Here is a 72089-nt window from a genome sequence, read left to right on the forward strand (position 1 = left end):
GTAAACGTGCACTCTGCAAAATTTGAACGAAGCAGGGAAAGTCGCAGTAACCGCCCGAAACCAAAATCTGCGAGATAGAAATCACTACTGCCTATCCCTGCCACGCAAAGCCTATCTACTACATTTCTATAGGTTTCGATAGGGGTAGGTTTGTAATTTCACCCAAACGTGACGTAACCGTCTCTCACCCGGATTCATACACGGTGGGCGCCAAAACACAGTGTGTCCTCGGCCGAAATCGACTCCCTCCCTGATTCATATTCATACACGGTGGGCGCCAAAAACAAACTCTCATCGGCAAATATTCGTTGTCTGCGAGATTACCGTCCTATCACCAACCGACTAATGTTGTAGTGATGTAGTAGAAATTTGAAACGGGGGCTAAGTTTGTAAATTTCCTCGCATTTGAGACAAGCGCACCCTGAATACATGGTTCCCCCCTTCTTCTCTACCTTCCTTTTCCCCATTCGTACTCCGTGGGCGCCAAAACACCCTCTCCACCCCACCCTCCTCCGTCCGTTACCGTCTGCCACCCCATCGACCGTCGTCCTCGTCCACCATGTCGGAGCTGATACCCCGATGCTGCCGTCCATTACAAGAGATCGACATCTCTCATTCACGCCTTCGGACTGGGATCCTTGCATCCCGTCCTCTCGCTTCATCCCCGCCATCGTCCACCTTGTCGGCACTGCTCCTACGACCGTCTCATCCATCGCGCCCAGCCGCCACCGTCTACCCTCCTAGATCTGCTTCCACGCTACCGACAGCCATCGCTACCGCAGCACCATCAAATTCTCAGCAGATGCGTACACGGCGCCGCACCAGAGGCGGTACTCTTTCGTATCTGCTCAACTTATTTATCGCAGCAAGAAAATAGATTGCCACTGCTTTACTCTGATTTCTTGTCTTGGTTGCGAAGTTGCGTTTGTCCGGTTTCCACCTTCAGATCCGCCATGGCATGCTCAACACTATACTCCCAATGCTTATGGTTTTCCCCTTTTATATTCCACACTAGTTAAATCATAGTAGACTAAATTTCAAAATTGGGTCACTCGATTTTTTAGAGCTCGCCGGAGTTCGCCGGTGCGATCGAAGGGGCTCGGGTGGTTGTGGGGCCTCACCGAATGAAGAAAACTCGACGCGGGTGGGGGTTGGGGCGGGGGTGGGGGTGGGGGTGGTGAAGGAACACAGGCGGTGGGGGCCGGTGGTCTGGCCGGCGGCCCGTGCGTTGTTCTGTATGGGAAGAATCAGAGACGAGGAAGAAGAAGAGTTAGGAGACGTAGGATCTTCATCCAACTGCCTGAAATGGTCGAGAGATAGCTGGGAGTTGCATTCTTAATGCGCTCTGGTTCATCATGTGTGGGCACTACGCAACCAACATTTTATTATCCAAAATCTGCTTGCTCTTCTTTACCATGTTCCTCTTCCGTTCTTCTTTAATATGTACTCTCTCCGTTCCTAAATACAAGTCTTTGTATAGATTCCACCATGGACTACATATGGAGCAAAATGAGTGAATCTACACTCTAAAATGTATCTCGATACATCTGTATGTGATCCATAGTGGAAATATCTACCAAGACTTATATTTTGGAACGTAGGGAGTATGATAGTAGTACAATATGTTCCTTGTACTGAAGATGAGCAGGGACATTTGCAGTGTAGAGGTCTATACAGTCGGTTGTGATGGACACTTTGAGCCTCTTTGATTAGTAGAATCTTGTAAACATAGGAATAGGATTTGTAGTGGCCTGCCCACTTGAATCCTATAAGAATAGCAAGGAAATGTGGGGAGCCGTGTCGCCTTTGAGAGTTACACTGATATTAACAGTACCGCACCTTCACTTGAAGAGAGCTGGTATCCGAAGCCTTTCTACCCGTACCGGCAATACTAGCACATATATTCCAGCAAGTTCCACTTTGCTGATTTTACTCTGATGCTTAAGGTTTTCCCGTTATATCTACACTATGATCAGTGTAGCTGCTTTGTGTCGCACTAGCAGCAGTCCACTCTTGAAGCTAAACACTGCAATGACTTACAAAATTGGCACCAAGGCATTGAGTGCCATTCTGGATGCAATGAAACTCATGCGCTCCCCACCCGTTGACTCTTTTTCAGAATATGATCCTAATGACTATTCTAACCTCGAGGAGTCAAAGGCAGATGGCCTGTGCTGTCCACCCATCAAGGTGCCTGTTCTAATTTGGCATTGTTTTATTGATTGTGGGTATCTTGCATATGTTGTCTCGCATTTCTTCTACTTTGTTGCACCGCCATCTGCTTAGTTTACTCATCATATATGTCGAGATGCCATGCCCATCCATTCTCAATACATATTCCATCTGTCATCATACCATGTTTTTCCACTCAAATGATGTTCTTGTGCATCAGACATCAAAAAGGAAGAGGGTGATTGCCGAACCTGAAGGAGCACGAGCAAAGTCCTTGAAAAACGTGGTGGTGCCAGAGAAATCAGACAGCACCCCACTTATATTGGTTGTACAACCAGTGACACAAAGCGTAGGACCGACTCCAGCAGACTGTACCCATACTTCACTGGCCACACCACTAGCACCACCACACAGGACCTGCACTCCAGCAAAAGGTATACCAATTTCATTTGCCATAGCACCAGTTGTACCACAGAAAAATCCCACTCCAGCAAAAAGTACAACAAGTCCACCGGCCGTATACCTATCCCAACTGCAGAGACGACCAATTCCTGCAGATTGGAACCCCATTCCATTTATTCCCAGTTTAAAAGACAATGCTTTCAATGTTGTTAGGGACTACGTGCATATATTCCCATCATGGGAAGTTTATTGTGAAGACAAACACCATTTTCACATCTTCCTGTCCAACTTACGTGTAAGTGCTATTATTCATGGTTATTATTTTCCTGTTTTTTGCTGATTGAACACATCAATGATTTACATTACATTGTTGTAACTAGGCAAGGGTCAATCTGGATAGTCATGACGAGCAAAGCTTGCTTGTGCTTTTCAAGGAAGCATTGCAGCAGTATCGGTGTTACCTGAGGAAATCACACTTTGATGGCAAGTCTATAAACGAATTTTTGGTGAAGTCTCCTGTGCTAAATTTAGAAGACATTCAATGGAAAAACCTTGTTATGCACTGGTCTCATTCCCAGGATGAGGTACTGTCTATGAAATCACATGACAATTTGAACTTCTACTTTTCCGCATGTGCCTTACGGATCCTTTTTGCAGGAAATTTGCTCGAAGAAGAATTCCGGTTTGAAAAGAACTACAGGATATCGCAAATATGATGCCCGCTGCTTTGCTCTTGTTAGTACCTGTTGTCCTGTATCACTGTACTTGCATACATACCTGGTTCATTATGTGACAGTAGTATGCATGATAGCTTGCTTATCAATTGTTCGCTCCAAATTATCTGATCTGTATGAATGGTTACATTAGTGTAGAATATATCCAATGCCAATGTTTTTTTAGCTCTGTATTGTTCTTGTAAGTACATGTTGTCCTTTATCAGTGTACTTATAATGACAGGTAGTTGTTCATGTACCATCACTCTGCAGCTTAATTTCATTTGCCCTCCATTTTCTACACATCAGATCTATATTTACTCTTACCATAAGGTTGGTACTGAAGAAGTTTAGCTGTGCATTGCTCTTGGCTATACCTTTTGCCTGTATCGCTGCACTTACATTTATATCTACTTGGTTATGTAGGATCACTCTTCATCTTATCTTAAATATTCTCCATTTTTTCGTATATTATCACATCTATATTTACTCTTAACAAAATGTAGAATAAAGGCAATGCTTATGAAGAAGATTTTGTGGTAAACTTCTTGAATTGCCCCCCCATCAGCATGGACAAAGCCTTTATAGAGCCTGTCTTCACCAATAATGTAAGTTTGTCCATCTCAAGCCTTCAAACTTTGTTGTATATATTTGGTTAGGCATGACTGCAACAGTTGTTTATTTTTGGTGTTTGCATCAAATTGCATGTTTAAAGTTTATTATGTAGTTCATAACCAAAAGTTTGTCCTTTCTCAATTTAAGTTTTTAGTTGTACAACCAAGTTCCTTCTTCATACCATGTAAATTAAACTATACAGGGCAAGTGATCTTCTTTTACACTGCATGTATGCTTCTGTTCTTCATCCGTAATCCAGTGGTGTGGTGAACCTACCCACTACAGCACAATGTCATATTCTGCAGTGTCTTAACTATGAACAATGTCATATCATTCTACTACTCCCTCCGTCCGAAAATACTTGTCATTGAAATGGACGTATCCTTATGTATTTTAGTTCTAGACACATCCATTTTCATGACAAGTAATTCCGGACGGAGGGAGTATTATTTAAACCGTCTCTTTATTTGCCAATCTGAAATGGGATAAATTGACAGCACACTAACCATTGATACTTATGAGTTCTTGATCTATAATCCAGTGGTGTCGTGAAGCTGCCAACTCCTTCACAATGTCATTTCCTGCCATGCCTTGACCTGAACAATACCATATTGTGTTAATGCAATTTTAAACCGTGTCACTTTATTCGTCAGTAAGAAATGTGATGAATTGTCAGCACTGATACTTTTATGTGCAAAACCTGTCATCTATTTGCTTGTTTATCTTTCAGAGTGAGGAAGATATAAGTGTTGAACAAGCGCAGTCTCATCATCTTGCTCAGCTGCTTGCGCTGCAACTTCCTAGCAGGGCTAACCTTTCTTAAACTCTATTGAAGTGCTATCGGTTTTGTATATTATTTTGTCGGCGTGTTTATTTGCACTGGTGGCGATCTTTGATGCCCTGTGTATGTAATCTGCTGTCTGCTTGTGCTTTATTATCATAGTGGCGAACTTTGATGCCCAGTGGATGTAATATGTTGTAATTTCTTTATTGTATAGTCTAGGTTTTTTCTTATTCACAATGCTATAGTTATTTTACTATATATATATCCTGTGTTCGCAGTAAACCGGCCAAACCGTAAAATTATGGTACATAATCGGGTCGTCATGCAATGACGATGTAGGTTGGGCCTGAAACGTGCCGAACAACTAACGGCCGGCAGCAGCCCAAAATGAGCCCCGGCCCATGATTGTGCGAATCAAATCACGAGCTTTTAACAGGCCAAAATTGTCTCGGTCCTTGTTTGGCCCAATCAGATATCGGCTGCGAGCAGGCCCGATGCAAACCGGGCCGTAGTTAGGCCCAACTATATGACGGGCTTTTAACAGGCCAAAATTAATATATGGCCGAAAAGTTAAACGGGCCCTTAACAGGCCAAAACTAATATCAGGCCGAATTACTAAGTGGGCCTTTAGCAAGTGGTCCCAAAAGCATAGTGTCCAGTTGACGGGCCGAATCTGATATGGGCAATAATTGAGCCCAAAGCCTCTTAAAGGGCCGGACCTGCTCTGGGCCGTAATTTGGCCTAGACCATGGTAGGCTTTTAATGGGCCGGATCTCATATGGGCCACTGTTAGGCCCAGAGCGTGGCAGGCCATTAATGGACCTGATCAAATATGAGTCGGCATTTGGCCCAAAACATGGCAGCCAGTTAATGGGCCGGCCTACTAGGGTCCTCAAAATCTTGTTGGCCTACAGCTGGGCCGGCCCATTAATGTCAGCGAAATCTCGTGGGCCTTTAGCCGGGCCGGCCCATTATGATCCGCAAGAATCTTGTGGGCCTTTACCTGGGCCGGCCCATTATTGCACACAAAAATCTTGTGGGCCTTTACCTAGGCCGGCCCATTATGGCCCGCAAAATCTTGTGGGCCTTTAGCTGGGCAAGCCCATTATGGTCCGCAAAATCCCGTGGGCCTTTAGCTGGGCCGGCCCATTATGGTCTGCAAAATCTTATGGGCCATTAGTTGGGCCGGCCCATTTAAACTTGATGGGCCGGTCCATGTGTCAACATATCATAGGCGCATCTTGCCCATTGGATGAGTGACACCTGTGCCAGCGCGGACCTGACACGTGTCTCCTCCAGCCAATGATGATTTTACACGTGGAAAATCCCCATTGGTCGGGGCTATTAACAGGTTATCAGATCCAAAACCCGACCCGATAGCTTAACGGCGTTCCGTTACGGTGGATGCCATGTGTTGGTCACCCTTGACGAAAGCACTTCTGTGACGCGTGATTTATCGTCATGGAAGTAGACACTTCTGTGATGATAATTTTGGTAATGTCATGGAACACTTCTACGACAACACAGGTATGACTATCTTGATTCTATCATAAATTTGTCATGGATGTACATGCATGACAAAAAAACGCGACCTACTGTGACAAACACGTATCATCACGGAAGTGTATTTTTTTGAAGTGTGAGCTCCGTCATACACCAGTGAGGCAGCAGGCGGCTTATTCGTACAGTCGCGATCGCATTCATTCAACGCCCCATTAAAGTCACAGCTATAGCCGGCATATTGAATCATCAGCAGTTTCCAGCAGCGAGCGGCGCCATAACCCGCCCCGTAACAATGACCCGCCGTGCATACATCACCCGCCCCGTGATCATAATGCCGCTCAGGCCCTTGTAGATCAAGGTAGAGCGCGTCGTGAGGCGGAGTTAGCGGATCAATTGGGGGCTCAACAGCAGTTTTAGTTAAACCCTTTTGGATCTATGGAGGCTGGGATGACCTCCAGGACAGTTGGTGTACCGTGTCTCGTGTTGGCTCTGTGCAATGAACCTTTGCCTAAGGATTTTAAGGGCCCTCGTAAGGTGCCTAACTATACAACAGATCTTCCGCCTGAGGCTTGGATTGATAGTTATGAGCTGGCCATCGAGATGTTAGATGTTAACGATGTTGTATGTGCCAAATACTTCACCATGATGTTGGATGGGCCGGCTCGAACCTGGTTGAAAGGGCTACCTGCCAATTCCATTACCTCATGGGTCGAGTTCAGGGCATGCTTCATTCTGAATTTTAAAGGAACATGTAAGCAACCTCTATTAATCATCGATCTGGACAACTGTGTGCAGCGAGAGGATGAATCGGCTCACCATTGGGTCTGCTGGGTTTTGGCTATTGTCCACTCATTGGATAACATTGCGGCAGGCTCCGCTGTGCTGATTCTGGAGAAGAATTGTCACTTTGCACCCCACAAGCAAAAGTTGGGGCGGCTTAAACGTCACCCAATGACATGGGAGAGCTTATGGCGGCTCTAATCAAGTATGCTGATTCTGACAATACTAAAGACCCTGGATCTGATGATGAAAAATCCAATAAGGGGAAGAAAGGCGGCAATGGTAAAGGTCAATAGCAGAATGGTCATAATCAGGGCAACAGTGGTAAGCACAAATTAGCCGATGGCGGGTCAGATTTTATGGCTAACACCAACGCCCAGCATAACAATCAGCGTCGTAAGGGTAAGTCGTAGTTTGGAGGACCGATATTTAACCTTGAGGCGATGTTGAATGAGCCTTTCCCGAAGCACAGTCTTCTGAATAAAACAGTGGGTCATTTGTGGAAGGATTATTTTATAATAAAGGAATACAGGAATTCTGGTTTTCATCTGAATCATGACAACAATAATGTCCCGCATGGCGGGTCAGGATCCGGCTCACAGGGGCCCAGTTTTGGCGGTGGCGGCTCAAATTCTAGGTACGAGGGACAAGTAACCAGGGTGGTTATAATGAACAGTCTGGTCAAGGTAACCAGCAGCAGTAGTCAGGATATCAGACTAATCCAAAGAAGCTTAACAGTGGTCAATATCATGTCTTCACTACGAGTCTCTGCAAGCAAGCTCAGAAAGTTCATGAAAGTGCAGTCAGCATAGTTGATCCGGCGGTACCTCAATATCTGCGGTGGTCAGAGCACCCAATCACATGGAGTAGAGAGCATCACCCACCCCGAGTTGACAATCCGGGTCAATTAGCGTTGGTGGTAGCCCCTTGGGTTGGGGGTTACAAGTTTTCAAAGGTACTCATGGACGGTGGGAGTAGTATCAACATCCTTTATTATGATACTTTTCGCCGGATGAACTTGACTGATAAGGAACTTAAGCCGTCCTCTACGGTCTTCCATGGCGTGGTACCTAGTAAGTCGGCATATTCAGTTGGTAAAATTTCTTTGGAAGTGGCTTTTGGAGATGATTATGACTACATGGCAGAGACGTTATGGTTTGAGGTGGTTAAGATAAAGAGCCCTTATCATGCCTTGTTTTGGTGGCCAACTTACGCCAAGTTTATGGCGCGACCTTGTTACGTTTATCTGCAGCTTAAAATGCCAGCGCATAAGGGCATAATCACAGTCCATGGTGATAGGAGAATTGCATTGGAATGTGAGGAAGGAGATGATGCCTATGTTGAGTCGGCCTGTTCCTCGGAGGAGCTCAAGTTTTATAAACATAACGTTGACCCGGCTGATATGACTCCTTTGAAGAAGCCAATGACTGATCAAGACCCCTTGTTCAAATTTAAGTCAGCTGATGACACTAAGCAGGTCGGATTTGTCCCTGGTGACTCATCGCGGCAGTTCACCATCAGTGCTAACATGGATCCAAAATAGGAAAGCGTGATCATCGAGTTCATCCATGAGAATCAGGACATCTTTGCTTGGAAGCCTTTAGACAAGCAAGGTATCGAGAGAACTCGCTGAGCACACTAACAATATTGATCCTAAATTTAAGTCGGCAAAGCAGTTCCTTCGCCATTTTAATGAAGAGGGGTGTGAGGCCATTGGAGAGGAGGTAGCCCGGCTCTTGGCGGCTGGGTTCATCGTTGAAGTTTTTCACCCTGAGTGGTTGGTCAACCCGGTGCTGGTATTGACGAAAAATGGCACCTAGTGTATGTGTGTTGATTATACTGATCTCAACAAGGCTTGTCCGGCTGATCCTTTCGCTCTCCCTCGCATTGATCAGATCATAGATGCCACAGTGGGTTGTGAGTGATTGTGTTTTTGGACGCTTATTCTGTTTATCATCAGATCAAGATGGCAGTTAAAGACCAAGAGAAGACGACTTCTATCACACCTTTTTGAGATGTCTTCTATGTGTTTATGCCTTTCAGGCTCAATGTTCATGCCTATGTGGAGGATATTGTTGTCAAATCCAGAAAGAAGGAGACTCTATTGAATGATTTGAAAGAGACCTTTGATAATCTCAGGGTCTACAAGATGATGCTTAACCCGACCAAATGTGTTTTTGGTGTGCCTGCAGGCAAGCTCTTGGGTTTTTTAGTCTCTAAAAGAGGTATTGAACCTAACCTGGAGAAGATTAAGGCTATTACTTCATTGGCTAAGCCGACATGTGTCAATGACGTCCAATGCGTGGCGGGTCGTATTGTAGCTTTAAGCCGGTTCATAAGCCGCCTGGGAGAGAAGGCAATTCATGAGCGTAAGCAATGGACATAGCACTATAGGTGGAATAGAAGGGTGGTTGTGGAGAAGACAAAAAGGAGGAAGATAGTCTCACATCAACTAGGTGTATCAACGGGCTATGAAGATGCCCATCAATAGATATCGATGTGAGTGAGTAGGGATTCCCATGCAACGGATGCACTAGATTTATAAGTGTATGAAATCTCAACAAAAGAAACTAAGTGGGTGTGCATCCAACTTGCTTCCTCACGAAGACCTAGGGCACTTTGAGGAAGCCCATCATTGGAATATACAAGCCAAGGTCTATAATGAAATATTTCTACTAGTATATGAAAGTGACAACATAGGAGACTCTCTGTCATGAAGATCATGGTGCAACTTTGAAGCACGAGTATGGAAAAAGGATAGTAGCATTGCCCTTCTCTCTTTTTCTCTCATTTTTTGGGCCATTTCTCTTCTTTTATGGCCTTATATATATATATATATATATATATATATATATATATATATATATATATATATATATATATTTCGTTCGGAGTCTCATCCCGACTTGTGGGGGAATCATAGTCTCCATCATCCTTTCCTCACATGGGACAATGCTCTAATAATGAAGATCATCACACTTTTACTTACTTACAACTCAAGAATTACAACTCAATACTTAGAACAGAATATGACTCTATGTGAATGCCTCCGGCGGTGTACCGGGATGTGCAATGATTCAAGAGTGACATGTATGAAAAATTATGAACTTGGCTTTGCCACAAATACGATGTCAACTACATGATCATGCAAATCAATATGACAATGATGGAGCGTGTCATAATAAACGGAACGGTGGAAAGTTGCATGGCAATACGAAATGGCTATGGAAATGCCATAATAGCTAGGTATGGTGGCCGTTTTGAGGAAGGTATATGGTGGGTGTATGGTATCGGCGAAATTTGCGCGACACAAGAGAGGCTAGCAATGGTGGAAGGGTGAGAGTGCGTATAATCCATGGACTCAACATTAGTCATAAAGAACTCACATACTTATTGCAAAAATTTATTAGTTATCGAAACGAAGTACTACGCGCATGCTCCAAGGGGGATAGGTTGGTAGGAAAAGACCATCGCTCGTCTCTGACCGCCACTCATAAGGAAGACAATCGATAAATAAATCATGCTCCAACTTCATACATAACGGTTCACCATACGTGCATCCTACGGGAATCACAAAATTTAACACAAGTATCTCTCAAATTCACAACTACTCTACTAGCATGACTCTAATATCACCATCTTCATATCTCAAAACAATCATAAAGAACCAAACTTCCCATAGTATTCAATGCACTTTATATGAAAGTTTTAATTATACCCATCTTGGATGCCCATCATATTAGGACTAATTTTATAACCAAAGCAAATTACCATGTTGTTCTAAAAGACTCTCAAAATAATATAAGTGAAGCATGAGATATCAACAATTTCTACAAAATAAAACCTGTGCCGTGCTCTAAAAAGATATAACTGAAGCACTAGAGCAATATTGTCTAGCTCAAAAGATATAAGTGAACCACATAGAGTATTCTAATAAATCATTGATTCATATGTGTCTCTACCAAAAGGTGTGTACAGTAAGAATGATTGTGTTAAACTAAAAAACAAATACTCAAATCATACAAGACGCTCCAAGCAAAACACATATCATGTGATGAATAAAAATATAGCCTAAAGTAATGTTACCGATAGATGAAGACGAAAGAGGGGATGCCTTCCGGGGCATCCCCAAGCTTAGGCTTTTGGTTGTCCTTGAATTTTACATTGGGGTGACTTGGGCATACCCAAGCTTAGGCTCTTGCCACTCCTTATTCCAGAATCCATCAAGTCCTTACCCAAAACTTGAAAACTTCACAACACAAAACTTTAACAGAAAATCTCATGAGCTCCATTAGTATAAGAAAATAAATCACCACTTCAAGTTACTGTAATGAACTCATTCTTTATTTATATTGGTGTAACACCTACTGTATTACAACTTCTCTATGGTTCATACCCCCCGATATTACTCATAGATTCATCAAAATAAGCAAACAACACACGAAAAACAGAATCTTTCAAAAACAGAACAGTTTGTAGCAATCTGTAACTTTAGAATACTTCTGTACCACCAAAAATTCTGAAATAAACGGGTGCACGTGAGGAATTTGTCTATTAATCTTATGCAAAAAGAATCAACCTAAAATCACTCTTCTATAAAAAATGGCAGCTAATCTAGTGAGTGCAAAGTTTTATTTTTTTACAGCAAGATCGCATTGACTTTCACCCAAGTCTTCCCAAAGGTTCTACTTGGCACAAACACTAATTAAAACTTAAAACAACATATAACCAGAGGCTAGATCAATTATTTATTACTAAACAGGAGCAAAAAGTAAAGAACAAAAATAAAATTGGGTTGCCTCCCAACAAGCGCTTTCGTTTAACGCCCCTAGCTAGGCATTGAGATTTTGATGATGCTCACATGAAAGAAAAGAATTGAAGCGCAAAAAGAGCATCATGAAACATGTAACAAACACATCTAAGTCTAACATACTTCCTATGTATAGGCATCTTATAGGCAAACAAACTATCATAGCAAGCAAAAACTAGCATATGCAAGGAAGCAGAAAGAAACAATAGCAATCTCAACATAACGAGAGGTAATTTAGTAACATGAAAATTTCTACAACCATATTTTCCTCTCTCACAATATTTACATGTGGGATCATAAGCAAATTCAACAAAATAGCTATCACATCAAATATTTTCAACACAATCCACATGCAAGCGAAGTTGACACTCTTCCAAAATAGTGGAATTAACATTAACTAAAGTCATTACCTCTCCAAACCCACCGTTATCAAAAATTTCATAAGATTGAACATTCTCCAAATATGCGGGATCTAAAGTTGACACTCTTCCAAACTCACTTTCAACAATATTGCAAACACTACTATCAATCTCATATTCATGATGGGGCTTAAATAAATTTTCAAGATCATAAGAAGAATCACCACAATCATGATCATTGCAACAAATAGTAGTCATAGCAAAACTAGCATCCCCAAGCTTGAGGTTTTGCATATCATTAACACAATTCACATTAAGAGAATTTATAATAAGATTATTGCAATCATGCTTTTCGTTGAAGGAACTATCAAGTATGGGTGCAATACCAACGATCTCATGTTTAACATAAGGAACTATAGAAAATTCATCTTCATAAATATTGGCATCATGGCCACAAGAATAGCAAGCATCATGTTCATCAAGGGATATTTCAATCAAATCATCGGAATCATCAATTTCTATAGATTCATGCATATCATTATTTTATTCCAAAGCAACAGTCATTCTCTCAATAAATTCTTTGACATAGACATCATGAGCATAGTTTTCATAGCAATATTTAAGTATGTCAAAATTTTCAGATTCATAGAGAGTAATATCATACTTTTCAATCAAAGAAGCAACTTCATAAGCACCCTTAAAAGCAACAAATTCTTTAATTTGTTCGATATCATAGTAGCTATAAACACCCTTTGCATAAGAAGATGAGATTTTATTATCATTAAACTCACATAGTAGGGAAGGTGTTTTTTAGGGTTCTTAGAGCAACAAGTAAAATCATAAATTTCACAAAGATTTGAAACATAACACATCAATCTATTTATTTGATCCCATAAGAGTCTCCCTTTTTCAGACAAACGGTGACACACAAAATGAGTATGTGATACATCTCCAACGTATCTATGATTTTTGATTGTTCCATGCTATTATACTACTTGTTTTGGATGTTTATGGGCTTTACTTTACACTTATATATCATTTTTGGGACTAACCTACTAAACGAAGGCCCAGCCCAAATTGCTATTTTTTGCCTCTCTCAGTGTTTTGAAGAAAAGGAATATCAAACGGAGTCCAAACAGAATGAAACCTTCGGGAGCGATCTTTTTGGAACAAACGTGATCCAGAGGACATGGAGTGGAAGTCAAGAAACAAGCGAGGCGGCCACGAGGGTGCCCGGTGCGCCCCCAGTCTTGCGGGCCCCACGAGCGTCCACCGACCTACTTCTTCCTCCTATATATACCCAAGTACCCCGAGAACATTAGAAGCGACCATGAAAAACTATTTCCACTGTCGTAACCTTCTATATCCGCGAGATCCCATCTTGGAGCCTTCGCCAGTGCTCCGTCGGAGGTGTAATCGACCACGGAGGGCCTCTACATAATCTCCAAGGCCCTTCCGATGAGTTGTGAGTAGTTTACCACAGATCTTCGGGTCCATAGTTATTAGCTAGATGGCTTCTTCTCTCCCTTTGAATCTCAATACAAAGTTCTCCTCTATCTTCTTGGAGATCTATTCGATGTAACTCTTTTTGCGGTGTGTTTGTCGAGATCCGATGAATTGTGGGTTTATGATCAAGTTTATCTATGAGAAATATTTGAATCTCCTCTGGATTCTTTTATGTGTGATTAAGTTATCTTTGCAAGTCTCTTTGAATTATCATTTTGGTTTGGCCTACTAGATTGATCTTTCTTACAATGGGAGAAGTGCTTAGCTTTGGGTTCAATCTTGCGGTGTCCTTTCCCAGTGACAGCAGGGGCAGTAAGGCACGTATTGTCTTATTGCCATCGAGGATAAAAAGATGGGGTTTATATCATATTGCATGAGTTTATCCCTCTACATCATGTCATCTTTCTTAATGCGTTACTCTGTTCTTTAAGAATTTAATACTCTAGATATGATGTTGAGGAATTAACTCAAGCAATATGATGAAAACCCCAGCTTGTTATCCTCGATGGCAACAATACAATACGTGCCTTCCTGCCTCTACTTTCACTGGGAAAGGACACTACAAGATTGAACTCAAAGCTAAGCACTTCTCCCATGGCAAGAAAGATCAATCTAGTAGGCCAAGCTAAACCGATAATTCGAAGAGACTTGCAAAGATATCTAATCATGCATACAAGAATTCAGAGAAGAACCAAATAATATTCATAGATAATATTGTTCATAAATCCACAATTCATCGGATCTCGGCAAACACACGCAAAAGAATATTCCATCGAATAGATCTCCAAGAACATCAAGGAGAACTTTGTATTGAGAATCAAAGAGAGAGAGAGAAGAAGCCATCTAACTAATAATTATGGACCCAAAGGTTTGCGGGAAACTATGCTTCATCGGAGAGGTAATGGCGTTGATACAGAAGCCCTCCATGATCGAATCCCTTCCGACAGATCCCCGGAAAAGGCCCCAAGATGGGATCTCACGGGTGCAGAAGGTTGCGGCGGTGGAAAAGTGGTTTTGTGGCTCCCCTGATGTTTTTAGGGTATAAGAGTATATATAGGTGAAGGAACTAGGTCAAGGGAGCTACGAGGGGCCCATGAGGGTGGGGGGTGCCTACCCCCTGGGCGCACCCTCCTGCCTCGTGGCCACCTCGTTGTCTCTCCGACTACATTTCCAAGTCTTCTGGTTTGCTTTCGGTCCAAGAAAGGTCATCGCAAAGGTTTCATTCCGTTTGGACTCCATTTGGTATTCCTTTTCTGCATAACTCTAAAATAGGCAAAAAAATAGAAACTAGCACTGGGCCCTCGGTCAATAGGTTCGTCCCAAAAATAATATAAAAGAGCATATTTAAGCCCATTAAACATCCAAAACAGATAATATAATAGCATGGAACAATCAAAAATTATAGATACGTTGGAGACGTATCATTGATGTTTCCTTGTACTAACAATGGAGCTGAATATGAGGCCTTGCTCCATGGCCTCAGGATGACCAAAGAGACGAACTTAAGCCGGGTCAGGTGCTTTGGCGACTCGGATTTAGTGGCTCGGCAAGTTTCCGGTACTTGGGATTCTAAAGACCCACTCATGGCGGCTTATCGTTAGGCGGTTGATAATATTGCTGGTCACTTCAAAGGTTATCAGGTGGAGCATCTTGATCGAAGGAAGAATGACGCAGCTAACGCTTTGAGCCGGCTTGGGTCTCAACGTAAGCCGGTGCCCCCTAATGTTTTTCTTGATGTATTGAATAATCCTTCAGTCAATTTGCCGTCAGAAGAGGATCTTACTATTCCTGACCCGGAGGCACAATTGGTGGCGGCTCTCCATGCTATTCCTGATTCGACAGTTCCTTATTTAGCTTATATGACTCGGGGCGAGTTACCTGAGGATGAAACTTTGGCCAGGCAAATAACCCGACGGTCTAAGTCTATGACTATTGTTAATAGCGAGTTACATCGATGCAGTGTCACAGGCGTGTTAGCGTTGTGTTTCTCCTGAAGAGGGCCGTGAGGTTTTAAGGGAAATCCACGAAGGTGATTGTGGTATCACGCTGTCTCTAAATCTTTAGTGGCTAAAGCTTTTTGTCATGGATTTATTGGTTAACGACCCATGCTGATGCAGAGGATCTTGTCAATACGTGTGATGGATGTCAAAAAATTTCTCGGTGGGCTCATGTGTCGGCTCAAGATTTGAGGATGATTCCAATTACTTGGACGTTTGCAGTCTGGGGGCTTGATATGGTTGGACCTTTCAAGAGGTCTAAGGATAAGAAAACTCACCTCTTGGTAGCAGTTGACAAATTCACCAAGTGGGTTGAGGCAGAGCTAGTCAGCAAGTGTGATGCAGTTACAACAGTTCAGTTTATAAAGAAAGTGATCTTTCGTTTTGGTTTCCCTCATAGTATCATAACTGATAATGTGACTAATCTGTCTAAGGGTGCTATGAGAGAATTTTGTCAACAGGACCATATTCGACTTGATGTCTCCTCTGTGGCTCATGCACAGTCTAATGGTCAAGCTGAGAGGGTCAATCAAGAAATCTTGAGAGGTATCAAGCCCCGGCTTATGGTTTGTTTGCAGTGCACGCTGGGTTGTTGGGTGGAAGAATTACCTTCGGTACTTTGGAGCATAAACGCCACCCCTAACAGACCAACAGGTTATACGCCTTTCTTCATGGTCTATGCGGCAGAGGCGGTTCTTCCAAGCGATATCCGTCATGGCTTGCCTTGGGTGGCGGCTTACGTTGAAGCTACTAATGAAATAGCACGTCAAGATGCACATGATGTGTTGGATGAGGAGCGCGACCTTGCAGCGGCTCGTTCGGTGATATATCAGAAAGACCCGCGTCACTATCATAGCCCCAGAGTCGGAACCCGAACATTTCAAGAAGGCGATTTCGTGCTCCAGCTCATCCAAGATCAAACAGATATGCACAAGTTATCCCCGCCTTGGGAAGGACCTTTTGTGGTCAGCAAAAACCTGAACAACGGGTCATACTACCTCATTGATATACGAGAAAACAAGGACGCGTGCACATCGGAAGAGGAGACCCGTTGGCCCTGGAATATTGCTCATCTTCGGCATTATTATACTTGAGCCACCGGTTCTTGTTATTGTACATACTTTTATCAATGTATATATTATGATCAATATAATAAAGTCGGCATCCCTGATTATTCAGGGCCTCTGTCGTTTCATTTCTAATCATCTGAGTCTTTATTATTTGTTCATAAGGTCACTTAGCGCTTCCAACCCACCGGGTTTCGCTTTTATACCCTCTTGACCAGGCGTGGATGCTGAATCCCGAGTTATCCTGCCTGTTTGCATGATGCTCCTCCGCCAGATAATCCTGAGTAACCCACCAGACGCTTAATAGTCAATCTTTTCAAGACCCTGAACTCGTTAAGGTTAAAACGGCAGTTTGTCAGGTGAGGTCCGGCTTATAGTGAGCGAGGATTAACTCTAAGGATGTGCAGCCTATGAAAGCACATGGCTTTGTTAGCCAGTCTGGCCGTGCTTTGGTGTGCCCGCCAAATAATTTTAAGGCTGTGTGGCCTATGAAAGCACATGGATTTTTCCGAATTTTCTTTTCTTCTGAATATTTTGGTTTTGTATCTCTTAAAGATATTTTCTGCTAAAGTGCATTTTTTCAATTCGGGCCATGCAGCCCTAATTATATGACTCATATTTGAGCATTTTGGGTTTGGTAACCCGACCTGGCCTTGGACCTGAGTCGCTAGCAGGCCTCATTGAACTCAGGCACTAACAAATATTTGGGTTATCACCCTTAATGCATATGGTGCCATGAGCTGACAACATCAGTCAAATATACATGTACATTTTCCTGGTTATATGAATATGCGAGGTTTGGTAACCCGGCCAGATCTTTTACGATTAACTCGCCAATATATTTTGGCTTGAATGACCATAAATTTAGTCTTTGTTCTACGTACATAAGACTATGTTGATATTTGGGTTGTTACCCGCCCTGGTTTTTGACATTGAGTCGCCAGGATATATGTTACTCACCTCCTGTGCAGGATATGTAACACCCTCAACAGAAATATAAATACATGCATGGCTTATGCAAGCACACGTATCAGGTGAACCATACATATCAAATTGGCGGTCCAAAAGTTAATGGCCAACATGCACGATGGCACGACAGATCATTGTTTTCAATCTAGCCTATTACAAGGCCACCATGGACCTACAAATTCAGGGAAAAGTATCTTCAACATAGTATGTCTATGCCTTGATTTGAGAAATCGCCTAGTATCAGTTGCCTTCGTCACGGCGAGTTGATGCCTCCGGTTCATCCCGCTCTGGCTCTCCTTCTCCGTCCATCTGGATGTCAGGCGACGTCCAGTCGATGCCAGTTAAGGCTTTGAATATAGATTCATGATTGATAATTGGGGACAGATCAACATCAGGGGCGAAAGTATGCTTACGCATTGGAGGGTGAGATCCACGATGTCGTGAGCTGGCACTTTGACCTTAGCATTTTCCATGTCATATGCCGGCTGGTATCTGGATAAATTGGTTTCTTCGGCCAGCTTGCATGCCAAGGGACACATTTCCTTAATGCATTTTGCAAAATCTGTCTAATCAAAAGGAGACCCATCTTCTTTGAGGCCCGGGCAGCCAGTGGCCATTTCTTCCGGGTCTAGATCTGCTTTCCATTCTTTGGCTCGACTGAGAGTGGTAATGGCACCAGAGCGGGCGGCTGGTAGTTTTATCTCTTCCAACTTCTGGGGCATTATAAATAGTTTGGCTAGCACATCCTTGATGAGCGTCGGTGGCTGTTTCCCATTGGATATAACCACAAGTGTCCGCTGAGTACCGGTATATAATTGTTCAACTAGGGCATATACGGCTTTCAGCTTCATGAGCATATCCTGACCAAGATTGGAGCTCCTGGAGCCTGTTGAGCAAACATAAAACTGAGACGCTAGGCGAGTCAAAATAAAAAGGTTGTGAAAGGCTAAAAAATTATTAGTACTGCTTACCAAAGATAGCAGATGTCATTTGTGAATTCGCTGCTTTAAGCCGGACAATTCTACGGTGGTGTCCTTCAAGGAGCACTCAGCGGCCTCTTCCCTCTGCAATAATGCAGCTTTCTCTTCTCCCTAGGTGGCTCTTTTAGTCTTGAAAAGTGTTTTGAGCTTGTCATTTTCTTCCAAGCTAAGTGATAACCCACAAGTATAGGGGATCGCAACAGTTTTCGAGGGTAGAGTATTCAACCCAAATTTATTGATTCGACACAAGGGGAGCCAGAGAATATTCTCAAGTATTAGCAGTTGAGTTGTCAATTCAACCACACCTGGATAACTTAGTATCTGCAGTAAAGTATTCAGTAGCAAAGTAGTATGATAGTAATGGTAATAGTGGCAAAAGTAAAGATAGCAGTTTTGTAGTAGTTGTAACAGTAGCAACGGAAAAGTAAATAGCGAAGCACAATATGTGAAAAGCTCGTAGGCATTGGATCAGTGATGGATAATTATGTCGGATGCGATTGCTCATGTAATAGCTATAACATAGGGTGACACAGAACTAGCTCCAGTTCATCAATGTAATGTAGGCATGTATTCCGAATATAGTCATACATGCTTATGGAAAAGAACTTGCATGACATCTTTTGTCCTACCCTCCCGTGGCAGCGGGGTCCTAATGGAAACTACGGGATATTAAGGCCTCCTTTTAATAGAGTACCGGACCAAAGCATTAGCACTTAGTGAATACATGAACTCCTCAAACTACGGTCATCACCGAGAAGTATCCCGATTATTGTCACTTCGGGGTTGTCGGATCTTACCACATAATAGGTTACTATAGACTTGCAAGATAGGATCAAGAACTCACATATATTCATGAAAACATAATAGGTTCAGATATGAAATCATGGCACTCGGGCCCTAGTGACAAGCATTAAGCATAGCAAAGTCATAGCAACATCAATCTCAAAACATAGTGGATACTAGGCATCAAACCCTAACAAAACTAACGTGATTACATGGTAAATCTCATCCAACCCATCACTGTCCAGCAAGCCTACGATGGAACTACTCACGCACGGCAGTGAGGATCATGAAATTGGTGATGGAGGATGGTAGATGATGACGACGGCGACGAATCACCCTCTCCGGAGCCCCAAACGGACTCCAGATCAGCCCTCCCGAGAGAGATTAGGGCTCGGCGGCGGCTCCGTATCGTAAAACGCGATAAAACTTTCTCTTTGATTTTTTTCTCCATGAAACAGAATATATAGAGTTGGAGTTGAGGTCGGTGGAGCATCAGGGGGCCCACGAGACAGGGGGGCACACCCATGGGGAGGGGGCGCGCCCCCACCCTCATGGACAGGGTGTAGCCCCCCTGGCCTTGATTCTTTTGCCAGTATTTTTTATATTTTCCAAAAGTTATCTCTGTGGATTTTCAGGTCATTCCGAGAACTTTTGTTTTCTGCACTATAAATAACACCATGGCAGTTCTGCTGAAAAAAACGTCAGTCCGGGTTAGTTTCATTCAAATCATGCAAATTAGAGACCAAAACAAGGGAAAAAGTGTTTGGAAAAGTAGATACATTAGAGACGTATCAACTCCCCCAAGCTTAAACATTTGCTTGTCCTCAAGCAATTCAGTTGATAAACTGAAAGTGATAAAGAAAAAAATTTACAAACTCTGTTTCCTCTTGTTGTTATAAATATGTAAAGCCAGCATTCAAGTTTTCAGCAAAGATTATGAACTAACCATACTCACAATAACACTTAGGTCTCATATTTACTCATGTCAATACCATAATCAGCTAGCGAGCAATAATAATAAAACTCGGATGACAACACTTTCTGAAAACAATCATGATATGATATGACAAAATGGTATCTCGCTAGCCCTTTCTGAGACCGCAAAACATAAATGCAGAGCACCTTTAAAGATCAAGGACTAACTAAACATTGTAATTCATGGTAAAAGAAATCCAGTCAAGTCATACCCAATATAACTAATAGTAATGCATGCAAATGACAGCGTGCTCTCCAGCGGGTGCTTTTTAATAAGAAGGATAATCACTCAACATAAAAGTAAATAGATAGGCCCTTCGCAGAGGGAAGCAGGGACTTGTAGAGGTGCCAGAGCTCGATTTTAAAATAGAGATGAATAACATTTTGAGTGGTATACTTTCACTGTCAACGCAAAAACTATGAGATGGCGATATCTTCCATGCTACATACATTATAGGCGGTTCCCAAACAGAATGGTAAAAGTTTATACTCCCCCACCACCAACAAGCATCAATCCATGGCTTGCTCGAAAAAACGAGTGCCTCCAACTAGCAACAGCCCTGGGGGAGTTTTGTTTAATTATTTTGATTTGCTTTGATCTTTTTTTTATCATGGGACTGGGCATCCCAGTTACCAGCCATTTTCTCGTGAATGAGGAGCGGAGTCCACTCCCCTTGAGAATAACCCACCTAGCATGGAAGATACAGACAACCCTAGTTGAAACATGAGCTGCTCGAGCATACAAAACAGAATTTCATTGGAAGGTTTGGAGTTTGGCACATACAAATTTACATGGAACGGCAGGTAGATACCGCATATAGGAAGGTATGGTGGACTCATATGAAATAACTTTGGGGTTTATGGAGTTTGGATGCACAAGCAGTATTCCCTCTTAGTATAGGTGAAGGCTAGCAAAAGACTGGGAAGCGACCAACTGAGAGAGCGACAACAGTCATGTACATGCATTCAAATTAATCAACACCGAGGGCAAGCATGAGTAGGATATAATCCACCATGAACATAAATATCGTGAAGGCTATGTTGATTTGTTTTCAACAACATGCGTGAACATGTGCCAACTCGAGTCCCTCAATTCATTCAAAGGAGGATACCACCTCATCATACCACATCATAACCATTTTAATAGCATGTTGGCACACAAGGTAAACCATTATAAACTCATAGCTAATTAAGCATGGCATAAGTAACTATGATCTCTAAATGTCATTGCAAACATGTTTATTCATAATAGGCTGAATCAGGAGCGATGAACTCATCATATGTACAAAAAAAGAGAGGTCGAGTTCATACCAACTTTTCTCATCTCAATCAGTCCATCATATATCGTCATTATTGCCTTTCAATTGCATGACCGAATGGTGTGTATAATAATAATAGTGCACATGCATTGGACTAAGCTGGAATATGCAAGCATTCAATTCAAGAGAGAAGACAAAGTAATATGGGCTCTAAGTTAAATCAACAATCATGCATATGAGAGCCACTAAACATTTTCAATATGGTCTTCTACTCTTGACCCCTAAAAGAAAGAAAAGAAATAAAACTATTTACACGGGAAAGCTCCCAACAAGCAAAAGAAGAACGAGAAATCTTTTTGGGTTTTCATTTTAATTACTACTACAAGCATGGAAATTAAGGTTTTCTTAAGGTTTATCAAACACACAAGAAGAAAGATAGAAAAAGAAATTAAACTAACATGGATAATGCAATGAAAGAGTATGAGCACCGATGACTAGAATAAGTGTGTGAACATGAATGTAAACTCAGTGAGAAATACGTACTCCCCCAAGCTTAGGCTTTTGGCCTAAGTTGGTCTAATGCCAAGGACCGCGGCTACTCTCCCCGGTGTACTGATGAGTGTCATTAGGATACCACTGGCTAGCAATCTCATCCGAATCCCACTGATATGATAATGGACGATAAGGGTCCAGTGGAGGTTCCGGCTCAGGCTCTGGAGCGGATGTCGGGCCTCGATGAGCGTACACCACTTCCGGCAAGACAAGGTAATTATCTGCAGTCAAATCAAACAACAAAGGCGCAGGTAGGGTAATAATCTCATTGTGTTTCTTATTAAATCTCAGGTTATACATAAGCATCTTATCTTTGTTGTCAACAATAAACTTCTGCGCTACCATGCTCCTGTAATCTAAAAAGGAAAGAGGCAGTAGTGTCTCCTCTTTCTCATAATGCCTAATGGGTATCTCAAAATGTTCAGCAAGACGTGCAGCATAGATACCTCCAGAGATGGGGCCCTTTGTACGGTTCAGGCTTAACCGTTTAGCAATAACAGCACCCATACTAAAAGTGTTGTAACCAAACAAGGCATGGAACAGAATAATAATATCAGGAACACTGAAGTTTCCACTATTTCCACGACCAATTAAGCATCGGTTAGCAAATGTGGCAAAGTAGCATAAAACAGGAAAATGTACGCTAGTGATTCTCGCATCGGAACCCTTCTTCGAATCCCCTACAGTAATAGTGTTAACAAAATCATCCACATCTTTACGATGTGGTTCATCTAAGCTGCACTCAAAGGATATTCTATCTGTGCAAAAATTACGTAATGACATTTCCTTAGTCTCATCATATAAATGAAAAGATACTGAAGGAGATGAATTCTTAGGATAAAAGTAAAATTTTTGCATGAAAGTATTGGTGAGTAAGAGATACTGATCGATCCGGTTGTGGAGGAAGTCGGTGAGGCCCGCATTTTCAGCTAAAGAATAAAAGTCTTCATAAATCCTGGCTGCTCTCAAGAAATCATCACATGGCCACTCACAAGGCCTTACTTCCGCTACGCGAGGAAGATTATACTTGGCATTTTCTTTCTCCTTAGCTTGTTTATCCTTGGAGCTTTGACTAGAAGAGCCCCTCAATAATATCCTTATCATTTTCTGAAAATTTCTGAAATTTTTAGTAACTTCAAAATAAAAGTGAATCAAACTAAACAAGATTGATAGCAACTACTCCCATAAGTGCCTAGAGCCTATATCATGCATTAGAATTACTTGGGACCTCATAAATTTGACATGCAAGCTCAAGAACAGGGTCACCTATGCAGCAAAAATTTGCAATGAATAAAGCACTAGAACAAAAAACTAATTGGACCTGTCGGTGTCAAAACCGGCGGATCTCGGGTAGGGGGTCCCGAACTGTGCGTCTAGGCGGATGGTAGCAGGAGACAAGGGACACGATGTTTTACCCAGGTTCGGGCCCTCTTGATGGAGGTAAAACCCTACGTCCTGCTTGATTGATATTGATGATGTGGGTATTACAAGAGTAGATCTACCACGAGATCAAGGAGGCTAAACCCTAGAAGCTAGCCTATGGTATGATTGTTGTTCGTCCTACGGACTAAAACCATCCGGTTTATATAGACACCGGAGAGGGCCAGGGTTACACAGAGTCGGTTACAATGGTAGGAGATCTACATATCCGTATCGCCAAGCTTGCCTTCCACGCCAAGGAAAGTCCCATCCGGACACGGGACGAAGTCTTCAATCTTGTATCTTCATAGTCTTGGAGTCCGGCCGATGATGATAGTTCGGCTATCCGGACACCCCCTACTCCAGGACTCCCTCAGGACCAATGGAGGAGTCACATACCAAGCAAAAATCTCCCAAAGCAGTTTTGTGAATGGAGCTTTGAGCAAGGAGATTAAAAATCGCAGCAAAATGAGCTAGAACTCGTGCTTGAGCTGGATGGGGATTTTTTTGGAGGAAGATGGAGTGTGTGGGTGCAGGAATAAGCGGAGGGGGGCCACCATGGGCCCACGGGACAGGGGGCGCGCCATCCACCCTCGTGGCCAGGTGCTTGCCCCCCTGCTGTGTTCTCAGTGCCTAAAATCCTCAAATATTCCATAAAAAATCATACTAAATTTGCAGGGCATTTGGAGCACTTTTATTTTCGGGATATTTTTTTATTGCATGGATAATTCAGAAAACAAGCAGATAATACTATTTTTTTCTTTATTTATTCTAAATAACAGAAAGTAAAAAGAGGGTACAGAAGGTTGTGCCTTCTAGTTTCATCCATCTCATGATCATCAAAATGAATCCACTAACAAGGTTGATCAAGTCTTGTTAACAAACTCATTCCGAATAACACGGAACTGGAAAAATTTCGAATAACACTAGGTTACCTCAACGGGGATATGAACATCCCCAACAATAAGAATATCGTACTTTTTCTTGACAGTAGGAAGAGGACATTCAAAACCTCCAATAATAATAGTTGGAACTTTTCCAATATAATTGATGCTATGAACTTGAGGTCGTTTCCTCGGAAAGTGTACCGTATGCTCATTCCCATTAACATGAAAAGTGGCATTGCCTTTGTTGCAATCAATAATAGCCCCTGCAGTATTCAAAAAGGTTCTACCAAGGATAATCGACATACTATCGTCCTCGGGAATATCAAGAATAACAAAGTCCGTTAAGATAGTGACATTTGCAACCACAACAGGCACATCCTCACAAATACCGATAGGTATGGCAGTTGATTTATCAGCCATTTGCAAAGATATATCAGTAGGTGTCAACTTATTCAATTCAAGTCTACGATATAAAGAGAGAGGCATAACACTAACACCGGCTCCAAGATCACATAAAGCAGTTTTAACATAGTTTCTTTTAATGGTGCACGGTATAGTTGTTACCCCTGGATCTCCAAGTTTCTTTGGTATTCCACCCTTAAAAGTGTAATTAGCAAGCATGGTGGAAATTTCAGCTTCCGGTATCTTTCTTTTATTTGTAATGATATCCTTCATATATTTAGCATAAGGATTTACTTTAAGCATATCAGTTAAGCGCATACGTAAGAAGATAGGTCTAATCATTTTAGCAAAGCGCTCAAAATCCTCATCATCCTTTGTCTTAGATGGTCTAGGAGGAAAAGGCATGGGTTTCTGAACCCATGGTTCACTTTCTTTACCGTGCTTCCTGTCAACAAAATCTCTTTTATCATAACGTTGATTCTTTGATTGTGGGTTATCAAGATCAACGGCAGGTTCAGTCTCTACATCATTATTATTGCTAGGTTGAGCATCAACATGAACATTATCATTAACATTATCACTAGGTTCATATTCATCACCAGATTGTGTTTGAGCATCAGAAATAGAAATATCATTGGGATTCTCAGGTGTGTCTACAACAGGTTCACTTGAAGCATGCAAAGTCCTATCATTTTTCTTTTTCTTCTTTTTAGAAGAAATAGGTGCCTCTAAATTATTTCTCTGGGAATCCTGCTCGATTCTCTTAGGGTGGCCTTCAGGATACAAAGGTTCCTGAGTCATTCTACCAGTTCTAGTAGCCACTCTAACAGCAAAATCATATTTATTATTTAATTCATCTAGCAAATCACTTTGAGCCTTAAGTACTTGTTCTGCTTGAGTGATAACCATAGAAGCATATTTGCTAATGAGTTTAAGTTCACCTTTAACTCTAGCCATATAATCACTCAAGCGTCCTATCTCGAAAGAATTATTCTTTAATTCTCTACCAACATAAGCATTAAAACTTTCTTGTCTAGCCATAAAGTCATCAAATTCATCTAAGCACTCGCTATGAAATTTAGTAGACGGAATTTCAACTTTATCATATCTATAGAGAGAATTTACCTTTACTACCTGTGTCAGGTTATCTAGACAATGTGTTTCTTCAACAGGCGGTATATTAAGACCATGTATTTCTTCAATAGGAGGTAAATTATTATACTCTTCAGCTTTAATACCTTTTTCTTTCATTGATTTCTTTGCCTCTTGCATATCTTCATGACTGAGAAATATAACTCCCCTCTTCTTTGGAGTTGGTTTAGGAATAGGCTCAGGAGTTGGCTCGATTGGCTTAGGAATTGCCTCAGGAATTGGCTCTAGAAGATTCCAATTATTTTCATTAGTCAACATATTATTCAATAACAATTCAGCTTGGTCGACTGTTCTTTCCCTGAAAACACAACCAACACAACTATCCAAATGGTCCTTGGAAGCATCGGTTAGTCCATTATAAAAGATATCAAGTATTTCATTTTGTTTAAGAGGATGATCAGGCAAAGCATTAAGTAATCAGAGAAGCCTCCCCCAAGCTTGTGGGAGACTCTCTTCTTTGATTTGCACAAAATTATATATTTCCCGCAAGGCAGCTTGTTTCTTATGAGCGGGGAAATATTTAGCAGAGAAGTAATAAATCATATCCTGGGGGACTACGCACACAACCAGGATCGAGAGAATTAAACCAAGTTTTAGCATCACCCTTTAATGAGAACGGAAATATCTTAAGGATATAATAATAGCGAGGCTTCTCATCATTAGTAAACAGGGTGGCTATATCATTCAAATTGGTAAGATGTGCCACAACAGTTTCAGATTCATAGCCATAAAAAGGATCAGATTTAACCAAAGTAATTATCTCAGGATCAACAGAGAATTCATAGTCCTTATTGGTAACACAGATAGGTGAAGTAGCAAAAGCGGGGTCATGTTTCATTCTAGCATTAAGGGATTGCTGCTTCCATTTAGCTAATAACTTCTTAAGATCATATCTATAATTGCAAGCAAAAATAGCTCTAGCAGCTTCTTCATCGATAACATAACCCTTAGGAACAATAGGCAATTCATAATTAGGGGGAGAACCTTCATCATCACTATCATCAATAATTTCAGTCTCTCTAACCTAGCAAGTTGTTCATCAAGATATTAACCTAATGGCACAGTAGTATCAAGCATAGAAGTAGTCTCATCATAAGTATCATGCATAGAAGAAGTGGCATCATCAATAACATGCGACATATCAGAATTCATAGCAGTAGCAGGTTTAGGTGTCGCAAGCTTCCTAAAAACAGAAGGAGAATCTAGTGCAGAGCTAGATGGCAGTTCCTTACCTCCCCTCGTAGTTGAGGGAAAAATCTTAGTTCTTGCGTCTTTCAAGTTCTTCATAGTGATCAACGGATATAAATCCCAAGTGACTCAAAGAATAGAGTTATGCTCCCCAGCAAAGGCGCCAAAAATTAGTCTTGATAACCCACAAGTATAGGGGATCGCAACAGTTTTCGAGGGTAGAGTATTCAACCCAAATTTATTGATTCGACACAAGGGGAGCCAAAGAATATTCTCAAGTATTAGCAGTTGAGTTGTCAATTCAACCACACCTAGATAACTTAGTATCTGCAGCAAAGTATTTAATAGCAAACTAGTATGATAGTAATGGTAACAGTGGCAAAAGTAAAGATAGCAGTTTTGTAGTTGTTGTAATAGTAGCAACGGAAAAGTAAATAAACGAAGCACAATATGTGAAAAGCTCGTAGGCATTGGATCAGTGATGGATAATTATGTCGGATGCGATTCCTCATGTAATAGCTATAACATAGGGTGACACAGAACTAGCTCCAGTTCATCAATGTAATGTAGGCATGTATTCCGAATATAGTCATGCGTGCTTATGGAAAAAACTTGCATGACATCTTTTGTCCTACCCTCCCGTGGCAGAGGGGTCCTAATGGAAACTAAGGGATATTAAGGCCTACTTTTAATAGAGTACCGGACCAAAGCATTAGCACTTAGTGAATACATGAACTCCTCAAACTACGGTCATCACCGAGAAGTATCCCGATTATTGTCACTTCGGGGTTGTCGGATAATAACACATAATAGGTGACTATAGACTTGCAAGATAGGATCAAGAACTCACATATATTCATGAAAACATAATAGGTTCAGATCGGAAATCATGGCACTCGGGCCCTAGTGACAAGCATTAAGCATAGCAAAGTCATAGCAACATCAATCTCAGAACATTGTGGATACTAGGGATCAAACCCTAACAAAACTAACTTGATTACATGGTAAATCTCATCCAACCCATCACCGTCCAGCAAGCCTACGATGGAATTACTCACGCACGGCGGGTGAGCATCATGAAATTGGTGATTGAGGATGGTTGATGATGACGACGGCGACGAATCCCCCTCTCCGAAGCCCCGAACGGACTCCAGATCAGCCCTCTTGATAGAGATTAGGGCTTGGCGGCGGCTCTGTGTCATAAAACGGGATAAAACTTTCTCTCTGATTTTTTTCTCCGTGAGACGGAATATATAGAGTATCTAAAAAGGTGTCCTGCAAATGAGCATTGAAGACCATAAGTATTTTTCAGCATGTGTATACGGAGTATCTTAAAAGTCCCAATCACATTGCGAGCAATATACTTGGCACTTGGGGGCTAATGTATGAGGAAGTTCTTTTTCAAATTCAATACATAATGACCAGGCTCATCTTTATCAAATAAGCTGGCCCTGGAGGGCTATGAATTGCGGATCTCAGTTAAACTTAATACAAGAAGACCTGGTTCATCTTTCCAAGATAAGCAGGCCCTGGAGGGATATGACCTGAAGTCTTAAATATAAATGAAGACCCGAATCATCCTGGAATGATGAGTCGGCCCTTGAGGGTTTCTAATGGATTCTTTTGCAAATGAATATTAACATCAACACAGTTGATACAGCCTATGTAAGCCGGTGCTAAGGGGTTATGACCCAAAAATTTAAACTTGCATGTTGCTGAAAGTCTTAAGCATACTCAATGGTCTTTTCCTATGATTAAGACTTGGGGGCTGGATAAGTATATATATATAAATATATATATATATATATATATATATATATATATATATATATATATAATGTTAACAGAGGAGGTGACTTCATACCTCATATTTCTGTCGCATCATATTGATCAACCTGGCTTCCAGGTCGCGGCTTGTATGAACCCAGCTCAGATAACCAGAGTACAATGCACCAGCATTCAATTTTGCGTAGTTCTCAAGATCAAGCTTGGGCTTATTTTTATCTGACAAGTGTGCTTCATCCTTGGGGCAATGTTTGGTCAATACTGTGGAGACGCTAGGCGGCTGGTAAGCTGCTCCAATGACAAGCACCTCTTCAATATGGCCATCAACAGGAGTCTTGTCCGAATGTTTGACATGAGAAGGCGGTTTTGGACTTGACGGGTGAGGGAGTCCTAGACTAGGGGGTGTCCGGATAGCCGAACTATCATCATCGGTCGGACTCCAAGACTATGAAGATACAAGATTGAAGACTTCGTCCCGTGTCCGGATGGGACTTTCCTTGGCGTGGAAGGCAAGCTTGGCGATACGGATATGTAGATCTCCTACCATTGTAACCGACTCTGTGTAACCCTAGCCCTCTCCGGTGTCTATATAAACCGGATGGTTTTAGTCCATAGGACGAACAACAATCATACCATAGGCTAGCTTCTAGGGTTTAGCCTCCTTGATCTTGTGGTAGATCTACTCTTGTAATACCCACATCATCAATATCAATCAAGCAGGACGTAGGGTTTTACCTCCATCAAGAGGGCCCGAACCTGGGTAAAACATCGTGTTCCTTGTCTCCTGTTACCATCCGCCTAGACGCGGGACCCCCTACCCGAGATTCGCCGGTTTTGACACCGATATTGGTGCTTTCATTGAGAGTTCCTCTGTGTCATCACCGATAGGCTCGATGGCTTCTTCGATCATCAACAACGACGCAGTCCAGGGTGAGACTTTTCTCCCCGGACAGATCTTCGTACTCGGCGGCTTTGCACTGCAGGCCAATTCGCTTGGCCATCTGGAGCAGATCGAAAGCTACGCCCCTGGCCGGCAGGTCAGATTTGGAAGTTTGAACTTCACGGCTGACATCCGTGGAGACTTGATCTTCGATGGATTCGAGCCACAGCCGAGCGCGCCGCACTGTCACGATGGGCATGATTTAGCTCTGCAGCCGAACAGTGCCCTGGAGGCCGCACACGAGCCTGCTCCGACCCTCGATTTGGAGCCGGCTGCGCAGATCGAGGACGGGTGGCTAGACACCGCCTCGGGGGCTGCAACCTCTACGGCGATGGAGCCGAATACTGGCCTTGTCCCTTGTGAAGCTTGTGACTCCGAGGTGCCGGACTCCTCGCCGGACTCCGAACCTTCCGCGACCCCTCCAATCAAATCCAATTGGGCGCCGATCATGGAGTTCACCGCTGCGGACATCTTTCAACACGCACCTTTCGGCGACATCTTGAGTTCGCTAAAGTATCTCTCGTTATCAGGAGAGCCCTGGCCGTACTGCGGTCAGGACAGTTGGGATGCGGACGACGAAGAAATTCAAAGCCCACCCACCACCCACTTAGTAGCCACTGTCGACGATCTAACCGACATGCTAGACTTCGACTCCGAAGACGTCGACGGTATGGACGACGATGCCGGAGACGACCAAGAACCAGTGCCTATTGGGCACTGGAAAGCCACCTCATCATATGACATATACATGGTGGATATCCCAAAGGATGGGAATGGCAAAGGAACAGCGGAGGATGACCGCTCCAAGAAACAGCCCAAGCGTCGGCGTCAGCGGCGCCGCTCTAAATCCCGCCACAGCAAGAATGGAGATTCCGGCACCGGAGATAATAATACCCCAGACAGTGCCGAAGACAACCCCCTCCAGCAAGATTCAGCACAGGAGGACGGAGAAGCCAGCCCTCATGAGAGAGCGGCAGACGAAGAGGTAGAGGATGATAATTACATACCTCCCTCCGGAGACGAGGCAAGCCTCGACGACGATGAATTTGTCATGCCTGAGGATCCCGTCGAACAAAAGTGTTTTAAACGCAGGCTTATGGCCACGTCAAACAGCCTCAAGAAAAAGCAGCAACAGCTTAGAGCTGATCAAGATCTGCTAGCCGACAGATAGACTGAAGTCCTTGCGGCCGAAGAGCATGAGCTCGAACGCCCCTCCAAAAGCTACCCCAAATGCAAGCTGCTCCCCCGATTAGAGGAGGAGGCATATAAACCTGCATCACCAGCGCACGATACGGCTGACCGACCACCCCGTGGCCGTGACAGAGAGGCCGCTAGGCCCTCCACTAGAACCGTACCACGGCATCGCTCAAAAAGCACAAGGCCACAGGGGAACGCTCTGGACTTGCAAGATATATTGGAGGACAAGGCAAGACAATCAAGATCGATCTACGAATCACGTGGGCGCCCCATGATACGTGACGACAACCCTCGCGCCGGACACATCAAGTCCGGCCGGGCCGAACACAGTAGACAAAGCTCTTTTGAGCTTCGTCGTGATATAGCCCAATACAGAGGCGCCGCACACCCACTATGCTTCACAGATGAAGTAATGGATCATCAAATCCCCGAAGGGTTTAAACCCGTGAATATTGAATCTTATGATGGCACAACAGACCCCGCGGTTTGGATCGAAGACTATCTACTTCATATCCACATGGCCCGCGATGATGATCTCCACGCCATCAAATACCTCCCACACAAGCTTAAAGGACCAGCTCGGCATTGGCTTAACAGCTTGCCAGCAGAATCAATTGGGTGTTGGGAGGACCTGGAAGCCGCATTCCTTGATAACTTCCAGGGCACGTATGTGCGACCACCAGACGCTGACGACCTAAGCCATATAATTCAGCAGCCAGACGAATCGACCAGACAATTCTGGACACGATTCTTAACTAAGAAAAATGAAATCGTCGACTGTCCGGATGCGGAGGCCCTCGCGGCCTTCAAACATAACATCCGCGACTAGTGGCTTGCCCGGCACCTGGGACAGGAAAAGACAAAATCCATGGCAGCCCTCACATCACTCATGACCCGCTTCTGCGCGGGAGAGGACAGCTGGCTAGCCCGCAGCAACAACCTCAGCAAAAATTCTGGCAGTCCAGATATCAAGGACCACAATGGCAGGTCGCATCGCAACAAGAACAAACGCCGCATTAACAGCGACAATAATAAGGATACGGCAGTCAATGCCGGATTCAGAGGCTCTAAACCCGGTCAGCGGAAAAATCCATTCAAAAGAACTACTCCGGGTCCGTCCAATTTGGACCGAATACTCGATCGCTCGTGCCAGATACACGGCACCCCCGAAAAGCCAGCTAACCACACCAAGCTAATTACCGAGGGACCCCCGTCAAAGGGACTATTGGGTATTCAAGTAGGCAGGCAAGCTAATTACCGAAAACAACGACAAGGGGCTGCATAGCGATGACGAGGAAGAGTCCCAACCCTCGAATAATAGAGGACAGAAAGGTTTCCCCCCACAAGTGCGGACGGTGAACATGATATACGCAACCCACATACCCAAAAGGGAGCGGAAGCGTGCACTCAGGGATGTATACGCGATGGAGCCAGTCGCCCCGAAGTTCAACCCATGGTCCTCCTGCCCGATCACTTTTGATCGAAGGGACCACCCCACCAGCATCCGCCACGGCGGATTCACCGCATTGGTTTTAGACCCAATCGTCGATGGATTTCACCTCACCAGAGTCCTGATGGACGGCGGCAGCAGCCTGAACCTGCTTTATCAGGATACAGTGCGCAAAATGGGCATAGACCCCTCAAGGATTAAACCCACAAAGACGACCTTTAAAGGCGGCATACCTGGTGTAGAGGCCAATTGTACAGGCTCAATTACACTGGAAGTGGTCTTCGGATCCCCGGATAACTTCCGAAGCGAGGAGTTAATCTTCGACATAGTTCCGTTCCGTAGCGGCTATCATGCTCTGCTCGGACGTACCGCGTTTGCAAAGTTCAACGCGGTGCCGCACTACGCATACCTCAAGCTCAAGATGCCAGGCCCTCGAGGAGTCATCACGGTCAACGGAAACACTAAACGCTCTCTCCGAACGGAGGAACATACAGCGGCTCTCGCGACAGAAGTACTGTAACATCCCAAATTTTCAATTTGGAATGTTACACATAGATCATCATGCATATCATATTTTTGTTGCATCTTTAGCTCGATCCTAGAAATTCCACGCAACTCAAGGACCCTCGGAGAGAGTTGGGGATTTCGTTATTTTCTTACTTGAGTTTTTCTCAAATTTTTGAAAATAGGATCATTGATTTTGTTTATTTTATCTTCAATTATTTCTACTACCAAAGATTCAGAGAGGGAATAAAATGACTTTCCCAAAATAAAGAAATAATGAAGATTTAATAAAAAAATCTAATAAGATTTGTTTTAGAGTTTTTCGCCTTTTATTTGAATTTAAGAAAAATCCGCGTTTTTCAAAATTGCATTTAGGCCCCCAAATAAATGTTCATCTAGTCCGGCTTGATTTTAGAAGCCGAGGAAAATTTATTTCGGGATTTTTGGAGTCCGTTTAGTATTTCTTTTTATTTTTCTTCCGAGCGTAATGTTTAAAAAAAACGCGCACCGACTCCGGGCCGTACCCGAGCGGGACTCCGCTCGTGGGCGCTATATAAATAGCGTCGGGACCCCGCCCCAGCCCACCAGATCGCCCCGCCGCCAGCCCAACCCGCCGCCCCGGCCCACCCGCAAACCCTAACCCTAGGCAGCCGCCGCCGCCTGCCAGATCCGCCGCCGCGGCCGTCAGCGCCGCCGCCCGCCGTCGCCGGACCCGCCGGAGCCCCACCGGACTTCGTCGCCACCGCCGCCGAGGTTCGCCGCCGCCTCAAACTGCGTGCCGCCGGTTTTCTTAAAAAACCGGGCGGTTTTCATTTCGGTTTTTTTTTCGTTTTTTTTGTTTTGTTTCGGTTTTTTCGGTTTAGGTTAATTAGCGGACGTTCGTCCGTTAGTTCGTTTTAACGAACGCCTTCGTCAGATTCGTTAAATTAACGAACGTTCGTTCGTTAATCCGTTCGTCGTTTTTCCTTTTTCTCGGATTTTTCCGCGGTTATTTTCTGATCGCGATTTCTGATCCGATTTTCATTCTAGTATAACTTTTCGCTCGTTTATCGGAATCAGGCGATTCAAGCGCCTGGAGTTTTGTCTCGAAACCCTCTTTCCGAATAATCTACTTAAACAAGTTTTTGCCTCTGTAAAATTTGACTTAGATCCAGATTAGTAAAACGAAGCTGTTTTCTTTCGCCGTTTGACTTTCGTTGCTTTGTTTGATTTGGTTCTTTTTGCAAACCGGAGTTCTTAAGTTGAACATTCTGGTTGGATCTTTTATTCGAGTTTTACCTGTGCATTAGAGGAGTACTTATTGTATGCTTGTTTGTTCGTTTGCGATAGAATACCCGGAGTGCGCCGCCTGTTACTTCGAGTCTCTAGGTTTCGCGGATCATCAGCAAGGCAAGTAACACTTTGATCATACCTTTTCTCATACCCAGTTTTATGCATTAGATCTATCCTCAAACATTGCATGATTAGGATCTAATTAAATTCTGGGATGGGAAGTAGATGAGGTAGTACCTATTACCTGTTTAATTATCAAACCTTTGGGAGTTACTTCTACATTTGCTTATTATGCCATGCTATGCTAGTAGACGTGGATTGGGTGAGGGAATATCCATGACAGATGTGAGATTGTTAAATTAATGGTTTATTTAAGGTGGCAACTTAAACACACATCTGGGTGGATTGAGGCACCTGTTTTCTAGTAGGACTTGCCTGTATTTCTTCGGACCGCCACCCAGGCTCAAAGGGATCATGAGATTATTCAAACTAGAAACTTACGTATGTAGCCACATGCTATTATGGGCTCTAGCATAGTTGACTAAGTTGTGCGAACTCTTACGGGGTGGACTAGCAGATGTAGGGGATGTAGGTTGGTACGGTCTACCCCTCATGTAAGGTGCTAGTGCTTCTGAAAGACTATGCCTCAGTCATCCGTTTCTCAAACACCTTGTAGTGCGAGAAAACAAGCGGAGGCGATCGAGTCATGTGGGGAAAAGTGCGCAAACCTCTGCAGAGTGTACAAACTAATCATGATTAGCCGTGTCCCCGGTTATGGACATCTTGAGTATCTAGTACTTGATTATCATGTGAATCTCATCATGATACTTTAATTAATATTGTTGGGTTTTAATGAGTACTTTTAATTGGGATTGAGGATGCTGTCAACCATTCTCAATGTTTAACAACCACCATGATAGTTAAATGAATTTATTTCTTTACAGTAGGGAAAAATTGGCTTTATGCAAAACCGTAACCATAGAGCTTTACCACCAGCCAAATTGCATGTAGTATAGCCTATCTCATTTGTTATTCTCTATGTGTTACATTGCCAGCATATTCCATGTGCTGACCCGTTTTCGGGCTGCAATGTTTCATGTTGCAGACTTTTCAGACAACGAGTAAGGTGCTTTTAGGTCGTGGTTCTATACTCAGTGATGCCGTTGGAGTTGATGGACTCGCTTATCTTCCAAGCCTTCCGTTGTTATCGTTTTAGATGGCCTTAAGCCATATTTATTTCAATAAGTTCTCTTTTGAGACTTTCGATGTAATAAGTGTGTGATTGCTACTCTGTTATAAATCCTCCAAGTACTGTGTGCTGTCAGCATTACTGATCTAGGGATGACACTGAGCACAGAGACTTGACCGTCTGAGGTCGGGTCGCTACAAGGTGGTATCAGAGCACACGCTGACTGTAGGACACGGCCACTAAGCTTAAGCCCTAGATCACTACTCTTTCTTCTCATTTATGATTCCTCATCTTTTCTATTCCTTAGGACGGCGGATGCAAGGATCAAGTTCGCGCAACCAGATGAGAATTCACCTTTTTGATGTCACTTGAAGGAAGCCACTAGATACTTGAACATAGGAGTACCAAGCTTCACTGGAACTTTCAACGCCACTTTACCCGAAGAGGAGCGCTGGAGGATTCAAGTCTACATTCCAGGAAGGACATTCGCACCAATCACAGAGCCAATAGAGTTTACCTTTGATGTGCCAACATGGAGCCTAGGAAAGAGCATGGCAGCTCACATCGCCATGGGACGAATTGGAGAAGTTTACTACAACGACCTCAAGAATACTATCTACCAGATTTGTGGGTGCCGAGATGAGCATTGGGAGATGATCGCCACCAGGAGGGACAGATCAATCGCAGCTTATATTCAGGAGTTAAGCCAACACATCCGACGCCAGGAGAATCAGATGTGCGCAGATATGGAGGAGCTACAGAAGGTATGACCAGGATCAAGGAGCTAGAAGCAGAACTCAAGGCTACATGTAAGTACTATATGGAAGAAATCGTCGCTCTAGTAAGACAGAATGGTGACCTTAAGGAGAAGATCGGAGTATTCATGGGAGGTTCAGCACCCAGAGGAGAAGAGGATGAACCTACATGTCCAGATAATCATATCATCATCGACGACACCGACTCGGATCCCGACGACAGCGATGATGACTATGTTGATGAAGCGGGAGCAGATATCATGGAATCTTCATCGGAGCAGTTTTTCTAGTTGACCACCATAACAGTAGTAGAATTTTCCACCATTTAATTACTTTAGTCCAAGCACTTTTGTAACGATAGTTAGACCGATGGATGCCCTTGTTTGAATTGATTGGAATGATATTGTGTGTTTTGTCACATGTGCATATGGGTAGTGTTATCCCACTAGACCTCATTCTATTCTTAACTCTTCCCTTTAAACCCTCAGATGCCTCCGAGACGCGACCCCGGATTTTTTTCCCGCCAGAGATCACTCAGTTGATTCAGCAGCAGAATACCTTGATTCAAACATTGGTACAGAACCAGGGCAACAACAACAACAACAACAACCCACCACCACCACCTGTTGACCATATGACCCGTTTCTTAAGGCTGAATCCGCCGGTGTTTTCCAATAGCACCGAGCCGATAGTGGCAGATGATTGGCTCCGTAAGATAGGGAGGGAGTTGACCACTGCAGGATGTATAGATGGAGAAAGGGTGAAGTTTGCTGCACATCAGCTTGAAGGACCCACAACAGCATGGTGGGAGAATTTTACAGCCACTTACCCTGTAGACACTGTCACATGGAATCAGTTTCAGCAAGCTTTTCGCACTGCCCATGTTTCAGCAGGAGCTATGGCCATGAAGAAGCGTGAGTTTCGCAACTTACGCCAAGGAGGACGGACAGTTGGCCAGTATGTGGATGATTTTAGTAAGCTAGCACGTTATGCCCCAGATGACGTTGCTATGGATGCAGCTAAGCAGGAGAAGTTTCTAGAAGGACTGAATGATGAGCTGAGCATGCAGTTGATGGTAGCCACTTTCAATAACTACCAGGAGTTAGTAGATCGCGCTCTTATGATTGAGGGGAAGCAGCTGCAGATTGACAATCGTAAGAGGAAGTATGGACAGGGGAAGTACAATTCTGGAGCTCAGTAGAAGCCACGTTTTACTCCAAAGTCAGGGGAACATTTTCAGCATACTCATGGAGGAGGTAGCTCGCACAATCATAATGGTGCAAAGAATGGAAACGGGAATGGAGGAAGCAATGGACAAAGCCGCACCAACCCATCAACACCATCCAAGGCAGACCTGAGTCATAACACTTGTTATAAGTGCCGTAAGACGGGGCATTATGCAAATGATTGCCCAGAAGCTCAAAATGGAAATGGCAATGGAAGCTCAGGAAAGAAGCCGAACCCTTTCAACAAGGGGAAAGTGAACCACGTTACCGTGGAGGAGGTTGAAGCTCAGCCAGATGCAGTAATAGGTAAGTTTTTGGTTAAGACATTTACTGCAGTTGTTCTTTTCGATACTGGTGCATCGCATTCATACATATCAAGGGGATTTGTGGATAAATATAAATTGCCAACCCAAGCACTTAGGTCACCCATTCTAGTAACCTCACCCGGAGCAGAGTATACGGCTGGTAAATGGTGTGATCGACTGCCATTAAGTATTGGACACCATGTATTTCCCTCGGGCCTAATAGTTTTGGAATCGCAAGGTTTGGATGTGATATTAGGCATAAATTGGTTATCAAAGTATGGAGGAAACATTGATTGTGTCAGTAAGTCAATTTTACTTACCACCCCTGAAGGAAGAAGGATCAAGTATGTATCACGGCATGAGCCAAGAAGAGCACATGTAAATTCCTTATCAGGAGTTGTGCAGGAGGAAGTACCAGTGGTAAGGGATTTTCCCAATGTATTTCCAGAAGAGTTGCCAGGCATACCACCAGATAGAGACATTGAGTTCTTAATTGAGCTACTGCCAGGCACTGGACCTATATCCAAGAGACCGTACAGGATGCCAGCCCAAGATTTGGAGGAAATTAAGAAGCAGATCAAGGAGTTGTTGGATAAAGGTTTTATTCGCCCAAGTTCTTCACCTTGGGGATCGCCAGTACTTCTAGTGGAGAAGAAGGATGGATCGTTAAGAATGGTTGTTGATTATCGCGGATTGAATGAAGTAACAATCAAGAACAAGTACCCACTGCCAATGATCAATGATCTGTTTGATCGGTTGCAAGGAGCTAAGGTGTTTTCCAAGATCGATTTGCGATCAGGTACCATCAGTTGAAGATTCGAGAGCAAGATATACCGAAGACGGCTTTTACCACCAGGTATGGGCTGTATGAGTATACCGTTATGTCATTTGGTCTGACTAACGCCCCAGCCTATTTTATGAACATGATGAACAAGGTGTTTATGGAGTTTTTGGATAAGTTCGTCGTGGTGTTCATTGATGATATTTTGGTTTTTTCGAAGAATGAAGAGGAACATAAGGAACACTTGCGTTTGGTACTCGAGAAGCTCAGAGAACATCAGCTATACGCCAAGTTCAGCAAGTGTGAGTTTTCGTTGAAGGAAGTTGGATTTCTTGGACATGTTATATCCGGAGAAGGTATTGCCGTAGACCCCACTAAAGTTGTCACTGTGACAAACTGGGAAGCACCAACAACAGTTGGAGAGATCAGGAGTTTCCTTGGACTCGCAGGATACTACCGGAGATTCATTGAAAATTTCTCGAAGATTGCCAAGCCTATGACAGAGTTGTTGAAGAAGGATACTAAGTTCATTTGGACTGAAGAGTGTGAGGCTAGTTTCCAAGAGTTGAAGAAACGTTTGGTTACCTCACCAGTATTAATTCTGCCAGACCAGACTAAGGATTACGAAGTGTATTGCGACGCTTCACGTCGAGGACTTGGAGCAGTGCTTATGCAGGAAGGAAGAGTTGTTTCGTATGCTTCACGACAGCTTAAGCCTCATGAGTTGAATTATGCTACTCATGATTTGGAGTTAGCAGCCGTAGTGCATGCACTAAAAACGTGGAGACATTTTCTCATTGGAAATCATTGTGAGGTGTACACGGATCACAAGAGTTTGAAGTACATCTTCACGCAGAAGGAGTTAAATCTCAGGCAGAGGAGATGGTTGGAGCTTATTAAGGATTATGATATGAGATTGCATTATCACCCCGGGAAGGCTAACGTTGTAGCAGACGCGTTGAGCCGTAAGAGCCACGTCAATACACTACTGATGGGAGGAATACCCAAGGAGTTAGCCGAGGACCTTCGAGAGCTATGTTTGGAAATAGTTCCGAGAGGCTATGTAGCAGCATTGGAGATTCAGTCTACGTTGATGGACAAAATCAGAGAAGCTCAAAAGGCAGATAAAGAAGTTGCCTCTATAAAGGAGAAAATGAATGAAGGAAAGGCTAAGGGATTTCGTGAGGATGAGTATGATACCCTACGATTTGAGGACCGTGTTTATGTGCCCAATAACCCGGAGATCAGGAAGTTGATTCTGCAAGAGGCACATGATTCACCATATTCGATTCACCCCGGGAACACAAAGATGTATTTGGATTTGAAGGAAACATTCTGGTGGACCAGAATGAAGAAAGATATCGCAGAGTATGTAGCAGTTTGTGATGTATGTCAGAGGGTGAAGGCAGAACATCAAAAGCCAGCTGGACTGTTGCAGCCATTGCCTATACCCGAATGGAAGTGGGACAAACTAGGCATGGATTTCATCACGGGATTGCCCAGGACTCGTTCAGGCTATGACTCGATTTGGGTTGTAGTCGATCGTTTGACGAATGTAGCTCATTTCATTCCAGTAAAGACTACCTACAGCGGTGCCAAACTGGCTAAGATATACATGACAAGGATTGTATGTTTGCATGGAGTTCCGAGGAGTATCGTATCAGATAGAGGAACCCAATTCACCTCGAAGTTCTGGGAGCAATTGCACGAAACATTGGGAACCAGACTGGAGTTTAGCACAATTTTCCATCCGCAGACAGATGGACAGACCGAGAGAGTCAATTAGATTTTTGGAGGATATGCTTAGAGCTTGTGTTTTGGATTATGGATCAAGTTGGGATGACAATTTTCCATACGCGGAGTTTTCTTACAACAACAGTTATCAATCCAGTTTGAAGATGGCCCCTTTCGAAGCCTTGTAGGAAGGAGGTGCAGAACCCCGTTGTTGTGGGATGAGGTTGGAGACCGCCAATTGTTTGGACCGGATTTGATTAAGGAGTCTGAACAGAAAGTAAAGTTGATTCACGATAGGCTCAAGGTAGCTCAGCCAAGGCAGAAGAGCTATGCAGATTCGAAACGCAAGGAGACAGAATATGAAGTCGGAGACACTCCATTACGAGGAGTTAAGCGCTTTGGAGTTAAAGGCAAGTTAGCACCACGTTTTGTGGGGCCATACAAGGTTTTGGAACGCATGGGAGAAGTAGCATACAAGTTGGAATTACCTGAGGGATTATCAGGAGTTCACGATGTGTTCCATGTTTCACAGTTGAAGAAGTGTCACGCAGAGATAGCCGATATTCCACTGAGAGATACTGTGCCACTGGAAGCAATTCAGTTGAAGGATGATTTGACTTATGAGGAGAAACCAGTTAGAATTCTGGATTATGCCAGTCGAGTTACCCGCAGTAAGGTTATCAACTTTTGCAAAGTTCAGTGGAGCCACCACACCGAGGAGGAAGCCACCTGGGAGCGAGAGGAAGATCTGCTCAAGGACCACCCTCACCTATTTGCTAGCCAACCCGAATCTCGAGGGCGAGATTCATCTTAAGGGGGGTAGGTTTGTAACATCCCAAATTTTCAATTTGGAATGTTATACATAGATCATCATGCATATCATATTTTTGTTGCATCTTTAGCTCGATCCTAGAAATTCCACGCAACTCAAGGACCCTCGGAGAGAGTTGGGGATTTCGTTATTTTCTTATTTGAGTTTTTCTCAAATTTTTGAAAATAGGATCATTGATTTTGTTTATTTTATCTTCAATTATTTCTACTACCAAAGATTCAGAGAGGGAATAAAATGACTTTCCCAAAATAAAGAAATAATGAAGATTTAATAAAAAATCAAATAAGATTTATTTTGGAGGTTTTCGCCTTTTATTTGAATTTAGGAAAAATGCTCGTTTTTCAGAATTGCATTTAGGCCCCAAATAAATGTTCATCTAGTCCGTCTTGATTTTAGAAGCCGAGGAAAATTTATTTCGGGATTTTTGGAGTCCGTTTAGTATTTCTTTTTATTTTTCTTCCGAGTGTAATGTTTTAAAAAAACGGGCACCGACTCCGGGCCGTACCCGAGCGGGACTCCGCTCGGGGGCGCTATATAAATAGCGTCGCGACCCCACCCCAGCCCGCCAGATCGCCCCGCCGCCAGCCCAACCCGCCGCCCCGGCCCACCCGCAAACCCTAACCCTAGCCAGCCGCCGTCGCCCGCCAGATCCGCCGCCGCCGCCGCCAGCGCCCGCCGCCCGCCGTCGCCGGACCCGCCGGAGCCCTGCCGGACTTCGTCGCCGCCGCCGCCGAGGTTCGCCGCCGCCTCGAACCGCGTGCCGCCGGTTTTCTTAAAAAACCGGGCGGTTTTCATTACGGTTTTTTTTCATTTTTTTTTTGTTTTGTTTCGGTTTTTTCGGTTTAGGTTAATTAGTGGACATTCGTCTGTTAGTTCGTTTTAACGAACGCCTTCGTCAGATTCGTTAAATTAACGAACGTTCGTTTGTTAATCCGTTCGTCATTTTTCCTTTTTCTCGGATTTTTCCGCGGTTATTTTCTGATCGCGATTTCTGATCCGATTTTCGTTCTAGTATAACTTTTCGCTCGTTTATCGGAATCAGGCGATTCAAGCGCCTGGAGTTTCGTCTCGAAACCCTCTTTCCGAATAATCTACTTAAACAAGTTTTTGCCTCTGTAAAATTTGACTTAGATCCATATTAGTAAAATGAAGCTGTTTTCTTTCGCCGTTTGACTTTCGTTGCTTTGTTTGATTTGGTTCTTTTTGCAAACCGGAGTTCTTAAGTTGAACATTCTGGTTGGATCTTTTATTCGAGTTTTACTTGTGCATTAGAGGAGTACTTATTGTATGCTTGTTTGTTTGTCTGCGATAGAATACCCGAAGTGCGCCGCCTGTTACTTCGAGTCTCTAGGTTTCGCGGATCATCAGCAAGGCAAGTAACACTTTGATCATACCTTTTCTCATACCCAGTTTTATGCATTAGATCTATCCTCAAACAATGCATGATTAGGATCTAATTAAATTGTGGGATGGGAAGTAGATGAGGTAGTACCTATTACCTGTTTTATTACCAAACCTTTGGGAGTTACTTCTACGTTTGCTTATCATGCCATGCTATGCTAGTAAACGTGCATTGGGTGAGTGAATATCCATGACAGATGTGAGATTGTTAAAATTAATGGTTTATTTAAGGTGGCAACTTAAACACACATCTGGGTGGATTGAGGCACCTGTTTTCTAGCAGGACTTGCCTGTATTTCTTTGGACTGCCACCCAGGCTCAAAGGGATCATGAGATTATTCAAACTAGAAACTTACGTGTGCAGCCACATGCTATTATGGGCTCTAGCATAGTTGACTAAGTTGTGCGAACTCTTACGGGGTGGACTAGCATATGTAGGGGATGTAGGTTGGTACGGTCTACCCCTCATGTAAGGTGCTAGTGCTTCTGAAAGACTATGTCTCGGTCATCCGTTTCTCAAACACCTTGTAGTGCGAGAAAACAAGCGGAGGCGATCGAGTCACGTGGGGAAAAGTGCGCAAACCTCTGCAGAGTGTACAAACTAATCATGATTAGCCGTGTCCCGGTTATGGACATCTTGAGTATCTAGTACTTGATTATCATGTGAATCTCATCATGATACTTTAATTAATATTGTTGGGTTTTAATGAGTACTTTTAATTGGGATTGAGGATGTTGTCAGTCATTCTCAATGTTTCACAACCACCATGATAGTTAAATGAATTTATTCCTTTGCAGTAGGGAAAAATTGGCTTTATGCAAAACTGTAACCATAGAGCTTTGCCACCAGCCAAATTGCATGTAGTATAGCCTATCTCATTTGTTATTCTCTATGTGTTACATTGCCAGCATATTCCATGTGCTGACCCGTTTTTGGGCTGCAACGTTTCATGTTGCAGACTTTTCAGACGACGAGTAAGGTGCTTTTAGGTCGGGGTTCTATACTCAGTGATGCCGTTGGAGTTGATGGACTCGCTTATCTTCCAAGCCTTCCGTTGTTATCGTTTTAGATGGCCTTAAGCCATATTTATTTCAATAAGTTCTCTTTTGAGACTTTCGATGTAATAAGTGTGTGATTGCTACTCTGTTATAAATCTTCCAAGTACTGTGTGGTGTCAGCATTACTGATCCAGGGATGACATTGAGCACAGAGACTTGACCGTCTGAGGTCGGGTCGCTACAAGTACAGTGCAGCCTCTTAAGGCAATTCTCGAGTCCGGACGTTAAGCGACCGGACACGGCTAAACGTGCCCGGAGTAACCTACAACAAGACCACCTGGTATGTTCCGAGCACGCGTAGCAATGCGGCCCCAACCCCACCCCCTGCGAAATTGCAAGACTGGTCCTTCGCGTACATCATTACACTTTGGAGATACCATGGGCATAGGGGGAGGGGCACGACCACGATAGGCCCAGAATGCGGCTTAACCACACCAGGGGCTCTCAAGTGTGTCGTTCTTTTTTTCTTTTTCTCTTTTTCTTACCCACAGGACTCCATTCATCAGAGGCCCTGTCCGGAAGTAGACCTGCCGAACTCACGATGCAACAGCCAGGGAAGGAGAAAGGCTACGACGAATATCCAGGTGGTCTCCATTATGAGCATTAAATCTGTTTTATACACCATTCCGCAGCCTACCCCTGGAGGGGGACATGTTTAATAGTCCCATCCCTTGCTTACCGCACTATTTGTATCGTTCTGCATTCACGGCAGTATTTCTTGAATAAACAATGCAGCACCTTTTTGCTTATAATTGCATTTCTTTCTTATACATATGTTCATTTATGACATGTTGCATCCATACACTTTGGTACGGCTAAATACACCAGGGGCTTATGTTTCCCGCATCATGGTGTGATAAGTCCGAACACTTTCACAAGTGCGGCACCCCGAACTTATAGCATTATATGCATCGGCTCCGAATCATGTCTTGGGTCAATAGTTGGGTTTGCCCGGCTCCCATGTTTTGGTACCTTATGTTCCATTGTATCGGCTAAGGTAGCACTGGGAGAACCACTGCGATTGCGCCCCAGTTGAGCTGGGCGAGCGCCTCAGTGGAGAAAGCTAAAACTGACCGTCATGATGAGGCGAGAGCCAGTCGCTGTTCGAGAGGTTTTTTCGAGTCCCTAAAGACTTATGCCGCTTGGAGCGAGGAACCGGCTTCGTCCGGCCCAGGAGTGGATAGCGCCCCAAATTCGGCCTTTCGAACACTAGGGGCTTCGCCGAAATTTAAAATTATAGAATTCTATGGCTAAGCGAGAGTGTTCAAGCATTATAAGTCTGGTTGCCTCGTTCGTTGTGTTGAGCGCCTCCCTAGATGGACCCAAAAATGGGAACAAGAGTGCTCAAATTTATCCCGAACACCCCAGCACTCGTGGCATGGGGGCTGAAGCCGACAACTTGTCATCTCTCAGATTTGATAAACGGCCGCACAGAAGGTAATATTTTAAATTAACAAGTGTTGCTTAGCGCATATGAACAAAGTTTTCAGCGCACAGGATAACAAAATGCGAGTCTACTCAAATATTACATCTTTGGAGCACTCACCCGCAATAATGCGGGCACCCTTCAGGACACTCTTATAATACATCTCGGGCGTGCGATACTCCTTGCCCGGCGGTGGCGCGTCCGTCACAAGCTTCTCAGCATCCATCTTGCCCCATTGCACCTTTGCGCGGGCAAGGGCCCGACGGGCACCTTCAGTACAGGCGGAGTGCTTGATGACTTCAACCCATGGACACGCATCCACCAGCCGCCGCACCAGGCCGAAGTAGCTCCCAGGCATGGCCTCCTTGGGCCACAGCCAAACTATGAGGCCCTTCATGGCCTGTTCGGCCACCTTGTGGAGCTCAGCCAGCTGCTTCAGCTGGTCGCTAAGGGGCACCGGATGTCCGGCCTCAGCATACTGAGACCAGAAGACCTTCTCCGTCGAGCTCCCCTCCTCGGCCCTGTAGAAAGAGGCAGCATCGGACACGCTGCGGGGCAGATCTGCGAACGCTCCTGGAGAGCTCCGAATTCGGGTAAGTAATAGGTAATTCACACTCACATGCTTGCTTTGCATGAAAAATGCCTTACCCTCCGCTATTTCCTTCAACGCCTCGATTTCCTGGAGGGCCTTGTAGGCTTCGGCCTTAGCGGCTTTGGCATTCTCAAGAGCCGATGCAAGCTCAGACTCTCGAGTCTTCGAGTCGCGCTCCAAACTCTCATGTTTTTCCACGAGAGCCTGGAGCTATTGCTGTACCTCTGCCACCCGCTCCTCCTGCTTCTCTCACTCGGTGCGCTCCATGGCCGCATTACATTCGGCCGCGGACACCGCCTCCTTCAGGGTCGCCACCTCGTTCGTGGCCCCTGCAATACCCACGTTATCCTTGTCATTCTTCTTGCAACCAAATCCTTTTCTGTAAGGTACAATTTTAATAAGGTGTTACTCACCTTCCTTGTCCTCGAGCTGCTTCTTGGCACGGCCGAGCTCGTTCTCGGACCGCTCGAGGCTTTGCTTCAAAGTATTGACCTCCGCAGTCAGTGCGGCAGAGGTCAGCAGCACAGCCTGCAATCCCATATTGACATATTTTTTATGACTCCTGCGTATATCTTTTTAGATGCTCAGTCCGGCTTTTCTTTCCGAACACCAAACCGAGCATCAGGGGCTACTGTCTATGCGGTACTATTTTACATATATCAAAATTCTTACCTCAAAGCCTGTTAGAAGGCTACTGCAGGCTTCGGTCAGCCCGCTCTTGGCGAGCTGAACCTCCGCACTCATGACGGTGCGGTGTTCCTTTTTGATGGAAGCGCCGTTGAGCGCCTCCAGCAAGCTATCTGGCACCTCCGGTTGGACGGAGGCCGCCGGCGTCACGGTCTTGCCCTTCTTATGAAGGGGCCGCCAGCCGGACTCCGGAGCCACTACAGGTTCCGGTGCGGAGTCCGGTGCAAAGTCCGGGAGGTTTCCCTGCGGCACCTCCGGGGCCTCCTCCTCCTGGCGGGTCCCTTCCCGGGATCCCACCTCGGCATCGTCCGCATCACGGGGGGTGGAGGCGGTCGGAAGGGAATCCATATCCGACGCACCCAAGGACCCGCTCGACGAAGCGGGAAGATAATCCTTGGGCGGACCATGTGGCGAAAAGAAAAATCATGAAGTTATTCGGGAGTTCGGATACTTACGATCTCTCCAGGAGCTTGGCCCTTGAAGGCCAGTCCTCGTCGTCGCCGCCGGCATTGGAAGAGCAGTCCGGGGGAAGAGTCCTTCCCTTCTTGGACCCTTCGGCCTCCCTCGTTGGGGAGGCCTTCCTTTTCTTCCCTCCCCCCACTGGGGGAGAGGCCTCTTTCTTCTCCTCCTCGCCTTCGTGGGAGGAGTTTGCCTCGGAGTCATCGTCCGATGACACCTGAAAATGGGAACTCTTTCGAGTGCCCATGGCCTTCTTCTTGGCCTTCTTCTCCGGCACCACGTGCGGTGCCAGAACCCAGCAGCCCCGTTAAGCGGGCGTCCGCTGGGTCTTCTGGCAAAGGGGCCGGACAGTTAGTCCGCTCAGCCTTCTTCAGCCAGTCCTGTCAAAGGAGAGGGAGTTTAGATCCCGCATAGATTCAAACTATGGAAAACAAGTGTCCCGTAAAGGGTAATATTGCTTACCTCGCTAGCCGGACGCTGTGAGCTGAATCCGCGATCTTCGGTAGCGGATGCGGGAGCCTCGGCGCCCTTAAACAACACCCTCCAAGCCTCTTCATACGTAGTGTCGAAGAGCCCGCTCAAAGTCTGGTGATGCGCCGAATCGAACTCCCACATATTGAAGTCCCGTTGTTGGCACGGGAGAATCCGGCGGATGAGCATGACCTGGACTACGTTGACAAGCTTGAGCTTCTTGTTCACTAGCTTTTGGATGCAGGCTTGGAGTCTGGTCAGCTCCTACGAATCACCCCATGTCCGGTCACTCTGTTTCCAGGAGGTGAGCCGTATGGGGATGCCAGATCTGAATTCGGGGGCCGCTGCCCATTGAGGGTCACGCGGCTCGGTGATGTAGAACCACCCCGATTGCCACCCCTTAATGGTTTCCACGAAGGTGCCCTCGAGCCAAGTAACGTTGGGCATCTTGCCCACCATGGCGCCTCCGCACTCCGCTTGTCTGCCCTTCACAACCTTCGGCTTGACACTGAAGGTCTTGAGCCACAAGCCGAAGTGGGGCTGGATGCAGAGGAAGGCCTCACACGCGACGATAAACGCCGAGATGTTGAGGATGAAATTCGGGGCCAGATCATGGAAATCCAGGCTGTAGTAGAACATGAGCCCCCGGAAAAAGGGATGGAGTGGAAAGCCCAGTCCGCGGAGGAAATGGGAAAGGAATACTATCCTCTCATGAGGCCTGGGGTTGGGGATGAGCTCCCCCTCATCGGGGAGCCGGTGCACGATGTCGCTGGACAGATATCCGGCGCTGCGCAGCTTCTTGATGTGCCCCTCCGTAACGGAGGAGGCCATCCACTTGCCTCCCGCTCCGGACATAGTTGGAGAAGGTTGAGGTGAGATGTGCGGACTTGGGCGCTGGAGCTCGAGTTCGCGGAGATGGATAAGCAAAGGAGGAAGAAGGCGTAGGTAAAAGGGTGGATCTTTATCCCCTTATATGGGCGGACAAAACCATGCGTCCCCACCGGCCTGATAAAACTCGCTTATCTCCCAAGCGCCGCAATCAATGGCGCGGTTGGGTTACCCACGTCCGTATTGATGAGAATCCCGGAATAAGGGGAACACAATCTCTGCTTCGACAAGAGGTGCCAAGGAAACCGCTTCGCTAAACGCGCGGAGGTGGTATAATAAAAACGATTCGAGTAAAGGCTTGGTTGTGGTGTGATGTCACGCCACAAAATACGTCAGCAGATTGAACTTGTGTAAATATTATTCTCTCTACGGTGGTATGTGGAATTTATTTTGCAGAGACGGACACTATCATGGTGTTCACAATCTTCTATAAATTATTCGGAGGAGGAACCCGCCTTGCAATGCCGAAGACAATATGCACGCCGGACTCGTCGTCATTGAAGCCTAGTTCAGGGGCTACTGAGGGAGTCATGGACTAGGGGGTGTCCGGATAGCTGAACTATCATCATCGGCCGGACTCCAAGACTATGAAGATACAAGATTGAAGACTTTGTCCCGTGTCCGTATGGGACTTTCCTTGGCGTGGAAGGCAAGCTTGGCGATACGGATATGTAGATCTCCTACCATTGTAACCGACTCTGTGTAACCCTAGCCCTCTCCGGTGTCTATATAAACCGGATGGTTTTAGTCCATAGGACGAACAACAATCATACCATAGGCTAGCTTCTAGGGTTTAGCCTCCTTGATCTCGTGGTAGATCTACTCTTGTAATACCCACATCATCAATATCAATCAAGCAGGACGTAGGGTTTTACCTCCATCAAGAGGGCCCGAACCTGGGTAAAACATCGTGTCCCTTGTCTCCTGTTACCATCCGCCTAGACGCACAGTTCGGACCCCCTACCCGAGATCTGCCGGTTTTGACACTGACAACGGGTCTTGATGGGTTGCCGGGTCATCACTAATATCCGCAGGTGAGTCAGGATTAACAAAATCAGCTTGCGGAGGCGAGTCGTCTTTCTAGCTCTCGGGATCTTCAATTTCCTGGCTTTGAGCTTCACCAGCCTTCGGCACTTGTTTCTCTTGTTCAGAACTTCAACAGTATTGGACGGGCCAGGTTTTTGCTTCTTTCCCATCTTTGCCTTGGCCCTATAAAGAAAATTAGTCAGTTTGATAAGTATGAAAGGGCAAGTTGATTTATTCAACAAGTAATAGAACTTACGCCAGGTTAACCACAAATGTGGGGAGTTGTGTCCCATTTGAGTCGCCAGAAGAATGAGAAGTATCTTGATATGCCGAGTCAGAAGAATTAATAGGCTACTGGATGAGGCTGACTCATGAAAGAGAGGACATTAAGGCACCTCATGACAATGTTTACGAGGCGGTGGTGTGTTGGGTAAGCCGGTCATCATCTCTTCTTCGCCGCTGTGCTGAGTGTGCTGTCTGGACTTGTGCTTCTATTTCTTCAAAAGAAAGTTGGCGTCTAAATGAGCTAGAGGATGGGAAAACTGTACTTTCCTGATGACCCACCGTATTTTCTCTCTTGGTAAGGTTTCTAAGTCGGAGGAGACAGGGATTACCTCAACGGCGTCTGCTCGGCTTGTATCCGTTTCCTCCTGAGGTGAATCAGCATTAATAAGTTGCATAAAAAGAATACCAAGTGAATCAAGTTCTACCTCTGAGTCGTCCAGTTCGAGCTGCTCTTGCGCCGTGGGCTTCTTAGGATGACCTGGACCGCGACCGGTCATTTTGACACTTTTTGTTGGAGCGGCAGTGGCTTGTATCTTCTTTTTCCAGAAGGAGGAGTCGGCCTAGATATACATCAACAATTGGATCAAACAAAAACAAACGATATATATGAAAGGGTACTTACAGCTGGTGGCGGGTTGAGAGTATAATAAAGAGCTAGGCCATTTTGCTGCAGTTTGCCAAGGACTCGCCAAGGAGTGATTTGACAGTTTTGTTGATTTCCCGGTCAGTCAACTGAGTGGAACTATAGCGCAGTGGATCATTGGGACTTCTAGTATATTCACACGTTAAGCCGGAGCGACGGCTTAAATGTAGAATTCTCCATGAGACCCATCAGCGAATAAGATCGACTCCAGTTAAGTCGTTTGCAATAAAGGCCCGGATCTTTGAAAAAGTTGAGGAATAAAGACCAGGTTCCACAGCAGTCATCCGGCCTGATAGTGGGCCGCTTGTAGGAAGACAATGTGGACGATAACCCGGCAGGGGGTTTCTCCTTCTGGAGAGGTATCTTTGCAATAGAACCAGGTGAAATTCCAATCCTTAGGATGACTCGACAGGTGATGTCTACTACACAACCTTCTTCTTGTAGACGTTGTTGGTCCTCCAAGTTCAGAGGTTTGTAGGACAGTAGCAAATTTCCCTCAAGTGGATGACCTAAGGTTTATCAATCCGTGGGAGGCGTAGTATGAAGATGGTCTCTCTTAAGCAACCCTGCAACCAAATAACAAAGAGTCTCTTGTGTCCCCAACACACCCAATACAATGGTAAATTGTATAGGTGCACTAGTTCGGCGAAGAAATGGTGATACAAGTGCAATATGGATGCTAGATATAGGTTTTTGTAATCTAAAAAATAAAAACAGCAAGGTAACTAATGATAAAAGTGGGCATAAACGGTATTGCAATGGTAGGAAACAAGGCATAGGGTTCATACTTTCACTAGTGCAAGTTCTCTCAACAATAATAACATAATTGGATCATATAACTATCCCTCAACATGCAACAAAGAGTCACTCCAAAGCCACTAATAGCGGAGAACAAACAAAGAGATTATGGTAGGGCATGAAACCACCTCAAAGTTATCCTTTCTGTTCTATCTATTCAAGAGTTCGTAGTAAAATAACATGAAGCTATTCTTTTCGTTCAATCTATCATAGAGTTCGTACTAGAATAACACCTTAAGACACAAATCAACCAAAACCCTAATGTCACCTAGATACTCCATTGTCACCTCAAGTATCTGTGGGCATGATTATACGATATGCATCACAAACTTAGATTCATCTATTCAACCAACACAAAGTACTTCAAAGAGTGCCCCAAAGTTTCTACCTGAGAGTCAAGACGAAAATGTGTGCCAACCCTTATGCATAGGTTCATGGGCGGAACCCGCAAGTTGATCACCAAAACATACATCAAGTGGATCACGTGATATCCCATTGTCACCACAGATAAGCACGGCAAGACATACATCGAGTGTTCTCAAATCCTTAAAGACTCAATCCGATAACATAACTTCAAGAGGAAAACTCAATTCATCACAAGAGAGTAGAGGGGGAGAAACATCATAAGATCCAACTATAATAGCAAAGCTCGCGATACATCAAGATCATTCCATAGAGAGAACACAAGAGAGAGAGAGAGATCAAACACATAGCTACTAGTACATACCCTCAGCCCCGAGGGTCAACTACTCCCTCCTCGTCATGGAGAGTGCCGGGATGATGAAGATGGTCACCGGTGAGGGATCCCCCCTCCGGCATGGTGCCGGGACGGGCTCCCGAGAGGTTTTTGGTGGCTACAGAGGCTTGCGGCGACGGAACTCCCAATCTATCTTTGTATATCATGGTTTTAGGGTATATGGGAATATATAGGCGAAAGAAGTCGGTCGGGGGAGCCGCAAGGGGCCCACGAGACAGGGGGTGCGCCCAGGGGGTGGGCGCGCCCTCCTATCTCCTGGCCTCCTCGAAGCTTCCCTGGCTTGTACTCCAAGTCTACCGGATCATGTTCGTTCGAAAAATCACGCTCCCGAAGGTTTCATTCCGTTTGGACTCCGTTTGATATTCCTTTTCTTCGAAACACTGAAATAGGCAATAAAACAGCAATATGGGCTGGGCCTCCGGTTAATAGGTTAGTCCCAAAAGTAATATAAAAGTGTATAATAAAGCCCATAAACATTCAAAACAGATAATAAAATAGCATGAATGCTTCATAAATTACAGATATGTTGGAGACGTATCAGCATCCCCAAACTTAATTCCTGCTCGTCCCCGAGTAGGTAAATGATAAAAGAAACAATTTATGAAGTGTGAATGCTAGCACGTGCACAAGTTTGATCAATGATAATTTCAGTCACCTTTTCTAGCATGATTATATGTCACAACAGTAGTTTATCTCATAAAACTTCTCACGATCAAGTAACTAGCTATTCACATGTTAAAGCATAGACCATAAACTTTCTTGAAAATTAGCAAACTTCATTCCCAGTCATCAAACAATTACAATTCATCTTATTTTCAGGAAAGGTCTATGTCAAAGCTTTGATTTAGAAAACTCCACATACTCAACTATCATATAGTCTTCTACAATTGCTAACACTCACGCAATACTAATGGTTATGGAGTTTCAATCGGACACTGAGAAAGATAGGGGCTTATAGTGTTGCCTCCCAACGTATTCACCTTTGGGTGATGTCAACAATAATAGTTCATGCTAACTTACATCCAATTGGATATATATATATCAGGATCTTTCCAACACGAGGTGCTTGCCAAAGGATAAAATGAAAAAAGGGAAAGGTGAAGATCACCTTGACTCTTGCATAAAGTAAAAGACATAAAGTAAAAGATAGGCTCTTCGCAGAGGGAATCAGAGGTTGTCATGCGCTTTTATGGTTGGATGCACAAAATCTTAATGCAAAAGAACGTCACTTTATATTGGAATCACATGTAGTTTCTCTACTTGGTGCAAGGAATTTGGCTAGCATGAGGGGGAAAGGAAAGCTCAACATGTTTGAATGATCCATGACAATATACTTTAACTGAGATGTGAGAAAACATAACCCAATACGTTGTCTTCCTTGTCCAACATCTACTCTTTAGCATGTCATACTTAATGAGTGCTCACAATTATAAAAGATTTCTAAGATAGTATATTTATATGTGAAATCTCTCTTACTTCAATATTCTTTCATGAATTGTTCAAATGACCAATACAATGCTTGCTAACCTTCAATAAATTTACAACCTCTAGTTCTTAGATGTGAAGTCAATACTCCCCATGGGATAAGCAAATGAGACATATATAATTTTAGATTTGTGACATTCAACTCATTCAACCATTTACTCATAGGATATAAGTGAAGCATGCGAGTAAATGACAAACTACTCCAAAAAGACATAAGTGAAGATCAATGAGTAGCTAAATTATGTAACTATGTGAAGAATCTCTCTCTCAATAAAGAATTTCAGATCTTGGTATTTTATTCAAACAGCAAGCAAAACAAAATAAAATGACATTTCAAGGACAGCACAACTCATGTGAAGACGCAAAAACTTAGGCTCAACCAATACTAACTGATAGTTGTTGAAGACTTAGATGCCTAACGGGGCATCCCCAAGCTTAGATGCTTGAGACTTCTTGGAATATTATCTTGGGGTGCCTTGGGCATCCCCAAGCTTGAACTTTTGTGTCTCCTTAATTCCTCTCATATCATGGTTTCTCTTTTTATCAAAAGCTTCATCCACACCAAACTCAACAAGAACTCGTGAGATAGGTTAGTATAAACCAATGCAAAACCTTATCATTTTCTACTGTAACAAATCACTAAAATTATTATTCAACATTGCATACTAAATGTCTCTGCATATTTAATGCTCATATCCTCAAATAGAATCATTAAACAAGCAAACATATGCAAACAATGCAAACATAACAGCAATCTGCCAAAACATACAGTCTGTAAAGAATGCAAGATTCATCATACTTCCCTAACTCCAAAAATTATGAGAAAAATACTACGCTGTAGAAGATTTATCATAACTCATTATGCAAAAAGTTTCAACATTATACCATTCTCTGCCTTTTCTAGGGAATTTTTACAACAGCGGTAAACTTTCTGTTTTCAAACAGCAACATGTATACTAGTAAAATAAGCATGGTAAAGGCTATCCTTGATATTTTTATTGAAAATAAAGATGCAAAACATTATCCTAAATAACAGCAAGCAAATACTAACAAAATAAAATGACACTCCAAGCAAAACACATATCATGTGGTGAATAAAAATATAGCTCCAAGTAAAGTTACCGATGAACAAAGACGAAGGAGGGGATGCCTTCCGGGGCATCCCCAAGCTTAGGCTCTTGGTTGTCCCTGAATATTACCTTGGGGTGCCTTGGGCATCCCCAAGCTTAGGCTCTTGCCACTCCTTATTCCATAGTCCATCGAATCTTTACCCAAAACTTGAAAACTCCACAACACAAAACTCAACAGAAAACTCGTAAGCTCCGTTAGTATAAGAAAATAAAACCGCCACTTAGGTACTGTAATGAACTCATTCTAAATTCATATTGGTGTAATATCTACTGTATTCAAACTTATCTATGGTTCATACCCTTACATACTAGCCATAGATGCATCAAAAGAAGCAACCAACACACGAAAAACAGAATCTGTCAAAAACAGAACAGTCTGTAGTAATCTGTGTCAAACATATACTTGTAGAACTCAAGAAATCCTAAAAAATTAGGAAGTTCTAAGAAATCTATGTACAAATCCAGAGAAAAAATAATCAAATCAGTAGCACGTCTCCGTGAATTAACAAAACTAATTTACTGGGTGCAAAAGTTTCTGATTCTCAGTAGGATCAACACAAGTATCACCGTAAGCTATCCTAAAGGTCTTACTTGGCACTTTATTGAAACAAAAGCTATAAAACATGATTACTACAGTAGCATAATCATGTGAACACACAAAAACACTAAATGTAAATATTGGGTTGTCTCCCAACAAGCGCTTTCCTTTAATGCCTTTCTAGCTAGGCATGATGATGGCAATCATGCTCACATAAAAGATAAGAATTGAAACATAACGGGAGCATCATGAAGCATATGACTAGCACATTTAAGTCTAACCCACTTCCTATTCATAGGGATTTTGTGAGCAAACAACTGATGGGAACAATAATCAACAAGCATAGGAAGGTAAAACAAGCATAGCTTCAAGATTTTCAACACATAGAGAGGAAACTTGATATTATTGCAATTCCTACAAGCATATGTTCCTCCCTCATAATAATTTTCAGTAGCATCATGAATGAATTCAACTATATAACCAGCACATAAAGCATTTTCATGATCTACAAGCATAGAAATTTTATTATTCTCCACATAAGCAAAATTCTTCTCATGAATAATAGTGGGAGCAAACTCAACAAAATAATTATCATGTGAGTCATAATCCAATTGAAAACTAAAATCATGATGACAAGTTTCATGGTTATCATTATTCTTAATAGCATACAAGTCATCACAATAATCATCATAGATAGCAACTTTATTCTCATAATCAATTGGAACCTCTTCCGAAATAGTGGAATCATCGCTAAATAAAGTTGACACTCTTCCAAATCCACTTTCATGTTCATCACAATAAGATTCAACATCCTCCAAAATAGTGGGATCACTACTTCCTAAAGTTGACACTCTTCGAAACCCACTTTCATCAATATAATCATCATAAATAGGAGGCATGCTTTCATCATAATAAATATTCTCATCAAAACTTGGGGGACTAAAAATATCATATTCATCAAACATAGCTTCTCCAAGCTTGTGGCTTTGCATATCATTAGCATCATGGATATTCAAGGAATTCATACTAACAACATTGCAATCATGCTCATCATACAAGGTGTAAGTGCATCTAGTTCCCCTTAGTGATTTTGGTGTATTGAAGACTTATAGGTTAAGTGACTGATGCGTTTGTGAGTGTACACAGGTCTATAAGTCTATGAGGAGTTTGATATTTACAGAGAAAGTCGACCCCTAAAAATGAAGTTCTTCGTCTGAAGACTTTGGATATTTGAAGACTTTCTGAAGACTTTGAAAGTGAAGAAATTGGTGTGACCTTGAAGACTTGGTATTCATTCGAGGAATATGAAGCGCGAAGACTTTTGTTTTCATAGTTTCATTTTCTCTTTCTTGAGTCATAGGAAACACCGCACTGTTAAATGGGGTCGAGGAAATACTAAGGAAAGATTTCCATGTGATGCTCAACTCAAAATCCTACACCTACCAATCCCTTCGAGTGAAGCCATTGGAAATCTCATACAGTTCAGTCATATTCTTCAGTGACAGAGACGAAGTTCTTATGGTCTCTGAGGAATTTGTTCTGACTGAGGAGTTAGGAATTCACTAGTGTGAATTGCCTACACAGTGAGGAACATGATAGCCCTAAGGACTTTGATAGTCAAAATTCCGACCGTTGCTGTGTTACGCGCCATCTGTCCCAAAATATCCACCCACTTAACGGTCATATCAGACAAGGGCATTTATGTCTTATCATGTCGGGCTGCTCCCTAGGCTATAAATAGCCGCCCCCCTCAACCACTAGCTGGTTGGCTGCTCCGAGAGAAACTGACACTTGTCATTTGAGAGCAACCCATCCTCCGAGGACTTTGAGCGAAAATCATCAAGTGAGGAAATCCTAAACCCAAACCTACAAAACCCCAAGTGATTGAGCATCACTGAAGAGATTGATCCTGCGTGGATCCAACGCTTGTTTCCTTTGAAGACGGTGCTTCTTCCAGACGGTTAGGCGTCAAGGTCTAGAGCACCCAAGAGGAATTGTGGATCGCCGAGTGACCAAGTTTGTGAAGGTTCGGAAGTCACCTGAAGACTTACCACGAGTGATTGGGCGAGGTCTATGTGACTTTAGCTCAAGGAGAATATGGTGAGCACTGTGTGTCCGGGACTGGGTGTCCTCGAGTTTAAATACTCAGCCGCTCCAACCAGATGTACAACTGAGACAGCAGTTGGAACTGGTCTACCAAATCATTGTCTTCACTGAGCTAACTGGTTCTATTTCCTCAAATCTTTCATTTCCTCATGTATGTTGTTGTGTGCCTGTTCATATCTATTTGAAGACTTTGACTTTCCTCAGTTCTATTTCTTTAGTCTTATCGTCTTCTTCCTTGTGTTATCCTGTGTCTACGCTTTCTGTACTCTGTGTTTGTCTTCATTTCCTCATGATGACTATGCTTGTGTCCTGTTATGTTCCTTTCTGAGTACTTATTCCGCTGCAAGTAGTTCTTCATTTAGGAATTTCCTCACCAGCAATTCCTCAGTGAAGAATTCATAATAAATGCCTATTCACCCCCCTCTAGTCGATATAACGCACTTCAATTGGTATCAGAGCAAGGTACTCCCTTGTTCTGTGTGATTTTGGTTTAACCGCCTGGAGTTTTAGTTATGTCGACCGCAGGTATGATCAAGGTCTCTGCTGGGTGTCCTACCTTCGATGGAACGGACTACCCCTACTGGAAGAACAAGTTGCAGATGCATCTTGAGGCAATTGACAACGATCTCTGGTATATTGTGGAAAATGGTGTTCCCTCAGTCATACCTTCCTTGAATGCTGCTGATGTGAAGAGATTCAAGCAACTCGATTCTCAAGCGAAGAATATCATATGTGTCCATCTGAGTAAAGGGCAGTATGGTAGAGTGAGTGCTTTGGAAACTGCTAAGCTTATGTGGGATAGGCTCTCCAAAATAAATGAAGGAGTCTCAACTCAACGTGACTCTCGTGTTGACGTTCTTCGCAATCTCTTCAACCGGTTCAAAAGACTCGACAATGAAAATGTTCAGCAAACCTTCAATCGCCTCACTGATATCTCAAATGAGCTCCAAGCGCTTGGCGCCACTGACATCACCGACCATGAGGTGGTGAAGAAATTGCTGAGATCGCTCGATTCTTCATTTGACACTCTGGCACTGATGATTCAAGAGCGTGGTGATTACAAGTCACTTGATCCCGCTGATATCCTCGAGAGGCTAAACACTCATGAGTTCCAGCTTGCTGAGAAGAGAGATCTCTATGGTCCGAGCTATGGCAAACCACGTGCTCTGAAGGCCAAGGCTGTCTCTGAGTCTGAGGAAGAAGACTCTACCAGCAGCCTTGGTGATCCTGAAGAACTGAGCCACGAACTAGCACTGCTCGTGAAGAAATTTCAGAAGTTCTCAAGACGTGGTCGCTTTGGAAAATCCTCAAGGAGCAATGATTCCTCATCCAGTGACTACAAGAAAAGGTTGTGCCACAAATGCAAGAAGCCTGGTCACTACATTCAAGATTGTCCTCGGTGGGACAAGGAATTAAAGAAGAAGAAATACAAGGATTACAGTTCTGGTGATGCCAAAAAGAAGAAGAAATCTTCAAAGTCTTCATCATCAAAATCCTCAAAGTCTTCATCTCACAAGAAGAATAGCTCAAGAAGGCTCGGGCATTCATTGGCAAGGAAATGGACTCTGAGGCTGAATCTGAGGATCATGAGGAAGAGGGGGCATCCGAGGAGTCTGAGTCTGGTGTGGCAAGCTTGGCTCTTGCTACCGTGTTCTTCGGCAAGTCTATCTTCAACTCTGAAGAAAATGGCAACACCAACAATGCTGATGAAGGCAATGATGACTACGCTCCCACCTATTGCTTCATGGCAAAGGGTGCCAAGGTAACTAAATACGCCTCCTCTGACTCTAGTGAGGATGAATCTGATGAAAATCTCAAGCCCAGCTACTCTAAACGTGCTAAAATTGCTATGAAACAACAAAAGGCTATTGAAAAGCTTCAAAAAATGTTAGACAAAAGTGATGATATGTTGGGTGAAGAAATGGATTGCACAAAAACCTTAACTGATAATCTTCAGAGACTTCAATCTAAGTTTGACAATCTTCAAAGTCATCATAACACTCTCTTATCTGATCATGAGAAGCTTTCTTATGAGTTTCTTCAAAGAAAGCAAGATCTTGAAAAGCTAAGAGTGAGTTATGAAGATCTTCAGAAGGAGCGTGATTCATTACTTGTTCAACATATCAGCGCTACCCAGGAAGAATTTGTTCCTCCATGTCTGAAGTGCATTGAACGTGAAACTGCTAATTCTTCGCCTGAATGTTCAAATGCTTCTAATGCTACAAATTCTTCTTATGTCTCTGCTATCACTAATTCCTCATCTGAGGACAATGCAAGTATCACTGATGATGCAGGGCTGAAGGAATTGTACATGACAGGCATGTACAAAAGCCTCAAAGGGCATCAGACTCTTTGTGATGTGCTCAAAAAGCATATCCTCAACAGAAACCCTAGGAAAGAGGGTATTGCCTTTGAGAGGAAACTCAATGCTGATGGAACATATTGGAAACCTGAGTAGTACCCGAAACATTCATGGGTTGCTGCAAAGGGACCTCCAGTTGATCCATCCAACTTATCTAGCTTCACATGTGAATCTCCTCATTCTTCTGATGAGTCATTTGACTCTAACTATAAACTGTTCAAAAATCAGAATGGTGAAGTATTTGCTAGATATGTTGGCACTAACTGTAGGAACGGTTCTCCTATGAAGAAAATCTGGGTTCCCAAAAGTTGCCTTGAAAATCTTCAGGTGAATGTCCTCATGACACCACCTATGAAGAAAAGGAACTCCAAATCAAATTCTTCATACGGACCAAATTCTTCATATGGATCCAAGTCCTCATACGGACCAAATTCCTCACGTGGATCGAATTCCTCAAAAGGATCAAAGTCCTCATATGATCATCATCGTGCTAATCCTTCTGTTTCGCAGGGTAGAGCTAAGGGCTATGAATATGTGCATTATTCTTCAAATCATTATGTTCATAAGTCCTCAAAGAATTTCTCTACTTATTCATATGCTTACCCTAACCCCTCTTATGTGAAACAAAGTGGACTGGCGTCCATGCCACCTTTCTCATATGGTGCTCGCAGAGTGATGAATTCTTTGCCACCCCTCCAGATGTGGGTGGTGAAGAAAAAGAACTAATCTCTTATGCAGGGTCAGGTCTCCAGTCGTGCTTAAAATGACTCAAGAATTTTCTAGAGACTTGAACAGTGCCTGGAAGGACGCGGGCTAATCATGATGAAATGAACCTTCATTTCACACGTCCTCATACTAAATTATCTGTGCTATTTCTTGATGAAATTGAACTGATGATACTGATATCATATTCTTCACTGATGAAGTATATGAGTTTGTAAGCTGCACTAATTCATCTGCAGGATGATCAACCCAAAGCAAATGAGTGGGTCCTCGATAGTGGATGTACAAATAACATGACTGGTGACAAGAATCTATTGATGGATGCTCCCTTATCACCATCACATCTGAAGCACATCATCTTCGCTGACAAAGGCAAAAGTCAGGTATTGGGTCTAGGTAAGGTTGCGATCTCAAAGGATCGACACATGGACAAAGTCATGCTTGTCGAGTCCTTAGGATACAACCTCATGTTTGTCTCAATGCTTTGTGATCTTGATATGGTTGTTGTCTTTGGAAGATATCGTTGTGTTGTGATCATGGAAGCTGACCATTCCAAAGTCTTCGAAGGCTTTAGGAGAGGAGATCTGTATATTGTTGATTTCTCTACAGGACCACAGCCTGCCGTGTGCTTACTTGCGAAAGCTTCAGAAGGCTGGCTATGGCATCGACGACTTGGTCATGCTGGCATGAGGAATCTGCACACGCTTGCGAAGAATAAGCCTGTCATTGGCATTGAGAATGTCAAATTCCTCAAGGATCACTTATGCGGAGCTTGTGAAGCTGGAAAGATGACAAAGGCCAAGCATCCAGCGAAGACTATCATGACTACCACTCGACTAGTTGAATTGCTTCACATGGATCTCTTCGGTCCTAATCATTATTCTGCTATGACGAATGATGCATCTCTATATGGCTTTGTTATTGTTGATGATTATTCTCGGTACACATGGGTACATATTGTCACTTACAAACATGAAGTGCAGGAAGTCTTCAAACGATTTTCCTCGAGGGCTTCAACCAACTTTGGTGTGAAGATCAAACACATTACAAGTGACAATGGGACTGAGTTCAAGAATTCCGGACTTGATGGCTATCTTGATGAACTTGGTATTACTCACGAGTTATCTGCTCCTTATACTCCTTAGCAGAATGGCGTCGTGGAGCACAAGAACAGAACCCTCGCTGAAATGGCACGCACTATGCTTGATGAATACAAGACACCTCGTCGATTCTGGATTGATGCAATTGATACTACTTGCCACATCATCAACAGAGTATATCTTCATAAATTCTTCAAGAAGACTGCCTATGAACTCCTCACTGACAAGAAACCCAATGTTAGTTACTTCAAAGTCTTCGGTGCTAAATGCTGGATTAGAGATCCTCATCACAATTCTAAGTTTCCGCCGAAAGCACATGAGGGTTTCATGCTTGGTTACGGAAAGGACTCGCACACCTACAGAGTCTTCAACAACATTCTTCACAAGGTTGTTGAAACTGTAGATGTGCGGTTCTATGAAACTAATGGCTCGCAAAGAGAGCACCTACCTTCTGTGATAGATGAACCAGCACCTGAGGATTCTATCAAGTTCAAAGCCACTGAGGATGTCATTCCTACTGAAGAATCTGCTGAAGAATTCATTCCAGAACGTGATGAACATCGAACTGGCGTACCTGAAGAAAATGGTGATGAGGAAAATGCTCCTGAAGAAAATGGGGATCAAATTCCTTGAAGACAACCCACTCATCCTCGTATTGCAAATGAAGTGCAAGTCGAGAAGATCATCGATGACATTCATGCACCGGGTCCTCTCACATGCTCAAAAGCTTCACACTTATCTAACTTTTGTGGACATTTCTCTTTTGTCTCTATCACAGAGCCCACTAAGGTAGATGAAGCATTTCTGGAACCTGAGTGGATTCAAGCTATGCAAGAAGAACTACATCAATTCGAGCTCAACAACATGTGGGAACTGGTCAAACGTCCAGATCCTCACAAGCACAACATTATTGACACAAAGTGGATCTACCGCAACAAGCAAGATGAAAATGGCCTTGTGGTGAGGAATAAGGCACGGCTTGTAGCTCAAGGCTACACATAGGTTGAAGGAATTGACTTCGATGAAACTTTTGCACCTGTTGCTAGACTTGAGGCTATTCGCATATTACTTGCTTATGCTAACCATCATTACATTATCTTACAACAAATGGATGTGAAAAGTGCATTCCTCAATGGTAAGATTGAGGAAGAAGTATATGTTGCTCAACCCCCAGGTTTTGAAGATCCAAAGAATCCTGATAATGTCTTCAAGCTCAATAAGGCCCTGTATGGCCTCAAGCAAGCCCCTCGGGCGTGGTATGATACCTTGAAGGAATTCTTCGTGAAGAATGGCTTCAAACCCGATTCACTCGACCCTACACTTTTCACTAAGTCTTATGATGGTGAATTGTTTGTGTGCCAAATATATGTTGATGATATCATTTTCGGCTGTACCGACCAACGATATAGCGATGAATTTGCCCATATGATGAGTGAAGAATATCAAATGTCTATGATGGGAGAGTTGAAATTCTTCTTAGGTCTTCAAATTCGTCAACAGCGTAATGGAATATTCATATCTCAGGAGAAATACCTCAAGGACGTATTGAGGAAATTCGGCATGCAAGATTGCAAAGGGGTCAAAATTCCAATGCCCACAAATGGCCATCTATGCACTGATGAAAATGGTAAAGACTTCGATCAAAAGGTATACCGCTCCATGATTGGCTCTTTATTATACCTATGTGCATCTAGGCCGGATATTATGCTTAGTTTTTGCATGTGTGCCTGATTTCAAGCTACACCGAAGGAATCACACCATAAGGTTGTGAAGCATATTCTTCGATACTTAGCTCACACTCCAACACTTGGATTATGGTATCCCAAGAGCTCCACTTTTGATCTCATTGGATATTCAGATTCTGACTATGCTGGCGACCGCGTGGATCGCAAGTCAACATCCGGTACATATCATTTCCTCGGACGGTCTTTGGTCTATTGGTCCTCGAAGAAACAGAACTGCGTATCTCTCTCCACTGCAGAAACTGAGTACATTGCTGCTGGATCATGCTGTGCTCAACTACTATGGATGAAGCAAACACTCAAGGACTATGGCATCAAGAGCTAAATATCCTAGAATCTTCAAATGTTCTCTGAAATGGACACATGTCCTAACACTTATGCTGACTTGATGACTTAGACGCGCAACACACGAAGTAACATTTTTCTTCAATCAATGAAGACTAACCCTCTAAGTGTGAAGAAATTGACTCTCAGAGCCCTACGACAATTGTACACGGTGTCTGAAGCCAACTTTCTTATACAGTGGGTTACACCACCACAAAAGTTGAAAATCTTCAATTTGAGTTTTTCCTCAGTTTTTGAAATCCCTCATTATTTCAAATTCTTCAACTTGCAATGTCTTCACTATTTCCGTCGTTTGTCTTCATTTGAATATATACATATATAAGTTTTATGTCCTCTACAGCATTCACTTATTGCTAATTCTTCAAGTTGACTGTTTCCGCTAAGTGAATGTGATCAGACCCTTCCCCCTCTATGCTAAACTCAATCTAATCTTTTCACAAATTCTTCATATGCGCTCTGATTTGAAACTCGTTCAAAATCTTCACTGTGTCCTTGACAGCTGAAGAAATTGCGAACGGTGACTTAAAACTTATCGTATCTGAATTTTCGGCTTTGCCGCTCAAACCGTTCCGCTTCTCACGACAAATACTTATTTATTCACCGATGATCTTACACGATCGCCACCTCGCAGTACATGGGTGACACATGTCATGCAAATGAGAAGGGGCAGGGGCACGTTCGTCCTAAATCTTTGGGCGAACAGTTTTTTCACTGCGACTATAAATACCCCCTGACCCCTTCCTCACTTCCTTTACTCCGCTCGATCTCTATCTCCCGCTCGAGCTTCTCAAACCTTAGCGCCGCCGCTACTTCATCATCGCCGGTGAGGAAGAGCTTCATTGCCTCGACCTCGTCGCCGTCGTACTCGCGCCGGCCGCGGAAATCTTCCCTCCGCCGCCGCCGTAGCCATCTTCCTCCGCCAAGTTAGGGCGTGGAAGATCTGAACTGACGAACTTCACATCTGTTCTTCTTAGTTCGTCGTGTTCTTCACTTCGGGTAATTAAAAGTTACTTTTAACTGCTCACTTTGATTCTCAAGTTTTTCTGAAAATCTTCAAAGGTGTTTATTCTTAAATTCCTCACACACATGAACACCTCACAAATCATTTGTTCTTGATTCGTTTCTCTAAGCTATGATTTTCTTCAAGATTCCTCAATTGTGTGGATTTTCAATCTATACAACTCTGGAACCTAAGACAAAGAACGCTTAGTGAAATTTCTCAAGACGCTTCTGGTCAAATTCCTCAAACTTGTTCTTTTGAAAAACCCTCTGAGAACGCATATGACCTCTCCAAATTCCTCACAACTACACTCTGTTCACAGGTACAAATGTACGCTGCTGAATCACAACTTAACTCATTTGCAGCGTTCCTCGAAGAAAAGTTGCATACTTCTTCAGAGAATTCAATTGTTCAAATTCCTCAACTGAAGAAAATGGCAGATGGAAAGAAGCCACAGAAGGGAGGAAAGAAGCCTGAGGTCATGACTGCGTTTGAGATCCCTGAGGACATTTACGCAGGTTATTGCACACCTGATGAAGCCAAGTTTGGTAAGGAGAACAAGAATCAGCGCAAAGTGCACATACAGAGGATTGAAAGGAGATGGGCACGAGAATGGAGGGAGTACAGGTATGTAACTCCTAAGTACATGAAGAAATTCGCACTCAACCCTCCATGCCCAAGACCTCCATTGGCACCAGGCCAATTGGCAGATCCCACCATCCTCAAGCGTGGTGAGAACTTTCCTACTAAATGGGCTCGGCGCCAGGCCAAACTAGCCAAGCAAGCAAAAGAAGCAGTGAGGAAATTCAATAAAGATTCTGCTGCTGCTGCTAACACTGCTGAGGCCTCTGGTAGTAAGCTCAAGAAGGCTATGCCTAAGAAGCCCGCTCACAAGCCAAGTGCTTCTCCTTCAATGCCCTCACGGCCAAGTTCCTCAGCAATGCCCTCACGGCCAACATCTTCAAATCCCTCACGGCCAATTCCTCAGTCTGCTCCTCCTCCTCCGACAAAGTCTTCAGCTGCTCCGACAAAATCTTCGGCACCTGTGCATCTTGCCACGTGCCAAAGGACTCAAGGCTTCTCTATTGCCTCAGGAGCATATGCAAGTTCCTCTGCTGCTCGAAATTACTCGGCTGGTCCATCTTTGCTGAGGAAAAAGGCCACTGCTGGATGAGGAACTCGCCCAAGTCCTCACAAAAAGCAAGTATCCTTCCATGTACCATCTGATGATGATGAGGCTGATGATGAAGAACTTGCCGAAATCATCAGAAACAGGCAGGCCAGGGCTGCTAGAGCCAAAGGCAGCAATGTGCCACTGATGTTGGATCCCAAGTTGATCCTTGATTTCATTGACTTATGGCACAAGGACCCCAACGCGCCTTTGCCGGAGTTGAACCTCACTCCTGGTCAAAGCCATGTCCTCACTGCCTTCATCGAGGAAGAAAAATGGAAATTTGAACAAGGCAGAAGTCTGAAGAAAGCACAGTACAAGAAACAGCGCTACCTTAAGGACAATGCCCTCACTCTCACCCCTGATCAGCTTCTTGCCTTGCAAACTGAAATCAAGCAACTGAGCGATGAATTTGATCGCTATTATGCTGACTGGAAGGGCGCCAAGGTGTGTTTCATCAATCTGACGAAGAAATTCACTTCAAGTGTTGCTCCACCTATGCACATTGAAGTTACTCAGGCTGAGGCAACTTCTCAGCCTACTGAAGAAAATGCCAGCACCGCTGATAACGATCAAGCTACTGAAGACAATGGGAGTGCCAGGGTTGATGACTCCATTCCAGTCGCTGAAGATATTGTCAGGGCATCCACTAGTGGTGCGCCTGAAGAAAGTGAACAAGTCAGGGCAACTGAATCAGTTGCGCTTGAGGAAAATGAACCTATGACCTCTGCACCAACTGTGCCTACAACAACTCCAATCCTTCCATCTGCATCAGATGCGAAGAAGACCAAGGCTGCAGAACGTGCAGCTATGAAGAAAAGGAAGGCATCAGCTTCATTAAATTCTTCAGCTCCGAAGAAGATGAAGACTCTGATCAGTTCAATTGACAACCCAATTAATGTCGTTCCAGTTTCATCTGTGTCATCAAAGGACCTTGTTCCTTTTGATGAAGATTATGTGATTCCTGATGAATCCAATGAAGAAACTCCTTCTGTTGCTTCTTCAGAGCAGATGGATGAATAAATTGAAGTGGACAAGATCCCTTCAACCCCAATCATTTCCTCACCTTTGCCTCAGTTTACTGCTGAAGAGGCAGGTGTTGAAGAAATTGAAGAGGAGGATGTGGACATTGGTTGTACCACTCCGGTCCTCAGTGATGAATTTTGGGATACTTAGCATCCAAACTCCCCAATGTTCAATCCTCTCCAAGCTATTCCTCAGTCCCCTGCTACCACTGAAGTACAAATGGGATCTGAAGAACTTCATGCAACCCCAAGTATTCATGAAGAAATTCCAGCCACTAGTGCTGAAGAAATTGTCAATGAAGAGTTGGCAACCCAGGCTGAAACTGTTGAAGAGCCTGAAATTCCTCAGCCTGAGGAACCTGAAATTGCGATTTCTGAAGTTGTGCTGCAATTGACTGACACTCCTCGGCCCAAGCCCAAGGATCCCTTCTCGAAGAAGCAAAAATTCAAGGCTGATGATTTCTTCGGCGAGCACGTGTTCTTCACTGACTTCAACTCCTATGACAATGCTCATCTTAGAAGGAAGCGTTTCTGGACTGCCAGCCAGGCCAACTTCTATTCTTTAGTGCTCTACAACAAGGACAAAGTCTTCGATCATGAGCATATTCCTCATGTGGACATGGAATCCATGTCGTGCTTCTCTCAAGTCCTCAGCATGATTCATGACGCTGGTTTGCTCAATTTCTGCTCAGACATAGTTGATTGGAATGAAGAGCTTATTCTTCAGTTCTATGCAACTTTGCATATCACAGGCGATGTTGCTGACGTCAACTCATGGGTGTTGGACTGGATGACTGAAAACACTCACTACAAGGCACCAGCCACTGAATTGCTTCGGGCCTTACCAATCAGTCCTCCACCTGATGGCGCTCGCTGTCTGTATGATGAACCTGAACTTACTGATCATTATATGCAAGTGCTCATGAAGCCGCTGAAGCCGGGACAAGCTCCAAGGACAAAATTCCTCGTGAAGGAATTGCTCTATGTGCCGAGGACAATCTATCACATTCTGACAAAGACCATGAGTCCCATCAAAGGCCATGACTCTTCCGATGAAGAAATTATCGGAATGATGAAGAATATGGTTTTCAATATCATGCATGGCATCCCCATAAATTATCACGATTTATTCATGAGGACTCTGGCGAATATTGCACTTTCACCATTTGAGCTGAAGCCTTACGCGTCGTGGATCATGAGATTCCTCAGAACAAGGTCTTCACTCAACTACAAGGCAGACTTTCAGAATCACCTCAGCTACTTGCCTCCGATTGAAGTCCTCAAGCGGACAATTTCCTCATCCGATGAGAAGGGCAAGTCACCAGCTGTGATCGATGAAGGCATTCGTCCATTGGATGGTCAGTTCCGCAAAGCTGCATCTTACTCCACCAATGATGACTCTGCCACACATGATTCTGCTGCTAATGCTCCAAATTCAAGTCCTCAAGCTACTGCTCCTCGTGTCATGACTGATCGTGAACTGCTTATAAGTCTTCACCAAAAGGTCGATCGAAATCACAAGTGGGTTAAGCGTCAGTTTGGTTCTCTTCTTCACAACATGACTGCCACACATAATGCAGTGAAGAAAAACCACTACTACCTCCATGAAGTGTTTGATCGCACCTGGGCAATTATGTCACATTTATATGGTGAAGCAGATCTGCAGCAAATGGGCTTCAATGAAGACTTTGACTGGTCTGCTCCTCCTCCGAAGAGATACAAGAAGGTCAAGGTTCCTCCCTTGGTGGCCAGCTCATATTCTTCATCGCGCGACACGGACGAGCATGAAAACTTGGACAACACTGCAGCAGGCCCTACAACGACTCAAGACCCTGACAACGCTGGCGCTCCTCCATCTACTTGATATTCTTCAGGGGCGTTAGTCCTCAGTTTCAACCCTTTTGGTCATTCGATGACAAAGGGGGAGAAATTTGAGTTAGTCTTCAAGCGGGTCTATCCTATATGGGCGTTTTTTTTGCTAAGTTACAACTCTCGTTCTTCTGATGACTTTGCTGGATCGAGTTGTAATCTTAATCTCTATGGTGACCTAATACTTTTGATGTGCTCTCTTCTGCATGCTTTTCCTCATAATGTTAATGCACGCATGTTGAATTACATCAGTCACCATATTTCATCATGCATTTCAAATTCTTCATATTATATATCAAATGCGTGTATGAATTACAAGATATAGGGGGAGATCTCCATGATTATACTCTTCAAGTGTGCATTGCTTCGAAAGCAAATTCCTCACTATGCACATATTCAGGGGGAGTTCTTCTATATCTTGTAATCAAATTCCTCTATATCAGTATTTACACTTCATATGTTTTTCCCCGTTGAAAACTTAACCGATATTGTCATCAATCACCAAAAAGGGGGGATTGTAAGTGCATCTAGTGCCCCTTAGTGATTTTGGTGTATTGAAGACTTATAGGTTAAGTGACTGATGCGTTTGTGAGTGTACACAGGTCTATAAGTCTATGAGGAGTTTGATATTTACAGAGAAAGTCGACCCCTAAAAATGAAGTTCTTCATCTGAAGACTTTGGATATGTGAAGACTTTCTGAAGACTTTGAATGTGAAGAAATTGGTGTGACCTTGAAGACTTGGTATTCATCCGAGGAATATGAAGCGCGAAGACTTTTATTTTCATAGTTTCATTTTCTCTTTCTTGAGTCATAGGAAACACCGTACTGTTAAAGGGGGTCGAGGAAATACTAAGGAAAGATTTCCATGTGATGCTCAACTCAAAATTCTACACCTACCAATCCCTTCGAGTGAAGCCATTGGAAATCTCATACAGTTCAGTCATATTCTTCAGTGACAGAGACAAAGTTCTTCTGGTCTCTGAGGAATTTGTTCTGACTGAGGAGTTAGGAATTCACCAGTGTGAATTGCCTACACAGTGAGGAACATGATAGCCCTAAGGACTTTGATAGTCAAAATTCCGACCGTTGCTGTGCTAGCGCCAGCTGTCTCAAAATATCCACCCACCTAACGATCATATCAGACAAGGGCATTTATGTCTTATCATGTTAGGCTGTTCCCTAGGCTATAAATAGCCGCCCCCCTCAACCACTAGCTGGTTGGCTGCTCCGAGAGAAACTGACACTTGTCATTTGAGAGCAACCCATCCTCCGAGGACTTTGAGCAAAAATCATCAAGTGAGGAAATCCCAAACCCAAACCTACAAAACCCCAAGTGATTGAGCATCACTGAAGAGATTGATCCTGCATGGATCCGACGCTTGTTTCCTTTGAAGACTGTGCTTCTTCCAGACGGTTAGGCGTCAAGGTCTAGAGCATCCAAGAGGAATTGTGGATCGCCGAGTGACCAAGTTTGTGAAGGTTCGGAAGTCACCTGAAGACTTACCACCAGTGATTGGGCGAGGTCTGTGTGACTTTAGCTCAAGGAGAATACGGTGAGGACTGTGTGTCCGGGACTGGGTGTCCTCGAGTTTAAATACTCAGCCGCTCCAACCAGATGTACAACTGAGACAACAGTTGGAACTAGTCTACCAAATCATTGTCTTCACCAAGCTAACTGGTTCTATTTCCTCAACTCTTTCATTTCCTCATGTATGTTGTTGTGTGCCTGTTCATATCTGTTTGAAGACTTTGACTGAAGACTTTCTCAATTTCCTCATTTCTATTTCTTCAGTCTTATCGTCTTCTTCCTTGTGTTATCCTGTGTCTACGCTTTCTGTACTCTGTGTTTGTCTTCATTTCCTCATGATGACTATGCTTGTGTCCTGTTATGTTCCTTTCTGAGTACTTATTCCGCTGCAAGTAGTTCTTCATTTAGGAATTTCCTCACCAGCAAATTCCTTAGTGAAGAAATCATAAAAAACGCCTATTCACCCCCCTCTAGTCGATATAACGCACTTTCACAAGGATCTAGTACCAAACATTCTAATGCATTCTTCTTCTAGCACTTGAGCACAATTTTCCTTTCCATCATTCTCACGAAAGATATTAAAAAGATGAAGCGTATGAGACAAACTCAAATCCATTTTTTTGTAGTTTCCTTTTATAAACTAAACTAGTGATAAAACAAGAAACAAAAAGATTAGATTGCAAGATCTAAAGATATACCTTCAAGCACTCACCTCCCCGGCAATGGCGCCAGAAAAGAGCTTGATGTCTACTACACAACCTTCTTCTTGTAGACGTTGTTGGGCCTCCAAGTGCAGAGGTTTGTAGCATTGTAGCAAATTTCCCTCAAGTGGATGACCTAAGGTTTATCAATCCGTTGGAGTTGTAGGATGAAGATGGTCTCTCTCAAGCAACCCTGCAACCAAGTAACAAAGAGTCTCTTGTGTCCCCAACACACCCAATACAATGGTAAATTGTATAGGTGCACTAGTTCGGCGAAGAGACGGTGATACAAGTGCAATATGGATGGTAGATATAGGTTTTTGTAATCTAAAAATATAAAAACAGCAAGGTAACTAATGATAAAAGTGAGCGTAAACGGTATTGCAATGGTAGGAAACAAGGCATAGGGTTCATACTTTCACTAGTGCAAGTTCTCTCAACAATAATAACATAATTGGATCGTATAACTATCCCTCAACATGCAACAAAGAGTCACTCCAAAGCCACTAATAGCGGAGAACAAACAAAGAGATTATGGTAGGGTACGAAACCACCTCAAAGTTATCCTTTATGTTCTATCTATTCAAGAGTCCATAGTAAAATAACATGAAGCTATTCTTTCCGTTCAATCTATCATAGAGTTCGTACTAGAATAACACCTTAAGACACAAATCAACCAAAACCCTAATGTCACCTAGATACTCCATTGTCACCTCAAGTATCCGTGGGCATGATTATACGATATGCATCACACAATCTCAGATTCATCTATTCAACCAACACAAAGTACTTCAAAGAGTGCCCCAAAGTTTCTACCTGAGAGTCAAGACGAAAACGTGTGCCAACCCTTATGCATAGGTTCATGGGCGGAACCCGCAAGTTGATCACCAAAACATACATCAAGTGGATCACGTGATATCCCATTGTCACCACAAATAAGCACGACAAGACATACATCAAGTGTTCTCAAATCCTTAAAGACTCAATCCGATAAGATAACTTCAAGAGGAAAACTCAATTCATCACAAGAGAGTAGAGGGGGAGAAACATCATAAGATCCAACTATAATAGAAAAGCTCGTGATACATCAAGATCGTGCCATAGAGAGAACACGCGAGAGAGAGAGAGAGAGATCAAACACATAGCTACTAGTACATACCCTCAGCCCCGAGGTTGAACTACTCCCTCCTTGTCATGGAGAGCGTCGGGATCATGAAGATGGCCACCGATGAGGGATCCCCCCTCCGGCAGGGTGCCGGAACGGGCTCCTGAGAGGTTTTTGGTGGCTACAGAGGCTTGCGGCGGCGGAACTCTCAATCTATCTTCGTAGATCATGGTTTTAGGGTATATGGGAATATATAGGCGAAAGAAGTCGGTCGGGGGAGCCACGAGGGGCCCAAAAGACGGGGAGGGGGCGTCCAGGGGGGTGGGCGCGCCCTCCTATCTCCTGGCCTCCTGAAAGCTTCCCTAGCTTGTACTCCAAGTCTCCCGGGTCATGTTTATTCCAAAAATCACACTCCCGAAGG

The sequence above is a fragment of the Triticum dicoccoides genome, chromosome 3B (assembly GCF_002162155.2).
Source record: "Triticum dicoccoides isolate Atlit2015 ecotype Zavitan chromosome 3B, WEW_v2.0, whole genome shotgun sequence".
NCBI lineage: Eukaryota > Viridiplantae > Streptophyta > Magnoliopsida > Poales > Poaceae > Triticum > Triticum dicoccoides.